General features: G+C 32.9%; 4 protein-coding genes across 5 annotated transcripts; 2 read left to right on the forward strand and 2 right to left on the reverse strand.

Moving 5' to 3' along the window:
- Positions 1 to 2834: 2834 nt before the first annotated feature.
- On the reverse strand, positions 2835 to 3395 carry LOC114925519 (uncharacterized). Its single transcript, XM_029293889.1, has one exon. It carries the CDS (start codon positions 3393 to 3395, stop codon positions 2835 to 2837), a length of 561 nt encoding a protein of 186 aa, XP_029149722.1.
- Positions 3396 to 5275: 1880 nt separating this feature from the next.
- On the forward strand, positions 5276 to 11955 carry LOC112755220 (phosphoglucan phosphatase LSF1, chloroplastic). 2 transcript variants are annotated; one of them, XM_025803168.3, is made up of 10 exons: positions 5276 to 5766; positions 5856 to 5962; positions 7942 to 8401; positions 8493 to 8564; positions 9073 to 9194; positions 9522 to 9737; positions 10201 to 10306; positions 10453 to 10562; positions 10819 to 10963; positions 11629 to 11955. In XM_025803168.3, the coding sequence occupies exons 1-10, from the start codon at positions 5467 to 5469 to the stop codon at positions 11752 to 11754; spliced, it is 1764 nt and encodes a 587-aa protein (XP_025658953.1). In that variant the 5' UTR covers positions 5276 to 5466; the 3' UTR covers positions 11755 to 11955. The 2 variants fall into 2 exon arrangements, with proteins under 2 accessions (XP_025658953.1, XP_025658954.1); XM_025803169.3 differs by having other exon boundaries at positions 11635 to 11955.
- Positions 11956 to 24349: 12394 nt separating this feature from the next.
- On the forward strand, positions 24350 to 27660 carry LOC112754069 (RNA exonuclease 4-like). The gene is made up of 7 exons (XM_025801664.3): positions 24350 to 24506; positions 25258 to 25409; positions 25776 to 25903; positions 26001 to 26212; positions 26432 to 26638; positions 26965 to 27045; positions 27152 to 27660. The coding sequence occupies exons 1-7, from the start codon at positions 24466 to 24468 to the stop codon at positions 27396 to 27398; spliced, it is 1068 nt and encodes a 355-aa protein (XP_025657449.1). The 5' UTR covers positions 24350 to 24465; the 3' UTR covers positions 27399 to 27660.
- Positions 27661 to 36568: 8908 nt separating this feature from the next.
- LOC112755221 (2-methylene-furan-3-one reductase-like) lies at positions 36569 to 43713 on the reverse strand. Its single transcript, XM_025803171.2, has 4 exons — positions 43427 to 43713; positions 40606 to 40911; positions 37446 to 37605; positions 36569 to 37063 (listed from the first exon to the last, which is right to left on the reverse strand). The coding sequence occupies exons 1-4, from the start codon at positions 43667 to 43669 to the stop codon at positions 36795 to 36797; spliced, it is 978 nt and encodes a 325-aa protein (XP_025658956.1). The 5' UTR covers positions 43670 to 43713; the 3' UTR covers positions 36569 to 36794.
- Between the last annotated feature and the right edge of the window lie 28376 nt (positions 43714 to 72089).

Below are 72089 nucleotides of genomic sequence, written 5' to 3' on the forward strand. Positions count from 1 at the left end.
CTATCCTCTTGACTAACGACAATTTTCTCGTTGAGCTTTAAGAAGGCCAGGCGAGGCTAATTTAGATGATGATGACGAGAAAAATGAGGATAATGGATTAGGATTTATGTTGTTTTCAGTTTTTAATTTAATAAAGGTATTTAAGTAATTTTACTTATTTTAGTTTGTATATTTATCTTAACCAAACTAGGATACTGAGACATAACTCAATCCTGTACATTTTATACTAGAGACTAAACACAAAAAAAAATAGCCTTTGTCTCTTACTCTTAGACTCTCTTCCAAACACAGTTAAAATAGACACTTTGGAACTATATTGTCTTTTTAAAAATTCTGTGAGAACTGACTTGGATAATAATTATAACTTCACTTTAAAGACTGCATTGTCTAACTCGCATATATAGATACTTAATAGTCATGTGTCATTTTTTAGCAATTAACGTTAGTTACTAATACAAAAAATTGGTCAAAGTTGTATTATCTAATGTAGAATAAGATTGAAATTTGTTTTGTGTATCTTAAAATTTAAAGACTAAAATTTTTAATTTTAAATACTTCATGTACTTATTTGTATAATTATTCTTTTGTAAATAATATATTTGTTTTATTAGAATAAAATATTATTTTAGTATCTAACTTCTTCATTTGAATTTTAATATTTTAAATATTCTGTTTTAGTTTCAAAAAAGTTCAAATACTTATTTCAGTCCAAGAAAGTTTTAAACAGATTCAATATTATTCCATCGATAAATTTAATACGAACAATTAACATATAGAAGAGTTAATATTTAATTTTAGTATGTAAGTAAAATCGATCCATCAATAATTACCAACTTAAAAGTTTTTTTTATTTATTTTGAATCGTTGATGATTGATACATGGAATTTTAGAATTTTTTTTATCAAAAGGAGATAAAAAAAATATTATAATAAAGTTTTGGTTATATTTTTCTAACATAAGAAGGAAGATATAATTTAATAATAATATTGTTGACGTTTATGTTATTCGTTCAGTTAATTATTTATGTCAAATTTAACATTAAGATAATATTGAATCAGTTTAAATTTTTTTGAAATAAAATAAAATATTTAAAATATTAAAGACCAAATTAAAATTTAATCTAATTAGTGAGAACTAAAATTGTATATATTTTGAAGGGTAAATGATCAAATTCGTCCCTGAAAAAAGCACTCGCTTGCTAAATTAGTCTTTAAAAGATTTTTTTAATCAAATTCGTTCTTCAAAGATTTTAAATTAATCACATTAGTCCTTCTATCATTTTCTTTGTTGATAGTGCCAAAATTTGTTAATGTGGCACGTTAAATGATACTACAACACACACATAAAAGTCTTAATTGACTATTAGCATAAAAAAATTATGAAATTAGATCAAATCAAAATCTAATTGAGTAGAGAACTTGAGGCCAGGGGCGAAGCTAGACAATATTTACCAAGGGGCCAATATTTTTTTTAGTTTTTTATTTTAACAAAAAAAGTTAAAAATAACTCTATATATAATTTTAATTAAAAATAATAACTAAAACTTAAAATTTACTTTTTATAAGATAACTGAACATATTGTATATTAAAATAATTAAACACAAATATCTCAAAACTAATTTCAAATATTGTAAATATAAATTGTTACATACTTGTTTTTAGAATCTTTAAATACTATTCTATTCCTTTTTAGACGTTTCCTGCAAAATTATTTAAAAAAAATGTATTATGCTTCAACCTTCATGTAAATAATTTAAATCACAACCATAACTTATGCAATAAAAAAATTAGTAACAATATTATTATAGCTGAAATAAATTAAAATTTACAACTTATATAGACAATTGAGCTTGACGTTTTTTCCTTGATTCAGAGTCATCTATTATTGAATCTGTATTGAAAGTAGCTTCAATTTCTTTCTCAATGTAAATGACTAAATTATCTGTAAGAAATTCATCTTCCATTTTACTCGAAATCTTGTTTTAACAATTTTTATTATCGAAAAAGCTCTTTCTATTATTGCTGTAGATACTGGAAGAGTCAAGACATTGCGAATCAGTCTATCAACCAAATGATAAGTTCTTGATTTTCCTATTTCTTTCAATCTTTGACATAACTCAGAAAGTGTCCCAACATCTTTTAGATGATTCGGTATATCAAATGCATAATGTTACAATTGAGCATTCAAAAGAATCCTTTCACGATCAGAAAAATCTGAAGGATAAAACTTTTTAGCTAACTTGCATATATTCTGAATATTAAATAACTTAAAATTGTCTTTAGGGTCAAAAGCAGTACTTAAAGTCAAAAGCTCCATGGTTTTCTCATTGAATCTACTATTTAACTCTTGAATTTGAGAGTCAATTACTGCCAAAAACACATCTACTCGATAATGATGCTTGATTGTTATCTTTGGTTGACGAGATCGACCTCTTCCAACCGTGTATTGTGTACTCATATCAGGGATGTCAATTTTATGTTTCTCACAAAACTTCTTAACAATCTCAAGTAAATTGCATCAACCATTATCTCTCAATTTTTGAAGAAATAGTTTTGATGTGGAAATAACATGCATTGCATTCAAAATATTATGAGATTTTTGTTGTAATGCTTGGCACAAAATATTAGTAATCCCATAATTTTCTTCATCAAATGTAATGAAAAACAAATTCAAATGAGGATAGCACTTTGTTGACACCATAAACCTCACCTCTTTGAGCAGAAGTTGTATCATCATCAATAATATTATTGAGAACGGTATGAGTAGCTGCAAACATTCTTATCAAGCTACAAACAAAATGAAAGTGAGAACTCCATCTTGTACCTCCAGCTCTTTATAATGTGCCCATTTGGTTTGCACCTTGACCTGTTTCTAGCTTATCATTGGCAATCAATTTTGTATTTTCAATTTCTTGAGATTCTTGTAGTTGATCATGTCGTTTGCAAGATGCACCAACAATATTGACAATAGCAGTCAATTGTGTGAAAAACTCATGAATTTGAAGTACTTCCCTTAAAGCAGCCACCAGTGCTAACTGCAATCTATGAGCAAAACAATGGACATAATATGCTTGTCGGCAATCATTGAGAAATAAAGCTTGTAAACCATTATATTCCCCTCTCATATTTCTAGCACCATCATACCCTTGACCTCGAATATTTTTAATTTGGAGATTATAAATAGAAAGCATAGACACCAACTCTTTTTTCAAAGTCAAGGCACTAGTATCACTAACATGTGCAAGATCAAAGAATCGTTCACGAACAAAACCATCCACATCAACAAATCTCAAAACAATAGTCATTTGCTCTTTTTTAGATTCATCATGAGCTTCGTCAATGATAATACAAAATTTCGCATTTCCAATATCCTTTCTAATTGAGTTTCTTACCATTGTAGCAAGAACATGTAGAATTTCTTTCTAAACATCACTTGAAGCATATTTAGCAAATCTAGGAGCATTTTTTAAAATAAGTTTCTGAACACTATTATTGTAAGAACCCAAAAACTTTAACAATTCAATAAAGTTACTTTGATTATCTGAACTCGAGCTTTCATCATGGCTTCTATAAGCGCAACCTTGAAAAGTCAACCATCTAATACAATCAATAGATACTCCAAGTCTATGTTGATCATTCTCAATTTCCTCTGATATTTGTCGTTTCATAAGTGTATCAACATGTTGTGATTGTTTCATCAAATCATCACATGATTTCGTTGCCCTATGATGGAACAAATTGGGGCCTTTGCTAATATGATTCAAAAGAGGACAATCTTTTTCACTATTTACCTTCTTCTAATTCTTGAAGCCGTTTTCAATGAAAGCATTTAAACCTGTATTGATTGAAGATTCCATAGCAAATAGGTAGCATAGTAAACAATATACAACATCATCTTCAATAGAATACTCTAACCATGAAGGTATGATATAATTCAAACCAAGAAGCTTGAAAACGACGACGATGACTTGTATCGCTCGAGAATGGATACTTATCAAGTATTGGTTGATTTGGTCCAGCTTTAAGATAAGCTCAACGAATTTCATCTCTTTTACTTGGATGAAACTTCCAAATCATTGGTCGAATTCCTGGATCTCTTACCAAATGACATACTTCCATTTGTTTAGGATTAAGTCATGGGCGCTTTGACTTTGAACTATTTTATTGAGGAGTTAAAGTATTCATGTTTGATGCCTCAAGTATTGAAGAGGTTGGTGTTGATGTAACAACATTAGAAATATTTTCACTCTTCTGGCTAGCCTTTTTGAAAAAAGTATCTATTATTTTCATCTTGCTCATGATTCAACTAAATTTCTACAATTAAGAATTTACATAGATAATAAGATAAACATTATGCAACTTAACTAAACTTAATTTATTTTATTTTTTGCAAATCAATAATATCAATGTCACAAATAATTAATAATGAGAAAAAAATTAAAAATAATACAAAAATAACATTATAATTACATGATTATCATCTTCAATTTTTTTCAAAAATCTAAATTATTATTATAATATTATAAACTAGATAAATAAATAAATAAATAATATATAAATTATTCATAAAAACAAATAAAATAAATAACTTACAAAATAAGAAGAATGAAAGATGATAATATAATGGAAGACCAAAGACTACTTGCTATCTTCTAAGTTGTAATGATAATGAAAATATGAAATGATGTTTTATTTTCTAATTGAAAGGAGAAAGAAGAATGGAAGAAGTGATTTATTGACTTCTTGTTATTGCCTTTTCAGATTCTTCACTTTTAATATGGATTAAGACTTTTTTTTAACTAAGCATATGACCCACTATTCATATCCCAAATAACACACTGCTTTCTAATCCATCTCTTAAATGAAATTACGGACAATATATATTTTTCAAAAGGGGAGGCCTACTCTTTTTTGGGGTCCACTCTTTGATTTTTTATTATTCTTGTAAACAAAATTTTTTTTTGGGGCCACTACCTCCCCTGCAACTTAAAAAACTTCGTCCTTACTTGAGACATTAGAATCTCTCAATTTAAAATTAATTTGATCTAATTTTATAAATTTATCATGTTAACTGTCAATTAAAATTACTAAATATATATTATAGTGTCACTTAATATATCACATTAATAAATTTTAATACTATTAGTAAAAAAAATGACAAAAAACTAAAATAATTAATTTATAAATAAATAATCAGAATTAATTTAATCATTTACTCATATTTTGAAATTCCACGTGGCATATAAAGTCCACAACAGCTAAATACTCGTGCATTGAGGGTCCTACGCAATCGCCACGCGCATCTAGACCCTCCCTCCTTCTCCGCAAAACCCCTTTTCTCGATTCTTTGAAGGAAAAAGAAAAATTGATCACTCACACGGACACACTTTCCCACCTCACATCTCACACCATAGCTCGCAGCTTCCAATCAGCCATCTTCTTCTTCCCCCTCCTCAACAACCAAGCATGCTCCTACTCCGATTCACCACCAATCCTCATCCTCCACCGCCATTTCTACCCTGCATCACCAACGCCACATCTTCTTCCTTTTGCCCCACGCATCGCTCTTTGTTCAACAACGGAAACAAGAACTGCTTTGTTCGCTCGAATGTCAGGACCCACACTCTTCGTGTTTTCGCAATGTCTGATTCCAAGGCATACAAGATGAACCTCAACCAGTACCTTGTCACTCTCGAAAGGCCCCTCGGCATCCGTTTCGCTCTCACCGCTGACGGCAACATCATCGTCCATTCCCTCACCAAAGGGGTACCCCTCCCTTCCTCACACCAAAATTCACTTCCAGAGATTCATTTATTTTATTTTCAACTTAACAGTGCCCTTTCTCTTCTATACAGGGCAATGCAGAGAGGTCGAGGATTATAATGGTAGGTGACACTTTGAAGAAACTTGGGGACTCATCTCAGAACAAGCTCGTCGAGATTAAAGACGTTGGAGACACACAGTACGCTTCTTGATTTTTCTTTCCTATATGTTTATGCACTCTAAACTAAACTTAGATGCTTCTAGAGTTTCATTATGTAATGTTGTTTCGCAATATATAATATTCTCTTGAAAATTAACCCAAAAAGAAAAAAGAAAGGAGAAAGACTCCTCCCTCTCCTGATTCCTACCCTCCTCACACTTCAACATTAGTTGCTCTTTGCATTGATTTCTTTATTATCCATTGAGATTATTCCCCATTCAATTTTTATTTTTTAGTTATGGTTAATGACTGCTCTTTTGGAGCTGAGTCTAGTGGCGTATATATCTAATTACTTCATTAGGGTTAGGCCTACTTCGGTTGCGTTTTCATTTTCTATCTTTGTGCGTTTTCTGCTTTAGACTTTGTGGGAAAAAAAAATTGAAACAGAAAACAGAACTTCATGACATTGTTTTCACTATATATATATATATATATATATATATACTTCCTTCACTTGTGCTTTTCAGTTTAGGTGTATGTTTACAACACTATGGTTACGTACATATAACATTACTCATATCATTATTCTTGGTATTTGTTCAGTTTCTATTTTGTTCCATTTGTTAATTTCAAGATTTTGGAAAGGACAGAATGAAATGGAGATATCATATGAAACATGATTTTATCTTCACAAGAGTCTAAAACATGAAAACAGAAAGATTTAAAAGTAAGGTGGGAGATATATCAGTATTCTCTATATTCTCTCGTTGACATTCCATTCTCTTAACATTTTGTTGGTGAAATGTTTGGTGCTGCCTTGTGTTGTTTAGGAGAATGGTAGAAGAGCTTGCTAGCCTTGTTCCTACTTCCTATAGCATTATCCCTGAGTTCAAATAAAATCATATTTGCTAGACAAAAATGCGCTTGAAAGATAAGTCTCATTTTTCTAAACATGCTTGCAAATTACTATGTGGAAATTTGATCTCTAGAGCCATTTTTGGGGCTATACGTTTAATAATTGGTATTTTATCAAAAAATAATATTATCTTTTGGAGACCATTTTTTGTCATTTTAATCTTTTGTGGTTATTTTTGTCACGACACTTGAATCTTTTGGGGTGCATATTTTGTAGTTTACCCTCCAAAAATACGATAGGAAACATTCATGAATGGGAGTGACATTATCAAAATAGAAGTGACAATATACATTCCCACTCTGTAAAAGCAAAGTGTTGGATTTTCACCGAACTACAGCAAATACTGATTTGTTATCAAATTGTTCCAAGTATTTCTTTATACTTTTTTTTTTTTAATTTTAGAAAACAAGGTATTTTTTCTTTTAAATTAAATGACACTGGTGATATATGTTTTAGAATGACATACAAGCTAAATAAAACTCACAATTTCCTGAACCACCTTTGCCATACGCTTAAACTATTGGCTAGAGACATACAAATGGTTTTATATCTAGACATACAAGTGTAGTGCACCCATTCTCATCTTACTTTTTGCGGAAATTTAATTTATATTTAGAAAACTAAAGACAAGGAGGATCGAATTCTAGTTCTCTCAGTATGTCGTGAACTATTTCTCTCAAACACTTAATCGTTGAGTAGAGACACACAAATGGTTTTATATCTATCAGTATTCTTATTTAATTTAATTTAATTTAATTTTTATTTATTTTCCTTAAATTTCGGAATAATAGATTTGGTGGGCTTTGACCTATTTAACAAGGGAGAAAAATCATAAAGAAACTGTAGTTTATTCATAAGGCTAAATCATAAAAAACACTTTTTTATCCATGAGTTCAAAGAAAATCATATTTATTTTGGTTTATCCATGACTTCAAATAAATCATAAAAGCACTTTTTTATTCATTTTTCTATCTGCTAGCAATAGTCACTCTGTTATAACTTATACCTTCAAAAGATATAAAGCTACTATCATCTTGATCATCATAATCTATTCTGTTCATCAGTGTTTTGTTTTTACTTTTCAGTCTTTTCATTTCCTCAGGAAGGTGCTAAATGAGCAAGCAAATTCTTTTAGCTTGGTTCTTGAGAGGCCCACATCACCTTTTCCGATCCAACTACTGCATAAAATGATTGATCTTGAAATATTGTTTAATAGAGGTCGAGTTCCTATTATCTCCTGGAGCAAGACACTATTGGCATCTAATTTACAGCCATCTAGTGAGAGCTCTGGGAATTCTGGATTTGTGGTGTTCAATTCAAAATTTCTTACATTGAAAGGAAGCCAGCTATTGGGCAATCAAAATCAAGATGCCATCACTTATGGCGAAAGAAACTTCATTACTCAACAAACGACTCAACTTGCTTGTATTTTTACTGGAGAAGCCTGTGGAGATGGAGAATGGGCTCATGGAAGTTTCCCACTTGAGGAATATATTCAGGCTCTGGACCGTTCCAAGGATGAGATGTACTATAATCATTCCCTTGGCATGCGCTATAGTAAGGTATTTATCATTTTCCGACAACGTGTTCCTTTCAGTGTGGTTGCTTAAAATATTAACATAATCTTGCTAACTTGCTATCTTAAATTCATAGATTACAGAGCAACTATTTGTAGGATCATGTATTCAAACAGAAGCTGATGTGGAAACTTTGTCAAATGTTGAGGTAATGATGTTTCACATTAAGGCCAAGAATTACTCCCTAAACTCAGTTTTATGGATTAACAGTAAATATTGCAAATGAAAGCGTAATACAAGCTTCCATTACAAAACAATAAATCTCAGAAGACAAAAACCTCTGTTGAATAAATGTAGTTATCAACTACTATTTGCCATTGAATTTGTTAAAGCAGTGTGCCTGGGCAAATAACTTCTTCTGGTTGCATTATCCAAGTTAAAATCTGTAATATAGTTGAAATGCACCAAGTATCTAATCATGTTAATTTGAGACAAAGGCATGCTGTGACATGTAAATTTGGATTACTGCATATTCTTTTATTGTCATGCTGAATGAACCCCCCCCCCCCCCCCCAAACAAAAAAAAAAACAAACGCGCGCCAATAAAACCTCTCTCTGTCTCTCTCTCAGTTCTATATATTTTACAAGCCGTTTCGTTTTCATAAGCATTGCATTCTTCACTCAACAATCAACATATTGGGAAATTTCTGCTACAGGGAATTACTGCTGTTCTGAACTTCCAAAGTGGAAATGAAGCTGAAAATTGGGGAATAAATGTAAGATCAATCAATGATTCATGTCAAAGGAACAATATTCTCATGATCAACTATTCCATAAGGTAATATAGGTTCCAGACCTTTTCAATGGTTTTTACTGATGACAAATTTTCCCTTTGATATCGTTTCTTTCTTAATTGAAATTTGTGTCTGGATTTTCACTTATACTCAATATATTGAAAATGTAAGTAACTAAGTATTACTTTAGGATGAGAATTTCCAAATGTTGAATATTTAACTTCTTTTTTCCCTTTTAGAATACTATCACAAATTGAAGTGAATAAAATATATTTTCATGGAGTTGAACCAGAAGTTCTGACTATGCAAAAATTTTTCTACTTAGAGTTTGGTTTCTGTTTTATGTTAGTTTTCCATACTTATGTTTTCAGGGATAGAGATTCATATGATTTGAGAAAGAAACTTCCATTTTGTGTGGGGCTACTATTAAGGCTGCTTAGGAAGAATCATCGTGTCTTTGTTACTTGCACTTCTGGATTCGATCGGTCTCCTGCTTGTGTGATTGCATACCTGCACTGGATGACAGATGTTTCCCTTCATGCAGCCTATACTTGGGTCACTGGGATGCACACATGTAGACCCGACAGGTTCATCTTGTTAAACTTAAACACTTTTGGATCATGGCTTGATTGTACCTTAAATTTCTGTTTAAGAGGGCTCAAGATGGGGATATGTAGTCCGAGAAAAGAATACATGCATGGTTTGTAATCTTAAAAAGTTGAAATTGTACAAGTTTCTTTCTTCTTTGGGCGTGAGCAATGAAAATGTTCAAGTTCTTTGTTAGCAGCTGTGATTCTCTCCTTACCATCATCCTTGTAGTGAAGTCAAAGTTTTGTGTTCTGCTTGTTTTCTTTCATGTCTCTACTAATTTTATTTTCATTAATCTAGTTAACCATTGGGTGGCGCACAGATTGCTTACATGTTTGTATCTGCCTGCATCTCACACAGTCATTTATTTTCACCACCTCCTAAACTTTTATTTTTGGGGGGTCATTTTGCCACACTTCATTTTCTTAATTAAAGAAGCATTTCACAGAGTCGTAACTGCAGGCCAGCAATTGCATGGGCAACATGGGATCTTATAGCTATGGTTGAAAGGGGAAAACATGATGGACCTCCCACACATGCTGTCACATTTGTGTGGAATGGTCATGAGGTAACAGACATTTAATTATAGCTTCACTGCAGCTTGCTGGTCAGTTTACCTTTAGATTTCTAATGAGGCCTAGGAGATTGAATCTGTTTGTTATAATTATAGTTTTAAGTTTCTTCATCTGAGTCCCATCTATTTTAATGTTTTAGGAAGATGATGTAACTTTGGTGGGAGATTTTACTGCAAACTGGAAAGAACCACTAAAGGCAGTGTATCAGGGTGCAAGACATGAAGTAGAAGTTAAACTTCCACAAGGAAAGTATGTCTCCTGTTTTTTTACCATAATGGTCTTCAAAATCTATGCTTTTTGACTTTTTCTTTAAATTAGCTTGGCTACCTAATTAGCTAAATATTCCCAGGTAGTCAATTAAATATCTATTTCATATTATGATCATCTTTTTATTATAGGTTATTGTAATTTAATTTTTTTCATGGCCCCAAAAAAAAAAGGTGACTGTAATTCCTTCATGCAATATTTTTGTGGAACATTATATGATTCCATTCTTTGCCTTCAGATACTACTACAAGTTTATTGTTAATGGAGAATGGATGCATTCAACTGCTTCACCAGAAGAAAGCGATGATAGGGGTAATATTAACAATATAATTGTCATCGGTGAAACTGCCAGCATTCAGCCTTCGGTTCAGCACCAGCAGGAGGTATGTACACAGTATACGCTTAGAAGTTGCATTCATATAATGAAGAAATTGCAAAGAATAACAGAAGCAAGAACAAGGATAAATCACTCTTTCTGAACATTTGAGAATCCTGAGATTCTCCCTGAAGTTCTTAAATAAAAGCTGGACCTAAACTTCCTTAATTGTGACACCTTGAATAGCTTATTAATTGCTATTCTTAATTTACTTTTTGTTGTCAGTTTGGAAGGTATTTCCAGTAAGGAGTTATCCTCTCGTGGAAGATTACTGTGTTAAGAGACCTTAGATCCATAAGGGTTATTTGGTGGTAGAGTTGGTAGTAGAGTTGTCCGGAGAATAGATTAGATGGTTATATCCAAAAAGAATATGAGCGTAACCGTTAAAAGGGATATACAATTCAATATTTGACTGTTAACATGATTTAAGACTGAACATTATGGCATCTAGCTGATCTATGTAATGAACTCCACCAATTGGGACAATGCTTAGATGCTATTCATTGACAGAAACACAACCAGAATCTATCTAGGCAACTTCTAAATTGACACCTCAGCTAATCTCAAAACCTTAACCATCTAATGTCCTTTGACCATGCTTATTTTTCCTAGCATAAATGATTGTTCCCTAATTGTTAATTTATCAGTTAATCATTGCTTGATTTTCTGTAGTTCCAGGATGCAAATGTTGTGAAGGTAATTGAAAGGCCTTTGAATGAAACAGAGCGGTTTATGCTTGCGAAAGCAGCTCGTTGTATCGCATTCTCTATCTGTCCTATCAGATTAACTCCCAAGTAAGTAGTTGCATACAATGATACAACTATCCTCTCATGTACAGAAAGAAGTTTGTCCTTGTTGTACATTTTGGTACGATACGGTTGTAATAAATGAGAGAAGATTCGCATTGTATATTACACCGCTGAAGCATATTATGAATTCACCACATTGGAGGTAGTACTGTTTCTTCCAAAATATTTCAACATGAGTTTTGGGACGGTAGATGGTAGCATTTTCCTTATTCTCTCTTCTTTATATACATTGTCGTTCCTATTTGTGTACTATATAGCACAGAACTTAGTTATTAATATAACACAAATTGGTTCTTAAGATAAAAGAAAGCTCTAAACCTCTTTTTTCTTTTTAAATTTTTGGGTCATTAAAAAAATCGCAAACAAAATTTGCTGGGCATAGAATCACCAAAATTTAAAGATAATGTATATTTAATATCTGATTATTTTTGTCACTACTACTACAGTTTGATTAAACTAAATCTATTTCGTTCCGAGACATTTTCAACTATCCAAAAGAGAGACTAATAATCTACCAACAAATTTAGTCATTTTGTGGGGTTAAGTCGGCTGTGTGCCCAATAATTTAAGTTATTTTGCAGATGCCACATTTGAATGAAGTGTGTTTAGTTTCAGAGCTATATCTAACTAAACAAGTATGCATAAATAAGTTCAGCAAATTCAAACAAAACAAAATCAAATGAACTTCAGTTAAATTAAGAAATGAACCGAAATTACTTAATAAAAATGAAACCAAATGAATCTCAATTAAGATGTAGCACAACTACTACAGTTTCATTCGATTCTCTAATTACAGAGAAAAACAAAAAAAATTGAATCAGAAAAATTTGATCTACTAAATGAACAAATTCGATTCACTAAACCTTAAACCGAACTAGTAGAAAAATTGAGCATAATGAACAAGTAGTTTTGTCAATACCTTGAGGAATCTTTATTATTCTTTTCCTGTATTTTTTGTTAATGAGCTCAAACATAGCACTGGATTTTCCTGTAGTTTTCGTAGAGAATTTGAAAGATTTTTGAGAGATTTTAAGAGAGATTTCAAATTTATTTGTTGCAGTTTTGAGTAGGAGATATGAACCGTTTTTCATATTAGAGCGCGAAGCGAGAGGTAACAAATATATTATTTTTAATGTATACGATGGTCGGTATTATATTTGTATACAAATGCAGTACTATTCACAAATACAATTTTTCATTAATTTTTTTTGTAAGATCGATTCTTGTTGGAAAATGTTTTGTCGATTTTTAGCAAATCGATGGTGGTTCGATTCTAATGGTCTGGGAACGAAACCAACTCCTCTTTTGCGAGTACTAGTTTTCTAGAAGTGCATCAAAGACTGTTAAATTAGACAGAATTAGAAGAAAAGACAACAAGAAAATAAAGATTTTGAAAATAAGAATGACTGGAATCGAAATGGCTTGCATCGAATCTAAATAAAGCAGTAAAATGCCTTATTAGATCAAAGGACTTTGAATTTCGAAAATAACAATACGGAAATATAAAATTAAACAAGGAAATTAAATGTTACTTGAAAGATGAATTTGCAAGAAAAGTAAAGTTTGCAGAAAATATAAATAAAAAGTAAAAACAAGTGGAAAGAACCCTACATAAAATTGACTCGAAGCAGACTCAGAAATTCGCTGGGATGTGAATGTGCATGAGTAATTTCTAAAGCAAATTTCCAACCCTGTATTTTCGAACCTTCTAGTATTTATAGCTATTTCTTTAACCGATCAATTTAAAATGACACTCCCTCATGTGCGAATACGTGGGTAACCGTTCCCACTCTTTTGCCTAATCATGTGATGGTTGCAAAATAACCTTCGATTTCAAAAAATTTTCGATCTTCATTACTCGAATAACTCCTCGATTTGCTGAGCTAATTGGACTCTTACTCAATGTCCCTAAATACGTCTCCTTTGACACCAACTTCTCTTTCGAAAACTTAATAATTCGAACAACTTTCTCCTTTGAATTCAATTATTTTTTACTAACAAAAAATAATGATGTAAGTTCATTGCGCACAAAGACACTTTTTTTTTTTCAAATATATTTTTCTTTTTCTTTTAGGGGGATGGATATTGTCACTCTTATTTTAATAATATTTTTTTCTACATATTTATACAAATATACAATACAAAAAATTATATGTAAAATTAATTATATTATAAAAAATGTGAGAAACTGTATATTTTTTTAAGAAGAAAAACTCGAATTTTCTCTAAACTAATTGATAATGTGTCTTGATCATTTTGCTAATATCTTGTTGGTCAAGACCGCATTTTGCATGGAAAGCGTTAAGGTGAGAAAAGAATTTTATTTCTGTTAAGAAGTAAATTCTTAATTCCATTTCAAATTCAAATGCATGATTTAAAATAATTAATTGCATGAATAAAATAAATTTGGTGTTCTTTATCATTTTATTTTTTGTGGTTTCTTTATTTGTCTTTTTTATTTATTTATTAGAGATAATTTTAACATTTTAACCTTTAGTAATAATGAAATTACAAATCAAACCTTCTTTTATCTGATTTAGTTTGAACATTAATATAAGAATTAAAATTCTCTTGACAATTAAAAATTAATTTATTGTATTCCAAACCAAAAAAAAAAAATTTCTATTATCAATGTGTTCCAAACACACCCTAAAAATTCGTCACATTTAGAAACCATTGCCAAAGTAGTGGTCGTGCATTTTCCTGTGTTTTCTGTGTTTCCAGCATGCAGAGCTAATTGAAACATATACTCGTATAATGAAGCCACTATAAAGAACGTGGACACGACAACACACACCAACATATATAATCTTCAAGCTATATCGTTTGAAGAAAAATATTATTCCTTAGCCCCTTATATATACCTTACTTTATGTTCAAAAATTCTAGCTGACCAAAGAACATTATGGTGTTATGTCGCTGTCCCCTTCTCTTTTTTCACCATCAACCATCACAAAGCAGAGATAACAAATTCATATATTTAAAACATAAATACTTTTACAAAAATAGTTAGAAAAATATATACCTTACTATTATGATATATATATAAAACAGAAATACTTTTGCAAAAATAGTTAGAAAAATATATGATTATGAATTTTTTATTAAATTATTTTTATACTTTTAATGATATTTTATATTTTATATTATCATTAAAATATTAATGAAATTTTTTATGACTATTCTTCTCAAGTTAATCTCAATAGTTAAATTATATAAATTAGAATATTTAGTCATATACAAATGCTAAAATATTGAATCGAATGCAGACAAATATAAATTTTATGTTGGTGATTTGATATGTATAACCTTAGCTTAAATTACTGGCATGATACTAAAAAAGAATATCATTGTCTAATATATAAGCTAAAATGAGAGAATTAAAATCTCATTGTATATTCTACTTCAAAGATTATTAGGCAAACATAAAAAGCATGGAGGCATCAGAATATATATGAATTTTTCCTATAAAACTTGGGGGTTAGAATTACTTAGGGATGACAAAACTCTCCGAGACACGGGGATCTCTGTGGAGACTGTCCCGAATGGGCATTCGATTGTGAGAAATTTTTTTCGCGGGGATGAGAATGGGGAGGAAATTCCCCCGAAGCAGACGCGGGGACCCGAACGAGGATCCCCGCTATTCCCCAAAATTTATAAATTTTCTGAATTATTCTTAATAGTTTATTTCTCATATATGTTTTTTAGTCATTTCTCACATACACATATATATAGAAATCCAAAACTCCTAATCTTTATTTGCATAACCCTTCTTCAATTCAGAGATCCCTAATGCTATCCACACTCCATGCAACATTTCTGCAGCTACCCCCTCACCATCCTTCTCACCGTATCGTATTTCTATTTGCGGCGTTTCTTTTCATAAGTCTGCCGTCGTGTCCATTCTCCTCTTTGTTGCTGCGTCTCCCACCTCGTCCACTACTTTGTCCTTTGGCTCGTCGTTGTGTCCCCCCATTGCGTCATTTCAAAAGAAGTCACCATCGTGTCATTTAAACTTTTTGTATAAGATAGATACTTGCAGCTCTATTCATATGGAAATTAATAATTATTTAGAATTATTATGTAGATGGAGAATGGGGTCCTTGCGAAAAACGGGGCCTCATAAAAAATGGGGATAGAGAGCAATATTCATCCACGGTGAAAAATGAAGACGAGGATAAAGAATAAATCTAAGGATGAAAATGGAAAATAGGAAGACATCCCCGCTCCTGCTGTACCCCATTGACATCCTAGAATTACTTAATCATAAACGGAGCTCCCACTAAGAAAGATAATTTTATCCATATTACATTCGGCTGATCATAGTATCTAATAGATTTTACATTTTAATCCTTCTTTGGTAAAATGCACCTTGCTTCCCTCTACATTGAACTTTTATATCTATGAAATTAGCACCAAGATCAATAAATACCACCCTAGATGAAATCTCATAAGTGTGATGTATTGTAAATGATTGAAAAAAAATGACAATCGTGCTATGAAAACAATTTAAAAATAGAGACCATTTTAATAAAGACATTAAAAATATATTTTTTTAAAAATATTTACATGTGTCATATTATTATTGGATATTTTTATTAAATTGGTTAATAATTTATTTTTTAATAAATCAGAACAAAATCGATTTATTATAGCAATAATAATAAACCCAATTGTTTGTATTATAATTATTAGACCTGATTTGATTCGATCGAATTACACAATTTAAATCGAATATCTTTAAATTTTTTGATAAAAAGACAAATATATCCCTGATTTTTTTATTTTGTAGACATTTAAATCCCTAAAATTTAAAAATACAATTAAATTTCTTTAAAAAAATGGGTTTATTGTTATTGTTATAAAAAAAATCGATTTTATTCTAATTTATTAAAAAATTTAAAATAGCCGGTTCATTACGTCCAATAATAATGCAAAAGCGTAAGCGTCTTTAAAAAAAGACATTTTAAGCGTCTTTATGGGAACATCTCCTTTAAAAATTCAATTTTGATAAGGAATAATTATTAGATTAGAAACAATCGTTATATAATTAAAGAAATTTAAGTTTCAGTAGTGGAATAGTAAAAAATGATGAAATTCTAACTTTTATCTTAGAAATAATTAACTTCGATAAAAAGCAAAAAATATATTACATTATTATTATATAAAATAGTTAAAGTAAAAAAAGTATAAAAAAAAAAAACGAATCAACATAATTATTAAAAATATATGATGTATAATACTGTAATTATTGAAAATTTTATTATAACTAATCATTTATTATTAACAAATCTTGTCGTTAATATATAATACCTTTTATAAATAAAGTTGAGAAAAAAAATACATAAAAACTAACATCAAAATGCGCAACATTAACATATTTAGTACCAAAATATTATGCATTTTAGAATGATTATCAAAATAATTAAGAGAAAATTTCACTCCCTTCCCTTGCGAGATGTTAAAATGACACTCTTTTTCTCTCTCTTCTATTTTATAAATGTACATTCTTCTCCCTTCTAACTTTTAAAAAACCTCATTTTTAATCCATTTTAAATTTTTTGTGTTAACTAAATTAACTTTATTTATTTTTTAAGAAAAAATAAATTATTTTTAAAAAAATACCATTAACAAAAATTTTATTTTTTATCATTAAATTTTGCTTATCAAAATACCTTTTAACAAATTATTTTTTATTGACTAAATTGTATTTTTACCAAAATACTTTTAAAAAAATTAATAATTAAATTATTTTTTTCTAAGATACCTATCTTCAATAATTTTTTAAATATTAAATTGTAATTTTACCAAAATTTTTGTTAACAATTATTTTTATATTTTACTATTAATTTTTTTATATCAATATATATTATTTTAACATTAAATAAAAACATCTTACTACTATTAATATGTATAACAACTAATATATATTGATATTGAAAAATAGTATTACTAAAATTTTTTATTTAATGTTAAAATAATATATATAGATATCAAAAAATTAATAGTAAAATATAAAAAAATTGTTAACGAAAATTTTGGTAAGATTATAATTTAATAATTAAAAAATTATTGAAGGATATTTTAGAAAAAATAATATAATTATTAATTTTTTTAAAATACAATTTAATCAATAAAAGAATAATTTATTAAAGAGTATTTTAGTAAGCAAAATTTAATGATAAAAAATAAAATTTTTGCTAATGGATATTTTTTTAAAAAATAATTTATTTTTTCTTAAAAAATGAATAAAGTTAACATTAGTTAACACAAAAAGTTTAAAATGAATTAAAGAGGAGGTTTTTTAAAAGTTAGAAAAAAAGAGAATGTACATTTATAAAATAGAGGAAATGAGAATGTCATTTTAGCATCTTGCAGGAGAGGGGAGTAGAATTTTCTCAATAATTAATCGACCACAATTGTGATGCGATATAATTTATGTGTAATTTAACTGGAATATAACTATTAGAATTATAACCAGTCACATTAAAACTAGAATAAGCTATATGTAAGAGATTGCATTTGTTACCATAAACTCAAATCCAAGGTAGAAGAGTTTAATTACTAAAGCTGTGTCACTTTCAGAAAAACCAGATAAGGTGTTTGAAGCTAGCTAAGCATGGAAGCTTTATGGTATTCTCTAAAGGCATCAATTTATAGCGTCTTTTATTTTGTATATGGGAATAGTCCTAGCATATATTACTTGGGTAGGTTGACTTTGAAACCCTAGGGAATGTCAAAGAAGAGAAGGACCCTCTTCTCTTTTGACTATGAAGAATAACGGTGGACCCTAAAAGTGGATTCTTCATTTAACTTATTGTGTGGGAGCCCCCCAACCAAATTCACAAAGTTGCATCGGATAGAATATCTTTAATTCATAATAACTACATGTTCATGAAATTCAGGACCACTCATAACACCATCATGCAAGCGCGTATAAACTCACCATGAATATTCCAGCATATCGGTGCCCTCTTTCTCACCTTTTTGCTTAGCTAAGAGCAAGTCCAATAAAAAACACTTCATGCTCTTCATTTTTCATTTAAAGTCCATTACATTATCATTTAAATTCATCTCGAAGAAGTAAAGAGCGTAACACTTTTTAAATTCTAAAATCTAAACTCTTTACTTTAAATCCTAAATTTTCTAAGATTTGCTTAATTTATAGGAAGTGCATTACTACTTAGACATTACTTAATAAAGGAGAATTTAAGAATAAACCTCTAAATAGTTAACATAAAAACTAAACTTGTGATTTCACGCTTAATTAAAATAAAAATAATTAATATAATTATTAATTTTATTTTATAGTGTGTTAAAATTTTTTATTTAAAATTAGGTTTGGACAGAAAAAAATTTTCATTTCATTTAAAGGAGAGATTCAAGGAGTCGCTTACGTACTTCTATTAATTAAGCATGAACAAGTTGGTTTTTTTTTACTAAAGATATGAAACTCGAACCCGCAACCTTTTAATTGAGTATGAGGAGACTATGCCATTTGAACTATTACTCAATGGCAAGTTGATTAGCCCTTGAGCATATTAATTTTATATATATTATAACATCCTATCGCACAAAATCATACACTATAATTATAAATTAGATGTGATGTTACGATACCTAAAAAAAATACATATATAGTATTAAAAAATAATAGCATAATTAAAAATATGTGAAGAAAGGACAAACAAAATGACGACCGTTATATCACATACAAAACGTTAAAAATAAAAAGCGTTGATATACAACAACAACAATATCATATATATATATATATATATATATATATATATATATATATATATATATATATATATAAAAGATTCATAATAAGATACATAAAAAATACTAGTCTTAACCTGCGAAGAAAAGATCGATTAAAATATTATAAAACTAAAAGTGTACAAAATACATCCTATTTCTCCAAAATAAAATCTCTAAGAAGAATATACAATACAGTATTTAAAAGCGAAGAACAGTACTACATAACAAAATAACTTCAAAAGTAAAGTCTTCTTCGTTTTACCAACAAGTCTCACACTCTCAGTGAGATGCATTGCGTCTTACCTGTATCTAAAAAATAAAAATTTCAGGATGAGTGAGAATCCAAAGGTTTTTAGTAGAATAATAGTTTCAAATAGAGACTATATAAAACATCATGAACCTGTTAGACAATCCTAATCTCCAAACATACAAGATTCAAGCCTAGGCTCAAACTAACCTATTTAAAGATAAATTCATCTAAAGTAATTGTGCTTTTCATTATTAGTCTCATGAGTACTAAACAGTCTTCTTAATTAATATTTTCAGACTCAGAAATCTTGGTAATCTCATTAGTTTTTAATAGTTTTAATAAATCTCAATAGTCTTAAAGAATCATCAACAATCTTATTAATCTCAATCAAAATTTTAAGAACTGGACCGATTATTGAATCACTCTAATCACTAATTTATTGATTTATTAGTTTAACTGGTCCAACTGTGGTTCAATTCAATCAAAAAAAAAATTTAAAATAAAATAATAAATAAATTATAAATAGATATTTTAAGATATAATTATAATCTAATATAAATCTTAAAGTATCTTCTAAAATTAAAACACTACATGAACTGTTATCTTTCCAATTAATAATCAATATAGTCTCAAATCTTAAAAAATGTAAGTACAATTAATCACTCGAAAAAAATAAAAATAAAAAATAATAATTAATTATCATGTTCCAACCAAACAACTTAAGGAGCAATCACATAAATACATATCTAATTTTGGATTAATATAATTTCTTAACAACATGAAAATTATGAAAGAATGACCATAGAAAGCGTAAGACATGAATCATCATCATATAAATATTTTCACTCTTCTTGTTTTAGGATAATAATGTAGTCTAAAACCACTCAAAATTAATCCGAACCTCTTTCTCTTGAACAAGAGATTCTGTTGCCGCCTTGGATTTACAAAGAAAATAAAAAGTATAAGTTTAAGATTAAAAAATGTCCCGAACAATTTGTATAAAACAATTCACTCTTAAATTTTCGCTGAAAGGGAAATCTAGTTAATTTACTGATATTCATTATATGCAGTGCAGGTTGATTCAAGTAATTTCCAACCTTTTGATTCCAAAAACACCCTCAATGAGACGATGGTGGAAACATTCATATATATAGATAGATACATGGAACAAATTGAAGAATATGATGATGAGCAATTGAGCAGCATCAACGTGTTTGGAATTTGGATGATAGAGAGGGCCAGGAAAACTGAGTAGTGGATGGTCAGTTTCATTCCTGCTTCACATAATAATAATAATAATAATAATAATAATAATAATAATAATAATAATAATAATAATAATAATAATAATAATAATGCATGATTGGTATTGTCTTTCATTCTTTTCTCTTTTCAATTATTCAACAACACAACACACTACACATTACTCATCAGTCATCACTACTGTGGATGGCCACACGGTCCACCCTTCCCTTTTTTTTCTGTCTACTTTTTGTTGCTATGATTCTCAAACAACAAATGGAGATTGTCTGTACTCTATCTACAGCATACATAACAAATCGGGTTATGTTAAATGGACAATAATTTAAAATTATTTTATTTTATTTAATATTTATAATTATATATTTATTATATTAATATTATTTTATTATTCCAATAATTATTAAAAAATAAAATAAAAAATAATTAAAAATATAAAATAAGATAATTTTATAATATTTTAAAATAATTTTTTATCAAAAAATATTAGAGATCAGAATCGTCAAAATTTATTATTTTTTGTCATTATTTCTAATCATCAACCTAATTTCTTTATCCTAATAATCCAATAATATATTTTAGGTCACATTTTTAAATATTAATAATTAAATGAGAATAAAAAATAATAAATTTTTATAGTTTTCTAGCATTTCTCCTTTTTATTATGTCTCAAATATTTTTTAAATAAATTATGATAAAGTTATATCATTTTTCGCGATAACTTTGGCTCATGCACATCACATATCCAAAACTAACCTCCTGTATAGATAGATGATGTATTTTAACAGCATAATCTTATCTCCTTTTTTATATATGTGATAATATATAAAAAGGTGATTTATCTTCTAATTTCAGAAGAGTACCGGGATAATTTTCATTCTATTTTATCCAATCATACAGATAACATACAATAAGATTTTCTATGAATTTCTAAGTGAAATATTTAGTTTACGATTGCAATAATTTATTAACATCAGGTTTGCTATACATACAAGCCTTTTTGGCTTACAAGCTATATAAGTTGCTCCAAGTAAAAAAAAAAAATGCGCACCACTCTTTTAGAATCAAACGTCCAATGCACGCGCCTTAATCACCCTTCCACAACACGTTCACTATTTCTCTTCTTCCTCAATCAAAATGCAAATCGTCAATATTCAAGCGACATTCGAAACAAACTACGATTCTGCAGAAACATTCCAACTCCTGGTGAAGAGTAGAAGAAATCAAGAAGAAAAGATACAAATTTCTATAAAAAATCACCAGAAAAAACGAACAAACATTATTCAAGATACTGTTTTACTGTTCTTCTAAGTTTTTCTTTTAGATTGTCTCTACCATGTGCCTCATCCTTAACCAGCAAAACATTAAAAGATTTCAAGCAGAAATATACTGTCTCTCCCTGTTTTGGGTGTATTTCTTAAATCCTTTGGGTGTATTTCTGTAACCGTTTAGGTGTATTTCTGTAATCGTTTGGGTGTATTTCTGAAGTTCCATTATCTTCAAAACGATTTCAAAGCTTGATTTCAAAAACCATGAAAATCGAAAAAAACGAAGCAAAGAGAGAACGCACGAAGGAGATCCAACAAATTTAACAAGAAATTCGAAAAAAAAAAAACGAAATTTTTTGAAAAATGGAAGTTATATATTTGCTCGTTAATTAATTTGAATTGATTTAAAAGTCTGTTAAAGAGGCACGTAACATAAGCAGCGCGTTTAGTGGTTTCGTTCTCTTCAGACTTGTAAAGTTTATAAACGCAAAACACTTGTACGTAGAGATTTTTTCTATTAACATATCCTCAAAAATAATTGTCCATGGATGCTGAGAAAAATTCCTCAAAAGTATAAAGGAAAAGATAGGGAAAAAGGGAATATTTGACTCGTTTCAGATTTAACTGGTTGCCACCCAAATTTTAAGTGAGAGAGGAATGGGTCCTCGGTTTCCTTACATACACAGATAGAGACGACCTTAGATGAAATCCAAGCAGGTTTTAAAGATTTGTTGAAAGACGAATCATCTGTTGGTCAAACCTACTTTCATATATAGACTGGTAGGCATCACATTCATGCAATGTTTCCAAATCTTTCCTTGTTTCTTCAATTTTAATTAATCACATATATTATAGAAAATAATTAAAATATGATAATGTTAAGAAAGAAAAACAGAAATATGTATTCTAGTTTTAATTAGGGATATAGACTATAGAGGTATACTATTTGTTTTTTCACTCTTTTTAAAATATTGTTTTGAGAATCAAATTAAATCAGTTGCTTTGACTGGATTAATAAAAATCAGTTACTAAAATAATTCGGTCTAAAATAAAAAAAATTTGGTTAAACAATCAGTTAACAGGTCGAATTGATCTATTTTTTTAATGAATAATTCATTTAAAATAATAAAATACAAAAATTTTAAAAAGTATATATTTTATATATAAATATATTATTTTATTATATTCAATTTAACTTTGGTTAAATTTTGATTAAACCTCTAAACCTTTAAATTTTTAGTATTATTGGTTCGATCTTCGATTTAATTTTTAAAATTTTAGTGTAAAATAATTTTATGTAGACTATATGAATATATCAATGTTTAGAAAAATAAACGTAATTGAACAATTAAATAAAATATTTTATACTATTAATACATTTAAATTAAGCTCTTTTAAATTAAAGATGAAGTACATTGGAGATTTGGAGGTGTATGTTTTTTTTTTATTTAGAACAATGCTAGGGACCAACAACTTTTGTGATTAGTAGCCATCAAATAACCATTAATAATGATTTAATGGTGTGGGATTGGTGTGAGATTTCATCCAATGGCTCACCTTTCTCTATTGGTTACATGTTGGCCAAAATTCAATAAAATTACTGGCTCCTTAGACTTTTTCTTTTATTTAAATTAAATTGATACCTAAGTAGAAGAAATACAAATTTATCAGTCATTTAACCAAAGCCAATAACGATGGTACATGTTTTGCAACTACTATGTACATTAAAGCAATTAATGACAAGGAATGCGAGAAAGAAACGGCAAAGTTGGGTCCCGAGAATCTGAATTGTGGAATATAGATCATTATTACGAATGTAAGAATGGTCTACACACACAAAATAGAATAGATACAAAAACTGCATGGCCGATTATTGCCAAAGATTATTATTTAAAAAAAAAAAAGAAAAGAAAAGAAACGAAGGAGAGAGAAGAGGGCGAAGAAAGAATCATGAGAGATATACTGATGATGATGATGAATGAATAATTGTGGCTTTAGGAATCGTCTATTATGTATGCAACTTGGTTCAACCAAATCTATTAACTACTTTAACTTGGCCTGCATCACTCTATAAATACCATCATACTCTTATTACCTTCATCCTCAACTCCGACTCTTTTCTTCTCATTCAGAACACATTATACAATTAAGAATTACTATGGATTATTCCAGAATTATTGAGTCTTCAGAAACTCACAGGTTCTCTCTCTCTCTCTCTCTTTCTCTCTTATGCACAAGCACACACATGGTTAGTTACACAAACCATCAATCAGTGCACGTGCTTATTAATATGTAAGGGTTTATTACCATTCTCAACTGATGATTAGTTAGAGTCATAGATGCTCCTTTCTCCTAATTTGTGGTTTTCAATTCTATAAAATTTAAGATACTTAAATAATAATCTCGTCTTTAATAGTCTACAAAGATTTTTAAAACTAAAATTTTAGTTCCCACATACAAAATTTCAATTCTTTCAATACTTTTATAAATTGAAGACACATAAAATTAAAATTTTTAAAAATATAGACTGAAATTTTAATAATATTTTTTTAAAAAATTTTATTTAATTTTAAATTTTAAATTTATTCTCTCAATCTCTGTATTGATGTTAAACTAAACATAATAATCGGTCTAGTACATTTTGCACTAAACACTACTAAAACTTAATTTAGTCTTTATTTTTCTGTTTCAATCTTTCAATTTCAATCTCTCAATCTCAATTTTCCTTCTAAACCTAGCTTTAATAACTAATTTTAATGTATATCTAACATGCATGATATAATTTACTACTTTAATTATTCTTTGAGTATATGAATAAGGAGATACATGTACTAATTAGATTAGATAATAATGGATGTTTTGTGCTTTATTTAGTTACACATCATTGTTATCTCGCCAATTTAAACTAAGTAACGAGATTTACAAATGTTAAATTGATGTGAATGAATAGGAATAAGTGTGCGGCATGCTTCAGACAGTTCAACAAACTGGAGCACTTGGTGGAGCACATGAGAATCTCATACCATTCGGGTCATGAACCAACTTGTGCCATTTGCAGAAAACACTGCAGGTCATTTGAGTCTCTAAGGGAACACCTTATAGGTAATATATAAATCCATAATAATAATAATAAGAGGAAGTATAGGGAGCCAATAGAGTACAATGTGTACAATGAAGGTTTAGGAATGTCCGATTCAGTATTAGATATAACCATTAGTGTTACCTTTTTCTATCAACTTAAATTTTTGGGATGAGTGGTTTCATAACATGGTATCAGAGTTCTAGATTCAAATGGTCAAGAGTTCGATCCTGAAATATTATGGGTGATGTTCATTTTTTAACTCATAACTCATTGTACACATTGTATAAATATTCCATCTCTTCAGTTTACTCGTCCGCTTAGACAAGACAGATCTAAAATAAAAGTATGGTTATGATCTAAATTTTTTTTGTTGTTATATTTTTCAGGTCCGTTGCCGAAACAGGAATGCCGGGATATATTTGCATACCGAGGGTGCAAGTTTTGCTTGAAGGTGTTTGACAGCCCTAACTCGCGCAGGGTCCACCAAGAAAAATGCCAACTCTCTGGACTAACTGTATATACATACATCCATCTATATGACTTGTTAGAAACTAATTTGATTAAAAAAAAATTTTAGTTAACTTTCTTTACTGCTGCATATTATATAATAGGGAATGATTGGTCGGTTTTCTAGCATGGGTCTTCGAGATAATTTGACAATTGGATCAAGAGGAGCACAAGTAGTTGCACTTGCTTGTAAAATGGTTGGTGGTGGCAGTGATGGCTCACTTGATCTTTGTGCAAGAGTTTGCATAATTGATGAGCATGAGAACATCATCTTCCATTCTTATGTCAAACCAGCATTTCCAGTCACTAATTATAGGTTCGTATTATTAATCACTTTATTAACTTCCATTATTACGTCCAACCAGCTTTTCAAGTGATTAGCTCATTTGTTCGCGTAATTAAGTATCAGAATTCGAATTTCATCTTGTGCATGCAACCATCCGTATTAGCCAACAATAAATCCTTAAATAAATTAGTATTTAGTATTCATTAGAAAAAGAAATTATGATTAATGCAGATTATGATTGATGAACAGGTACGAGACAACAGGTATTAGAGCAGAATATTTGAGGGATGCAATACCAATGAGGCAAGTTCAGAGGAAGATTCAAGACTTCCTTTGCAATGGAGAGCCCATGTGGACAATTAGAGCAAGAGGTGGCAAAGCCAGGATTCTTGTTGGTCATGGTTTGGATCATGACCTAGAATGTCTCCAAATAGAATATCGACCAGAAAAGATAAGGTAATTCATATTAACAAGCATAAATTATATTTTATTTTATGTTATAAAAAAATAAATTTTATATTTTCTTTTATTTTTAATCAATTATTTCAATATAAAAATTGAAAGTTGTACACATAAAATATACACATCAAATAGTGTATATAATATTTTTCTTTAATAAATTTAATTCAATATTATTAGACACACATAACACGAAACTATGTATAGATTCACAATACACTTTATAATAAGAAGAATAGATATATGTAGCACAATATTTTATATTGTAGTATAATTGCATCAGCATCCACAATTTAAAACGTGTCAAATTTGTGTGTCAACAGGGACACTGCAAAATACCCTCCTCTGATGAAAACAAGCAAGTTGAGCAACTCACTTAAATACTTAACACAAACATATCTAGGGTAAGTAACAATTAATAAACTCATCAAACTCTTGAGTCTCAAAAAGGAAAGGAATGAAAGACAGTACATGTGAAACATCAATATTAATAAGGGTACATTTTTGCAGGTATGACATTCAAACTGGGATACAGGATCCTTATGATGATTGTGTTGCAACAATGAGACTCTACAAGAGAATGAGGTCCCAGGCACATAGAATGGAGGATTACCCTTTGGCATCTGACCCTCAGAACAGAAACAATTTTGCTTCTTGGAGGCAAAGTGAGCTTGAAAGAATGAGTCCTGAACAAATGCTTGAAATTTCAAGGTCTGATTACTATTGCTGGTGCATGGATTCCTTATATACCTCATGAATCCATCACAAACACCATACAAATTAGTGATCATGGGTCCTACCAGTATATCTCATTTTATTTAATTTCTACTAATTTAAGAACAACAAATAAAGTATACTATATATGTTTCGGTTATTAGTTTTGAGTAGTAGGTTTATATCATATATAGCTTGCACTACCCAATATAGTAGCTAGATATGTTTCAATGTATTATTGTTGATTATTATAATTTTACCTATACTATTAATAAATGAGATTGTCTTTTATTTTGGTGTATAAATTTTTCTTTTAATTTCAATTTTGCTGTTAAATTAAAATTTCAAAGTAAACACAACCAATAAAATAGTATGCTTGTAATTACAATATATGTTTCAATAATCCATACTACGAAGAAGAGATGAGTAGTGTTTATTTGCGGTTGTTCATATTTCCACTATTCCAGTAATTATATTCTACTCTTAGATCATTAATCACCTTTACCTTTTAATTTACTTTTCATTTTAATTGTTAACATTATTCTTCTTTACTTCACTTTTTCAATCTTCTTCCTCCTCTTGCTTTTTTTTTTCTTGTTTGGAATTATCACTCAATCGACCTGTGAACCAAAGGAAGATAACGTAGTACTAGAACAAGATCAAGCAAACAAACCAAAGTTTTAATATAAAGTCTAATAACATTAATCAATATCATACCTAAGTCATGACATTTAGACTTACGCCAATATATATTTTATATTATTTAATTTTTTACCCAAATAAAATAAAATTCTTATTAACAGATTGTCCTAAACCATTTCTTATTATATATTTATTCACTTTTATTTTATGTAAATAAAATCATTACAGGATATATATAGGGTTCTACGATTTGTAAACATAAATCATTGTTCCTGCAGCAATTTTGCAATATAGTTTGCCATTATCAAATTAATACGCTCTAGCTACCAAGATTTAGTAAGCACATGCCCACAAAACACGAAATCGTTTGACTAAACCATAATTTAGTAAGGTCTAGCTAAAATAACACTAAATTTCTACATCCTATAACGATTTATCATGTAGGAGATAAAACACAAGAAAATGCCATGGTTTAATAGGCACTTGATAGGAATAAATCACGAAGGTACCACAAATATTTAGTAGTGCATATTAAGGCTCTAAAATCATTTTCCTCTCAAACAATTTAGCAAGAACCACCCAAATCTCCTATTGGCCGGCATTTGTTGCGACTAAGGAGAAAGGAAAAAGAGTGTAGTGATGAATGAGTTAGATCGTTTGTAGCAATGAAATGGCATTGCTTATGTGGCAGAACTTATAAACAAAGAGGTTAATTGAATAATTTTTTATTTTAGCCATTCTTTTTAGATTTATTTGATTGCTCATTAAATTAGATTATAATAGGATGATGTCGAAATAGAATGGTAGTGATCACTGCTACACTAGAACGTGGTGCTGGAACATGATGAGATTTGGTTAGAGGTTGTTCTAGCTAGAAGAAACAAGCACAAAACAAAAGAAGTAAGAAGTGGGTTAATCCACTTTATGGATTCAAATTGGTGTATATATATGAGACCCAAATTGGTGTATTATACTTGTTAGAAATAAGAGACTAAATTGGAGATCTAACAAGAGACTAAATTGGAGGAAGGATTTGTGTATTATTGAATGTAATCAAGTTGTAAAAGGGTATTTATAAGTGCTAAGAGAATCGTAATAATAAAGACGTAATATTCTATAATAAATATTCAGATATGCTAAATAATGCTAATTGATCCTAATTATATTTTAACATCCCCCTCAAACTCAAGTGACAACTTGAGTTTGAAACTTATTTAAAACAACGAAATAAAGAGGAAAAATTGCATAAACTGATAAAACGGGTGCAGATGGAACTGTCGGAAGGAAGCACAGACGGAACTGCCGTTTTTCTGAAGGAAGCGCAAACGAAACTGCTAAGAAAGTGCAGATGGAACTGCCGGAAGGAAGCGTAGATGGAACTGCCGGAAGGAAGCACAGATGGAACTGCCGCTTGTCTGAAAGAAGCGCAGACAGAACTACCACGAGGAAACGCAGACGGAACTGCCTCAAAAAAAACAGACAAAATGCAGACGGAACTGCCACGAGAGAACGCAAACGAAACTGTCGAAAGAGTGCGAAAACTATATGATTTCTTCATGAGAATAGCTAAGCAGCGGATGACAATGGTGTTTGATCATCCGACTCGGAAAAACACAAGACAGAGAAAACAGGCTAGTCGGTGAGGTGAAAAAGTATAAAAGAGTGACAAGGTAAGGAAAAATGACATAGAAAAAAAGTGCAAAAACTACGGTAATTTCACCGTAAGGAAAACAACCTATCCTCTTCAAGGAGGATACCATGGCTCTGATACCATGTTAGAAACAAGAGACTAAACTGGAAGAATGATTTGTGTATTATTGAGTGTAATCAAATTGTCTGGAATGATACAATATAAAAGGGTATTTATAGGTGCTAATAGAATCATAATAATAAAGACGTAATATTTTATAATAAATATTCAAATATATTAAATAATACTAATTGATCCTAATTGATCTAATTATATTCTAACAATACTTTTGTAAAGAGAACTAATCTACATGCATTATTGAACTAAATAGTGTGTTTTCTAGTGGATTCTGAAAAATATTTTCAATCCTACTTAATTAACCAAACATTCCATATCGCTGATGTATAAAATTGTTTCACCCATCTCTTACAAACTCCTTTCTCATTTGAACAACTATATATAGTGCTCTTTTATATATAGTTCTTGACATGGCCCAGGACCGGCCATACTGTTTTAGCCATGGATACCAACTCTGACAAGTAAAGTCACATGCAATAGACAAATGTACAACAAAAAAATAGGTAATTTATTTGATATATTTTAGATAATATTGTAAACTTATTTTAGCGGAAGTATTAATTAGGATCTTAAAAGTTGTGATTTTTATACTTGGATTGGTTGCCATAACAAGTCCTGATTACGGTAGAGCTGAACTTTAAGACTGATTTTGCAGAATTTTGGCTACAGTAGAGTTGATCTTTAACACTGGTTTCTCTCTCTTTCCTTTCCTTCAGACATTCATCAAGATGGCAGTTTCACGGTATTTTCAGTGAGTGAAAACTGTAAAACGTCGTGTGTATTAAGGCAGAGAGAGGACCACCTTTTATGTGTTATTATCTTTAAATCTAATGCGTCCATCAAACATTAGAATTAACGGATGAGATTAAATCATTAATAGTTTATAGATAATTACAATTAGGCCACAACAGAAGTTTAAATTACAATAAACTTCCAACATTCTCCCACTTGGCCTAAGTGTAATCATATTTTCACACATTACATAATTGCTTTAATATGGTAAAATACTTTGTGTGAGTTATGGCAGTCATGCATTTAATATGAAACACATTTCTTTCCATATACTACAATCACTAGCATCTTACTACATAAGCTACATAAATAACACAATTTTATATCGGTCCCATAAAGTTTCTAGTTCATTATGTTATAACTCATACAATAATATTACTTTAACTAGAAACTACAAACTATCAATGTTCAGAAAACACATAAATAAACATAGTGAGCTCAGAGTGTTAGCGTCATTCAGAAGAACCAAGACCCATTCTATGTACATGTTTCTTAAATGTCTTTGGTTGCAATCCTTTACTCAATGGATCAGCAATCATGAGTTCTGTTCTAACAAGTTCTATAGACACTCTTTGTTTCCGAACTTCCTCCTTAACGCCAAAGTACTTTATTTCCATATGCTTGGCACCTTTAGAATATCTATCATTTTTTGAGAAAAATACTGCTGCAGAATTATCACAATAAATTTTCAATGGCCTAGCAATTGAATCAACAATGCCAAGTCCTGAAATGAAATTTTGCAGCCATAAAGCTTGATTTGTAGCTTCAAAACATGCTACAAATTCTGCCTCCATAGTAGATGTTGCCACAACGCTTTGCTTGGAACTTTTCCATGATATGGCAGCTTCTCCAAATAAGAATAAGTAGCCAAATGTAGACTTTCTTGTGTCAGCACATCCACCAAAATCTGAATCTGAGTAACCAATTACTTCTAATTGGCTAGACCTTTTGTACATGAGCATATAATTCTTTGTACCTTGAAGATATCTTAAAACCTTCTTTGTAGCTTTTCAATGATCTATTCCAGGATTACTTTGATACCTTCCAAGCATTCCTACTGCAAAGCTAATGTCCGGTCTTGTGCAAGTTTGCACATACATAAGACTTCCCACTACAGAACTATATGGAATTCCTTCCATTCGCTTCCGTTCTATGTCATTTTTTGGGCATTGCATAAGACTAAATTTGTCCCCTTTTTGAATTGATGCAATTCCTGCGGAACACTTTTCCATGTTGAACCTCTCTAGAACTTTATTTATATAGGTCTTCTGAGACAATCCTAACAATCCTTGTGATTTATCACGAAAAATTTCAATTCCTATCACATAGGATACCTCTCCCATATCTTTCATTTCAAAGTTTCTAGAAAGATATTCTTTAGTCTCATGCAACATTCCCAAATTATTTGTTGCAAGCAAAATATCATCAACATATAAGACTAGAAAGATAAACTTACTCCAACTGACCTTTCGGTATATGCATACATCAACAATATTTTCTTCAAAACCGAAAGATAGAATGGTATTATTAAACTTAATATACCATTGTCGTGAGGCTTGTTTTAGTCCATATATTGATTTCTTAAGTTTACACACCATACGACCTTTTCCTTCAGTTGAAAAACCTTCAGGTTGATCCATATAAACTTCTTCATCAAGATTACCATTTAGAAAGGCAGTTTTTACATCCATTTGATGTAACTCTAAGTCATAATGAGCCACAAGTGCCATAATGATACGCAATGAATCTTTCTTAGAAATAGGTGAAAATGTTTCTTTATAATCAACACCATTCTTTTGAGTAAATCCCTTAGCAACAAGTCTAGCTTTATATCGTTCAACATTGCCTTTTAAGTCTCGCTTAACTTTGAAGACCCATTTACAACCAATACATTTAGCACCTTCTGACAATGCAACAATATCCCAAACTTTGTTATCTTCCATGAATTTTAACTCTTCTTTCATGGCATCAATCTATTTTTCTGAATCATCAATATTTATGACTTGTGTAAATGAAACTGGATCTTTAGATATTCCAATATCTTCTTCTTATAAATAAGTCTCATAATAGCTTGAAATAGCTGACTTTCTTTTCCTTTGAGATCTCCTTAATGATATTTCTTGAGACTCATTTCTTTCTAATATTTGTGAGTTAGTTTCTTTATTGGGAGCATTATCATTCAAATCTTGTTCATCACTATTAATGTGTTCAACAATAGTTGGAACAACTCTTTGAGTAGGTGTGGATAAAGGAACACTAACATGTATAGGAACATTAACTTTAATTTCTTTTATTTCTACATTTTAATAATTTTCACTCCCACTAACTTCACCATTTTCAAAGAATTTTGCATTACCAGTTTCTACAATTCTTGGACTATGGTTTTGACAATAAAAAATATACCCTTTAGACTTCTCTGGACAGCCAATAAAATAGCCACTCACTGTTCGAGAATCTAATTTCTTTTCTTGTGGATTAAATATTCTTGCTTCTGCTGGGCAACCCCAAACATGTAAATGCCATAAAATGGGTTTCCTATTAGTCTATAACTCAAAAGGAGTCTTTGAAACAGCTTTACTAGGAATTCTATTTAGCAAATACATGGCAGTCTTTAATGCATACATCCACAAAAATTTGGGTAAAGAAGAATTGCTTATCATACTTCTAACCATATCCATTAACGTTCGATTACGCCTTTCTGCCACACAATTTTGTTGTGGTGTGTATGGCATTGTGTATTGTGTACATATGCCATGTCTTTCTAGAAGTTTTGTAAATGGACCAGGACATTGTCCTGTTTCATTATGTTTTTCATAATATTCACCACCTCTATCTGACCTAACAACTTTCACCTTTTTGTCTAATTACCTTTCAACTTCTTTAATATAAATCTCAATAGCATCAACTGCTTGAGACTTTTCTTTAAGAAAATAGACATATTCATAACGTGAAAAGTCATCAATAAAAGTGATGAAATATTTTTCTCCACCAATAGATGGAGCATCAAAAGGTCCGCATACATCAGTGTGTATAATTTCAAGAAGCTGACTACTTCTTGTGGCACATTTCTTGTTTTGTTTGGTTTGTTTTCCCTTAATACAATCCACACATAAACCAAGACCAGTAAAATTTAAATTTTTTAAAATCTCATTCTTTACTAATCTTTCTATTCTTTCCTTAGATATGTGACCCAAGCGTTTATGCCACAAAAATGTAGAATTTTCTTTAGACGTATTTGGCCTAACTACATCATTCTGGTACTCAATAAGTAAGGATTCAGAAATCTGATCAAGAAGTTTTAATTTATACAAGCCATCAATTAAAACACCATAACCAACAATATTAGAATTTTTAAATAAATTAAAACAACCATGTCTACCATTAAAAGAAAAACCACAATTGTCCAACTTTGAAATAGAAATTAAATTCCTAGACATTGAAGGTACATAAAGAGTCTTAGGTAAATCTAAATGAAAGCTTGTATCCAACACCAAACGATAAGTTCCTATTCCTTCAATTGGCGCTTTCACACGGTTTTCCATGTAGAGGAACATCTTACTTTGGCTTGTGGTTTGGATCGTAAGGAATCCCTGCATTACATTAGATACATGAGTTGTAGCACCAGAATCAAGTCACCAAGAATTATGAGGAATGTCAATTAAATTTGATTCATAAGTACATACATATGTTTCAAATATACCTTTCTTTTCGAACCATGCCTTACGTTTAGGACAATCCTTTTGGAAATGTCCTTCCTTCTTACAGAAATGACGCTGTTTTGTATTGGCATGTCCTTTCTTCTTAAAATTCTTGGGCTTTGTCTTTAATTTCTTTTCTGATTTGCCAGCTCCTTGAACCAAGTTGACAGAATGACTACCATAATTCTTAAGTCTATTTTCTTTCTGTATGAGCTTTCCAATCAATTCATTAACGTTCCATTTTTCCTTCATGACATTATAATTAATTTGAAAAGCTCCATACTCAGAAGGTAATGAGTTCAAAATGAATTGCATCATAAAGGAGTCATCAACTGTCATACCCAGTAACTTTAATTTTGTAGCAATATTAGTCATCTCAATAGTATACTCTTGCATGCTCTTAGACCCATCAAACTTCATGGCCGTGAGCTGTGACATTAATGTACTAGCGAGTGACTTATCAGCAGAACGGAAGTGGTCTTCCACAAACGCAAGATATTCTTTAGCACTTTCTGTTTGTGGAAGGGTAGTCTTAATATTGCTTGCAGTAGTCATTCGCATAAACATAAGGCTTAATCTGTTAGAACATTCCCATGTCTTAAGTGCATACTTTTCATCCTCATCATTGTCATCAGTGACAATGGGTTTCTCTTCTAAAAGTGACAAGTTAAGATCCAAAAGACCTAAATGGAACTTCACTTGTTCACTCCATTCAGAGAAGTTTAAACCATTAAACATGGTAACAGATGAAGCTTGCGAATGAATTGAAATACTTGTCATTTAATCATACAATACTCATATTAAGGCTTGGTTTGGTAAAGCTTTTTGGAGAGGTGCTTGTGCTTTTAAAAAGCACAAGCACCTCATTTTGCGTTTGGTAAATTAAAAAGCTCAAGTGCTTGTGCTTGCAGCTTTTAAAAGTTAGAGGTGCTTTTGAAAACACCTAACAAGGAGTTTTTCAAAGTTGACTTGTGCTTTTTAAAATTTAAAAGTATAATATAACCTCATATGTTAACTAATTTTCAATTTTAATGCTTGCATTTATGTCTATTATATTATTTTTAAATTTTAAAAGTTATTTTACCAAACGCAATTGTTGTTACTTGTGTTTATTGAAAGCTATTTTTAATTTGATTTACCAAACATAAATGCTACAATTTTTATAAAGCCATCTTTTAAAAGTTAGCTTTTATAAGATACTTTTGAAAAGTAAAAGTTTTACCAAACTAAACTTAAGTTTAATTTTATCATCTACTCAGATTACAGAACATAACAAGCATATTACAGTTTACCTTTGGGTAAAATTCTATTATATACTAACACATTAACATACAAATAAATGCCATATTTATCATACTTGAAGATTAAAATTCTCTGCCAAATACATATACCATCTTTGGACAATACATATATCTGACCCAAGAATAATAATTTTTTTCGTTCAAGTCTATTAATAACAGAAGAGATTTCCTTTGGGTAAATCTAATTCTAAAATTAATTAACACATTATTAAATATACTGGCATTTTACGTTATAACTTTGTCACTTTGGTGTACACAACAATAAATAATCTAAATAAATTTAATACTATAAATAAAACATTTATAGACTTTTCATAAAATTAGAGTACATTACTTACTCAAAATAATTTCATAATTGTCATCAATACTAAACTTAAACTCAAGATTAAATTCATACATGAGTATAATTTATGATCAAATTAAAATATTCAGAAGAAAATATATAGAACATATACAACCACAAATATGCAGTTCTGATGGCATGAAATTTAAAACCCACTTAATTAAAATCCAATTATAAATAATTAATCAGAAACATGAAACACCGTGGATATCATAATTAGATCAGAGAAAATCACATACTTTCAAAACACATGCTCTGATGCCACATGTAAACTTATTTTAGCGGAAGTATCAATTAGGATCTTAAAAGTTGTGATTTTCATACCTGGATTGGTTGGCATAACAAGTCCTAATTATGGTAGAGTTGAACTTTAAGATTAATTTTGCAGAGTTTTGGTTACAGTAGAATTGATCTTTAACACTAGTTTCTCTTCCTTTCCTTTCCTTCTTCAGACATTCATGTTTTACGGTATTTTCAGTGAGTGGAAATTGTAAAATGTCGTGTGTATTGAGGTAGAGAGAGGACCACCTTTTATGTATTATTATCTTTAAATCTAATGCGTCCATCAAACATTAGAATTAACGGATGAAATTAAATCATTAATAGTTTATAGATAATTACAATTAGGCCACAAAAAAAGTTTAAATTATAATAAACTTCCAACAAATATTTCCAATAAGAATAGTTGATTTATTTGATATATTCAACTATTGTTACACATGATAGTTTTACAACCACGATAATGGAGTTGCGAAAGTATGATTTCAGTCTACATACACAAACGTCATAATGCTCACTCTCTTTATCACACACCTTCAAGAAATGACAACATATATATTTCAATGGGAATCAAACTAAAGAAACCTCTAATTAAAGAAACATGTATACATTATGTTCAAGGGATGGGATGAATGACTACTTTTCCCGTTGCTCTACGAGTTTGCAAATAAGAGAGTGCTTCAACAGTATGAGAAAATGGAAATGGAGTCTTGGGGTCAAGTACTGGCACCACCTTGCCACTCTCCAAGTACGGTCTTAGCTTTTGCAACATTGTTCCATCATCAGGAATGAGTATGAACACCATTGCTGGTGAAACTCCAGGAGGTACTATTGTTACAATTTTGCCACCTTCTTTCATAGCCTTCGATGCCCTTTCACTCTGCCCTGTATTCAGTTATTTTGGTAGTCAAGTATTAACATTATTATTTATTAGTACTCTACAATGCAAGTAAACTATATGCCCAAATGTACCAATGGAGTTAGTTCGAGTGATAAGAGGCTAGAATTTGTTTAAATAGGTCTCGAATTTGAGGCCTAGTATATACAGCTATTTTTACTAAGAGATTCACTCACTACAATTAGGTGCGTGACTCGGGCAACAAAAAAAAGAACTATATACTCAAATGTACTAACGGAGTTAGTCTGAGTGATATCCAGCTATTTTTGCTTAGAGACTCACCCATCACAATTAGGTCCGCATTCCGGGTCGGGTCGAACCCGGATTAATCGTACCAAAGAAACTATATTTCCAAATGTAAAGTCTCACCTACGGCATCATAGACTACATCGAACTTTTCAGGAAGATCTTCAAAGTTCTGTTTTGTATAATCAATTAGCATGTCAACTCCTAACTTCTTCAGCAATTCCAGTTTTCCAGTGCTAGCTGTAGCTGCCACCACGGAAGCACCAAAAACATGTTTCGCAACCTGTCTTTGCCAAATATACGATGGGTAAGTCAAGTCAAATTCTACCATGTCATCAGCTCTATGAGTAAAATTATGTCAATTAAAATTCTCTCGACTTTAATTTTCAACTGAACATACATGGCATGAGAGACAAAAACAGAAACTTTGTAAGCATATTAGTCAATTATTGCGCGGTCATCACCCATCAGCCGCCCCGTAAAATTGTATGTTAACATTTTTGGGGACTAATATAATTATTTTTCTTTTTTAAAGATTTATTTTATATAATTTTTTTGAAGGTTTCATTAGACCCTTGTAAAACACAAGAAGCATTTAGATTTTTGTTGGATTTAATTATTTTATTATTCCAGGTAGTTTTATTATTTTTTTTAATTAAGTCTTTACCATTTAAAGGTTTACGATGTAATGTTTATACTAAATAAAATTTTGGTGTTGAATTCTTATTGGTTATTAATTACTTTTCAGCAAAAATATAATAATTCTAAAATATTTATTTTTTATAATATTTTATAATTTATTATATATCAAATACAAAGATAAATATTCTAAATTTTTTATAATATAAAAACTCAATTATAAAAGGATTAAGTACGATTTTGGTTCCAACGTAAAGGCCGAAAATCGATTTCGTCTTCGACCTTTTTCTTATTATAAAATGATCCCCAAGATTTTAATTTGTTTTAATCTCGTCTTTTTTTACCAATTTTATTTTTTTAATTACCAAATTACTCTTCATTAAAAAATTATAAAATAAAATAAAAAAAGAAAGAAAGAAAGGCATCAGAGGGACTGAGGCAGAAAGAGAATCAGGGGAGGGGGAGCGAGAAAGAGAGGGGGGAAAGAAAGAGAATCCGGGGGAGAAGGGAGGGAAGACCGCACCGCCGTACCATCGCACCGCCGCACCACCGCCTGTGATCGGAAGGGGAAACAGAGAACAAGAGAGGAGAAAGCTAAGGGAGAAGAGAGAGATCGGAAGGGAGAAAGCTAAGGGGCCACCGCCGCTGCTCCTCACCGTCGCTGCCGCCGCTCTTGCTCCTCGTCGTTCAGTCCTCGCCGCTGGATCTCACCGTGCGCTGCGACCTGTTTCTGCTCCTCCTCCTCGCCCTTGCCGACGTTGTCGCCTAGCCCTCGTCATCGCCTCCTCGCCCTCGTTGTCGTCTCGCCGCACCTCCTCCTCCCCGTCGCACCTCGTCTCGTCGTTTGTTTTGATAATTATATTTATGGATTTTTGGTTCTTGTAATTGAAGATGAAATTGGAGATTTTTTGAGTTCTGGATTCTTATGATGACGACGATGATGATGATAATTTTCTGAGTTTTGGGTTCTTTTTTTTTTAGTTTGAATTTTGGGTTTGCTTTTCTGAGTTTGAGTTCTGGATCCTGAGTTCTGGGTTCTGATGATGATAACGATGATGCTAATGATTTTCTGAGTTGAGTTCTTGTTTTTTTTTTTTAATTTGAGTTCTGGGTTTGTTTTTCTGAGTTTGAGTTCTGGATTATGAGTTTTGGATTCTGATGATGATGACGATGATTTTTTGAGTTCTGGCTGGTGTGATGCAAATGGTGATGGAGTGGCAGTGGGTGGAGGTTGGTGGTGGTGGATTCTGATTCTGAGTTCTTATGATTCCATTATCTATTGTTCTTATGATGATGATGATGATAATGAGGGTGGTAGTGGTGGTGGTAGCGGGGGTGGTGGTGATGGTGGTTTTGGTCTTCGCTTCTGGTTAATTTTGGAGAAGAAGAGGGAAGGATATTTTCGTCCAAAGGACGATTTTAAAACTAAGTAAAACCTTTGGAACCATTTTGTAGCGAAAAAAAAAAAGGTTGGGGACGAAATAAATTTTCGATCTCTACATTAGGGATCAAAATTGTTGTACTTAACCCATTATAAAAACTTAACTACAGATTTCGTGAACTATAAAAATTAATAGGAGTTAAGCCTTTTTGTTATATATATCAAATTAAGTGTTTGTTTGGCCGCCATTAAATTAATAAAAAAATAATTTTTCAATAATTTTTTTATATTTTTTAGTGTATTTTGTAAATTTCTAATAATAAAAATAAAAACATTAGAAAAATAAAAAAGGGTAAAGTACTAAATTGGTCCCCTAGGTTTGGGCGTAATTCTGTTTTGGTCTTTAAAGTTTAAAGTGTTTTATTTGAATCCAAAAAAGTTTCATTTAGCATCAATTTAGTCCCACAGTGAGGTCAAAATTAAATAATTAACAAAATGTCATACATAACAATAGTACAAGAACAAAATCGATAATCTGGAGAACAAGTACAAGCTCTAGAGGCATAAAATCAACCATTGATACATCAATACCTTTATTTATTATTTTTTATAATATAAATAAAATATTTTCTATAAAACTAAAGAAAATGATAAATAAATATATTGATGCATCATCAATGGTTGATTTTGTGCCTCTGGAGCTTGTACTTGTTCTTCAGATTATCGATTTTGTTCTTGAACTATTGTTATGTAGGACATTTTGTTAATTATTTAATTTTGACCTCACTGTGGGACTAAATTAATACTAAATGAAACTTTTTTGGATTCAAATAGAACACTTTAAACCTTAAGGACCAAAACAGAATTACGCCCAAACATAGGGGACCAATTTAATACTTTACCCAATAAAAAAAGAAATTTTTGAGAAACTACCATTTATATTTTTTTTAAAAGATTTTTTTTGCTTAAAAAAATATTTTTCACATAATAAATAAATAAAAAAATATTTTTATCTTATTTCACCAAAACATAATTAATAGATAAAAATTTTTTTTTACATAAAATATTCAAATATAAAATCATTTTTACTTTTATAAACAATTTTTTTTTAAAATAGTATTCAAACAAGCCCTCAAACAGGGACAAGGTTTACTAGTAAAAATAAATATTGTATTATACAGACGTGTGGCTCAGATAATATTTTCACATTCTTAAAATCAAAATGTAAATATAAAAGAAAAACAAAATGAATAAATATGATACCTGAACAACAAAGGATCCAACGCCGCCAGAAGCTCCCAAAACAAGAATAGATTGGCCGGCAGAAAGGCCAACCTTGTGAAGAGCTCCATAAGCAGTTTGAATTGCTAAAGGAATGGCAGCAGCTTCAGCGAAGCCCAAATTTGGAGGCTTGTGATCCAAACCATTCTCTTGTGCAGTTGTGTATTCAGCCAAAGACCCAACATCTTTTGCCTCCACCATACCATACACTTCATCCCCTTCTTTGAACTTCTTCACTCCACTTCCTACTTTCACCACCACACCGGCAACATCATAGCCAGGAACAATCTTTATGCATCACCCACAAAACAAGAATAAAAAGAAACTCCTATTAATGCGGTTCAAACTATTAACTTATTTCAAAAAGAAAAATATTTGGTAATAAAAAGCAATTAGTCAAAAATAACTGGAACTTGTTTTATTTAGTATTCACAATTAATGAATACTAAATAAAAATTTTGTAACGAATGTTAAATAAAATAAATTTAAGATATTTTTTTTCTTAACGTTATAAAAATATTAGATAGCTATCAAAATTTATTAGTTTTGGTCAACAGTTAGCCACCAATATTTAAAAATATGTATTAAAGTATATTATTAAATTATTAGACAAAAAAACTAAAATAAAAACTAAAAATAATAATAAAAAATAATAAATTCTCATGATTTTCTAACATTTCTCTTTCAAAAATTTTATTGCAAAAAAGTCACTTTCTTTATATTATTTTAAAATTCTAAATTATTATTTTATTTATATATTTATTATTTTTAAAAATTCTAAATCTTAAATTTTAAATCTTAAATCTTAAATTTTATTTCTAACTCATAAATATATACAATAAATTATCTAATACTAACTAAATAACTAATTAAAGTTATTATCTATATGGATTAATCTCTACATACAAGTAATTTTGCTATACAAGTCCTCTAATTGATATTACGCTCAATCTTGTTATGCACATATGTTTCACGCGCCTCTAACAGATTTTTAATTTTTGAAAGAATTCCGTTTCCTTTTTCGAATTTCTTGTCTTCTCTTTCTCCTTCTTCATTTACGTGCTTTTCTCTCTCTGTTCTCTTTCTTCGTTATTCTCAATTTCTATTGTTTTTTGTCATCAAGTTCTGAAATCATTTTTGAAGATAATAGATAATTCAACTTCAGATTGTCAGATGAACCAGTACGTGAACCTTGCTTGTAAAATTTACTATTAATTCTTCCTTAGAATTAATATAATCTTGTCCATTTTATATCAGACGTTCGGGTGTAGATCAGAAATATTTGGGTGTATTTTTATAAAAGTTTGGGTATTTACAGTTTATGACTTTTCATCTGACGGAGGGTGAATTGTCTTATTCTTTTAGTTGAATTATTTTAGTTTCTCTTTAGTTATGATTCATGAATATGGTTTTTGTTATTTTTTATGATGATTTTATAGTTGTATTTACATTCTATAGTTTATGCTTGTTTTAATATGGTGTATTTTGGGTGTATTTTGTAGCCCTTCTGTGGTGTATTTTGGGTGTATTTTGCAGCCCTTGCTACTTTGATGGCTAATTTTAGTGTACACGTAACATAACTCATTTCTGTGTCTGTAGCAAATTTGGGTGTAAAAATGAAGATATTTGGGTATAATACGAAGATATTTGGGTGTATTTTTATTCTGATGAGTTCTGCATAATTCAGAACTCTTTCTCTTCCTCCTCCTCATCTTCTGCTGCTTTTTCTTCTTCATCTTCTTATTTCATATTCTCATATTTTTTTGGGAGAAAAAAATCAAACAAAGAAGCAAAAAATACATAATGTTGCAAAATCAAAAGAAGAAGGGGGAGAAACACGACGATGAAAATAAAACACGCGAAGAAAAATGAGGAAAAACACAAAGAAGGAGGAGAAGAAGAAGGAAGAAGAGAAGGAGGAGGAGAAACGTAAAGAAAAATGACAGTTGTGGTTTTCATCGAGGAAGAAGAAGAAGAGTTGTTCACAATGGTGAGTAGCGCGCTTTGGAAACAGGAAGTGGTTAAGTAACGTGCGTGTATTTACTCTTGAACGTGGGAGTGTAATGCGCGTGTGTTTTGTTGGGCTTGTGCCAACTTGTAAAACTTGTAAGCAAAAAAAACTTGTATGTGTAACATACTTCTATCTATATTTATTCTCCGCATTAATTTCTGATTTATTAGAAAATGACTTAATATTCTCTTTAAAATTGTGTTAATTAAACCTTGGTTAAGTAAAATTTTTTATTTTAAAAAATTAAAAAATATAATAAACATAAATATATGAATAAATTTGGATATTTATAACATGATGTTATATTAATTAGATTTTTCAATTTTAATAAGTGCTAACTAATTTTAAAAATAAATATATTAAATATATATTAAAATTAGTCATTAAAATCAGTTATAAGTACAATATAAATATTAAAATATATTTTAAAAATAAATTAAAAATATATATATATATTTATATAAAATATATAATAACTGAGTTTAGTATATAAATAATTTTTTGTTTTAAAATATATCTCTCTATGTAAATATTTATTTTTAATTTTTAAAAGCTCTGAGGACAAGTAGACGATCCTTTTTATTTATAAGACGCCATCACCTCTAGAAAGAAAAAAAATTACGAAACCAATTGGTTTCCGGAAAAATGTTATAGATCCGCCAAACGGTGCAGAGTAATTTTCAATCTGTCTTCGTTCATCAAAAGCGATTTCTATATATTTGTACACAGATATCACAATATTCTCTCATACTAATTAACAGAAGAAACACATAAATAAATAGGATGTCTTACCGGAAATGGAACTTGTTCAGCATCCTCATACACCATACGTCCCTCAATCTTGACATAATCTATGGGATTAATGGCTGCAGCAACAACCTTTATTAGTACCTGGTTCGACTTGGGTTCAGGAACAGGAAAATTTGGATTTAACTTCAGAACTGTTGTTGTCTTCCCATGTTCTGTATAGGCCCAGGCTTTCATGTGAGACGGCATTGCTGGAACTGATGATGGGGTAGTTGATGCAGTAGCCATGATTTTGAGGTTACAAAGTTAATTAGAACAGCAATCAATACCGATTCTATGTGATTAATTCGCTATTTAATTTCTACTGTGGGTTCGTCAATTATATATATTACACTATACGTACGATGATGACACGATCACATATGTCATGTTATTAGAGACCTTGTCAATGAAATTTATGGAGTTGATTAATCGACAACTAACTGCTTATTAATTATTACCATGGTCTTTATGTCAAAATTGAGTTAGTTTAACTAAATTTCAAAAGTTATCTTATGTTAAGGAATTAGAGTTGTTTTAATTTGTACTTTTAAAAATTATATTATTGAAATCATTTTCTTTTATCAACTTGAGTTCTTTAATACGCTCTTTTTCTCATGCTAAAAAATTTGGAGGGTAAAGTTTACACGACTAAGCAGCTACTATTAGCTAAATTGATCACATATGTATTAGAAGTCTCGGGTATGGATTGTCAGATAAATCGGAGACTTGCAAGTTAAGATGGGTGTCGGATCGTCTTTTTGGAGCAGCAGGTGATACTTGGTACTTGCAAAGACACTCCGACACTTAAGTTAGAATGGATCTGGGACATATAAGGTGTGTGGAATGAGTGAGTACTTGAGGGGATCTCTGGCTCCCCTTTATATAATTGGTAGTAGTTATCTTATCTTATCTTATCTGGCTAAGATAAGGGAGGTATTTGAATTCAAATGTTAGTTAAGGCCAGTTTGAACCGTCATCATCTTATTTTATCTGGCTAAGATAAGGGAGGTATTTGAATTTGAATATTGGTTCAGGATATTGGAAGTTATTGATCCGTCTTTAGACCGAGGATGGCCCAATCTTAGAATTGTCGGGTTCGGCGACTGTTTCGAGGAAGGACTCGAAAATCGGGTCCGGAACAATATAGAATCCATAAACTCTGATCACGGGTGGATCTAGGATTAGTAGAGGAGCCAAAATTCATAATATAAAAATAAAAAATGCTATATACACACTAAAATTAGCCACTAAAATCAGCACTATGTATTTATATATTTTTATATGTATATAAATATAATACAGATCAACTGGCTAGTATATCCTTTTTGCGCCAAACAAAACAACACATAACACATACCCAATCCATCCCATTCACTGTGTTGACTAGTTCTTCTTCTGAAGCTACCAAATTAAAAACTTTGTCAACGGATTGCAAAGGATTCTCTCGCATTATTCATGATCTTGTTACATGGAACTGTTCATCCAAGCCCATAAAGAACCTTATCACCCTTCTTTCTCCATCTTCTCCTTGTCGCAACCGCGCTTGTTCTCAGCAAGTGTTTCCAATTCGATTCAAAGCACACTAAACTTGATTAAATATTCCGTCACAGTTCGTGTTTCTTGTTTCAAGGTGTAGATTTTTTTTAATATATGAAATTATGAACTGATCATGGAGGAATAAAATTCCCTCAAATCTCTCTACACATTAATTGCACTGGGCAAGGTTTCATTATCGATGTCCATGCACCATCCCAGCATCTTTTTCAGTTTCATTGAATCATTTTGTGTGATAATTAGCCTATAGCAACAAAAATCATATTATACAAGATAACTAAAAAGTAAAAACACAGCACCACAAAGAAAAAAATTTAACACTCAACTGTAGTGCATGTAACTAGATTTATGATTTTCGTCGATTCAAAAGGAGGTTTATTTAAATCTATAGCCTCCCTGTAGTGAATAGATGAAGCTACTGTTAGACAAAGAATTGCAAAAAAACAGCGTAATGGAATGAGAGAAGACTTGTATTGATAAATGGAAGAAGATTAACGAAGGAAAGACGATAAAGAAAATATGCCCCTATTCGAGTTGGGTGCTCACTCCAATTCACAACTGAACCCACTAATTTCTCTAACCAACTCTCCTCACATTCTCTCCCATATATTCCTCTCTAACTAACATGCCAAGTTGTCACCGTGATGCCACTTTCACGCCTTTCTCCTCTCATCAGTTAAGCAGAAAATCCTTCATCCAATTGGGCTTGTTTCTGGTCCTGGGAACAACAGAAGCAACGGGCTCAGCTTCCTTTGGCCCAACCTCCACTTCCTTTACTGTTGCAGGAACATTTTCACATTCATTCGGACTAGAGCTATCAACATTTGGGCTAAGGCTATCAATAATCCCGCCCTCCACAAGGACCTTGTCCTCAAGGTAAATGTCGGGAAACAACATGCGAATCGTGGCTTCATCCTCCCAGGTTGTCTCCTCACGTGGAAGCCCTTCCCAATCCACGAGAACCTGAGATCGTGGTCCGTCTGGGGTGTTGGCAGTGCGGCGGGCCAAAATCGCAAGCGGGTGGGGCCAAAGAGAGGAGGGCAAGTCGGCAGTCGAAGACACCGCCGTAGTCGGGTCGCCGTGGTACTCCTTCAATACAGACACATGAAACACAGGATGCAAGGCACACCCATCAGGTAGCTTCACACGGTAAGCCACTAATCCAACCCTTTGAACTATCTGATATGGACCATAGTAGCGTTTGTGGAATTTACTGAATTTGCCCCCTGTGAGAGAACGTTGTTTGTAAGCTCTAATTTTTAACAAAACCCATTGTCCCACCTCAAATTTTTTCTCCCTTCTATGTTTATTAGCCTGAATTTGCATCTTGCCCTGAGCTTGTTGCAGCGAGTAGCGTAACTCGCGATCGAGAGCAGCTCTCAGACACAACATGTCATCAACCTCCCACACAGTAGTAGAGCCAGGGGTATAGCCAGGTATAGTGGGCATAGGGAAGCCATACAAGGCCTCATGGGGGGACAGATTGATTGCTGAATAAAAAGATCCATTGTAACAAAACTCAGCCCAGACAAGGTAGGAGACCCACTTGTGCGGAAAAGAGTGAGTGAAAACTCGCAAATACTGTTCCACTGTCCTGTTTACCACCTCAGTTTGACCGTCACTCTGAGGGTGATAAGCGGTACTGTAATGCAGTTTGGTGCCGCTGAACTCAAACAGGTTTCGCCAAAACTTGCTTAGAAAAATAGGATCACGATCCGAAACCATGGTAGTAGGGAACCCGTGAAGACGCACAATTGCATGAATGAAGGCTGTGGCTGCGTCCTTTGCGGTAAAGCCCGGCTTCAGCACCGAAAAATGACCCATTTTACTGAAACGATCAACCACAACCATAATGGCACTGTGCCCCGCTGATTTGGGTAATTGGACAATGAAGTCCAAAGACACGGCCTCCCAGGGTCTGGTAGGAATAGGGAGAGGCTGCAGTAAGCCTTGAGTCCTAGCTGGCATGTACTTAGTAACTTGACAATCTAAACACTGCGCAATGAACTTGTGCACATCGGCACGCATCCCTGGCCAGAAAAAGATATCACTAAGGCCCTTGTAAGTATTAAGCACTCCTCCATGTCCCCCCCGCAAGGAAGCGTGGAATTCACTTAGGAGCAATTCTCGCAACCCTTGAAAATCAGGAACCCAAATGCGACCTTGGAATTGTAGTACCCCATCTGTCACAACATAATCCGGCCCAAGTTTCCCCTCTCGTAGTTGCTGGTGCATACCAAGTAATTCTTGGCACTGCTGGTTAGCATCCCTTAAAGATTGCAACAACGAATTCTGTACCATAGACAAGGCCTAGAATTCCGGTTGGAGAACTGCGTTTGGGTGGCGGGAAAGGGCATCTGCCACCTGATTTAGTTTTCCAGGTCTATACTCAATCACAAAATCATAGCCGAGCAACTTAGCTAGATAGTATTGCTGATCTGGAGTAAGGATGACTTGAGTTAGTAACTCCTTCAAGCCTTGGTGATCTGTCTTAATAGTAAATCGCCTTCCCAAAAGATAGTGTCGCCATTTTGCAACTGCCTGGGTAATCGCATAGTGCTCTCGGACATAAGCTGAGGCTAGCATAATCTTGCGGTTCATCTTCTTGCTAAAATAGGCGAGGGGGTGGCCATCCTGGGTAAGTACTGCCCCAATCCCTGTGTGGGATGCATCAGTCTTCACCGTGAATTGTTTACCAAAATCCGGTAGGGTCAGCACCGGAGTGTGAACCATGGCAGCTTTGAGGTCATGGAAGGCTCGTTCAGCCTCTGCACTCCAAGAGAAGTTATTCTTCTTTAGCAACTCTGTAAGAGGGTGAGCAATAGTAGCATAACCAGCCACAAATTTCCTATAATATCCTGTCAAGCCGAGAAATCCTCTTAATTGTTTGAGTGTGTTTGGTAATGGCCACGCCTGAATGGCCTCAATCTTTGCCGGATCAACCTTTACCCCGGCCGCACATACAATGTGTCCCAAATAATCGACTTGGAGCTGTCCAAACGTACACTTTGAGCGTTTAGCAAATAGTCGATGTTGGGCAAGGACATTCAGGGTTAACTCTAGGTGCTGTAAATGTTCCTCCCATGTCTTGCTGTACACTAGGATGTCGTCAAAGAAAACAGCGATGAACTTTCGAAGATATGGCTGAAATATCTTGTTCATAGTGGCTTGGAATGTCGATGGGGCGTTAGTTAGTCCAAATGGCATGACCACGAACTCATAATGCCCTTGATGTGTCCGAAAATCCGTCATAGGAATAGCATCCTCGTTCATATGAATCTGGTGGTATCCGGACCTTAGGTCAATTTTAGAGAAAAATTCTGCACCAAACAACTCATCCAGGATCTCTTCAATAGTGGGAATAGGAAACTTGTCTTTGACGGTGATTGCATTTAGGGCTCGGTAGTCTACACAAAATCTCCAACTACCATCCTTCTTGCGAACCAGCAACACCGGGCTCGAGAAGGCGCTCTGGCTTTCCCTAATAACCCCTGTTTCTAGCATCTCAGCCACTAATCGTTCCATCTCTTCTTTCTGAAAATGAGGGTACTTATATGGTCGGACACTAACCGGTTGTGACCCTGGTACAAGGTGGATTTTATGATCAATCTCTCGATGTGGGGGTAGTTGGGATGGCTCGGTGAAAACCTCCTCATAGAGGTTTAAAATCTGCTGCACCTCGTCATCAACCTGGGCAGCCACTATGTCTTCTTGGTTAGTCACCATTTTCATATGATAAAGTGTAGTCACCACCTCCGAGGAGACCAATTTTTGCAGCATCTTATTGCTGATGGCTTCAGACTGTAGTAGTCGTTCACCCTGTAGCTTAACAGCTGTATTGTTGACAATGAATTCCATTGTTAGTAGTCCATAATGGGTAGTAACATACCCTAAACACATTAGCCATTGGACTCCAAGAACTACATCAGCTCCTTGTAATTCCAAAACAAAAGTGCTCACATTAAATTGGTACCCTTGCATGACCAGCGGGACATCTTCACACAAGGCCCTGCACCCTATAACATCACCATTACCCACTAGTACTTGTAGAGGTGCTGTTTGCTTGATCGGAAACTCTAATTTCTCAGCCACGCTCGCCTTAACAAAATTATGAGTGCTTCCGCCATCGATAAGAACCATAACCGTTTGCCCTTTGTATGTTCCTTTCAATCGAAAGGTAGTCGGTTGGTATTGGCCGACCATGGCATTAAAGCTAATCTCGGGTCTCATAGGTTCAACAACAACAGGACTGTCAATCTCAGGTGACTGGACAACCTCTGGTTCAGGTTCTTTCAATATTTCTTGCCACTCCTCTTCCCCTATTAGAAGGTAGCAAGAGGTCTTACAACGGTGTCCCGGAGACCACTTCTCCTCACAATGATAACAAAGGCCCTTTTCTCTTTTCAGTTTAATTTCGGATGCTGTGAGTTTCCTAAAGGGTGGGTTAGGATTTGGTACGTTGGGTGTTTGTGTGGTGGTGTTTGATGGGGGGAGCAAGGTAGATGGTGAATTATTTTTCTGGGTAGAATTGCGGTTGGGGTGTGGTTGGGTGACAAGGTTTGGTGTAAGGTGTAAAGGTTGAGAGGTGTGGTTTGTGGGTGATTTACGATAAAGGAGTGCAGTCGCTGCAAGCTTCTGCTCATGCAGCCGTGCCAACGACGCTGCAGTGACATATGAGGTGGGTTTGGCTAAGAGTAACTCACACTTCAGATGATCATGCAGCCCAGCCACAAATAGCGAAATTAACCATTCTTCACTCAATCCAGTCACTTGATTGGACAATTTTTCAAACTGGTTCTGGTATTCAGCCACCGTAGAAGTTTGTTTTAGCTCCTTAAGAGCTGCCTTAGGGTCATAGAATTGATTCTGGCCAAATCTGATCAACAAAGCATCCAAAAATTCCTCCCAAGTGTATTGAATATTATTGTTAATTACCCATCGATACCAGGAATAAGCAGATCCACTGAGGTGAAAGGAAAGCATACGTACCCTCATTTCACTGGGTACCGAGTACCACTCAAAGTACTCACGAGCTTTGAACACCCATTCCTCCACCCGATCTCCATCGAACAATGGTAGTTCAGGTTTATATGCCCGATTCAATGGTAGATGAGAACTTGGACTTCCGCGTGTATAGGAATTACGAGAGATTACTTCTTCATCGAGTTCATGTTCAACCCGTTTCATTTTTAGCGATTCCTTTAACATAGTGTGAATGTCACGCATTGAATTTTTTAATCCATCCATACGTGCACTGCAGGTTCCAAGCTGCCTAGCCACTTCTACGTGATCACGCTGCAATGCCGTAATTTCTGCCATGCGGTTGAGTTCATCAGGATTAGTCATTCCTCTCTCAATGAAAGCACCAGATGTTAGACAAAGAATTGCAAAAAAACAGCGTAATGGAATGAGAGAAGACTTGTATTGATAAATGGAAGAAGATTAACGAAGGAAGGACGATAAAGAAAATATGCCCCTATTCGAGTTGGGTGCTCACTCCAATTCACAACTGAACCCACTAATTTCTCTAACTAACTCTCCTCTCGTTCTCTCCCATATATTCCTCTCTAACTAACATGCGAAGTTGTCACTGTGATGCCACTTTCACGCCTTTCTCCTCTCATCAGTTAAGCACAAAATCCTTCATCCAATTGGGCTTGTTTCTGGTCCTAGGAACAACAGAAGCAACGGGCTCAGCTTCCTTTGGCCTAACCTCCACTTCCTTTACTGCTGCAGGAACATTTTCACATTCATTCGGACTAGAGCTATCAACATTTGGGCTAAGGCTATCAGCTACTTTGTCCAATCCAGCCTACATCTGGTCTCCACCATAACAGTGGTTAAATTTTCACTATCTTTTCAAAAATTACGTACATCAATTTTCAAGGATTCAACCTAATCCTATCAGGGACAAATCAAGCTTCTACCTAAACTTGACTTAGCTAAATTTATTTCCTAGACTTTCAACACACTAAATGCTCACCCAACTTAGCAAGGGATACCTCGCATGTACATGATACAAAATAAAAATATAATAAAAAGAGATAAGACATAAATCTTGACTTTTCTCTCTAAGTACCTCTCTTTGCTTTTTCTCTCAATGGCTTTTTTTTAATGTCTCACATATATGCCTTTTACCACTAAAGTAAAACGAAGAAAGATAAAACATACAAACAAAATATTCAATGATAAACCATAAAGGAAATGATGTTGAACAACTCTAAAATTATAGGATGAACCGGATTTAGCTCTCTCATGTGAAGCTCTTCGTCTTGACGGAATATTCCTTTGATGTAGAAATACTATCCAAAATGTTGAGTGAGAACGGTAAAGAAGCCCTCAATCAAACACTATTTTTGGTTCTCTCTCCTTGAACGAAACTGAAGTTGATTTTTCCTTTTGTATTCAGTTCTATTTCCATACCTAGGACTTGCTTCCCAAAGTCAGCTCCTTAAATTTTGAGCCAGCGACCAGCTGAAGTCTCCCTTTCTTTTTCTTTCATTAGACCAGAAAATCAAGGAGAGATGAGCAGTAGCAACTTGTTTCCTTGATGAATTTTCCAAATCCAAATTCTTAATCTAGTGCTTTGGCCCCAAGTTTTAATATTAGCCAGTGATTCATAGTAGATTAAAGTAACCTCCACTTTCTTAATGTTACTCAAAATAGTTGTGTAGAGGAGAAGGTGAAATCAATAAGTAATTAACTTGTATGTTTATGAAAATATTTTACCTTTTTCTTCTGATTTAGCTTGACTTGAACATTGTGCTTTTGACTCCACCAGAATTTTGCTTTTTTCTTTCTTTCTCTTTGGTGCCTAATGAGAAAATGATCTTTTCTTTCTTCGTTGTGCCATACCCGAATCATCATAACACCACCATCAGCTAGATGCTATTCTTTTTATGAAGGCAATGAGCTAGAATGAAAGCTTGGTCCAAGTAGCTAAGGTTCAGGTACTTGGTTCCATTGTTTTGGGCTGCATACTAACATTTGGGTCGTTAACACTAAATGACACATCATAATACTTTTGGGCTATCAACCCTTATTTACAATTATGTTTGTCATCACAAAAAATGTTATTATTATTTGCTAAACTAAACAATCTCCCCCTTGATGACAGACATCATTTAACATGAAAATAAAGGAAATGGAATAACAAATTTAGATTAGAGGCTTCCCTTTGATGATTCTAATTCAAATGTGATCTGCTTCCCCTTTCTCTCAAGAAATACTCCCCTTTAATGTAAGCTTCTTCACAAACAACATACATGGCATACTAGCATACAATTAGAATTGCAACAGCACATATAAAAGAATATCATTGAACATGAGCAACTTAATCATCAAAGCATAATATTAATCAGAAAATATCATTTGTCTCAATCTATCCTAATTATCCCTATTCCTCTACACTACTCCTCTTTTTGTCATCAAGAAAAGAAGTGTATTCTAGTTCAAACCTGCAAGAAATAGGTTAGACTCCAAAGATAACATAATCACAAATGAAGTAAGTGCTTAGTTAAGGGATACAGTTATCCAGAGAACAAAAGAAACAGTAGCTAAAAATAAATTGTCTCATAAAACTAAGTGCAACAGGAATAAAAATTTTAACATGAGACATCCCTAGGCATCTGAGCCTTCATCCTCCGTATTCAGTAGCTCTTCTTGATTAGTTGCCATGGTGTCATTTTCATGAATGTTGTTCACATACTTCATAAGAACTGTAACTCTATCCCTTGACTTGCGCAAAGCATTTTCATTTCGAACGGCAAGATTTCTCTCTTGTTGGCTTGTGGAAATGAGATGATTGGACAAATTCACAAATTTCTGCAGAACATCCTTTACAACTCCGTACAGAAGAGATTTGTGCCCAGTGGAAGCTGATGTTCCAATAGTGAATTGAGGAGGGATGTCATCAAGATCTTCTTCTTCATCATCAAGGACCACTCTTTCAGATCTGGTAGGTCTTTTCTTTTGTTGTTTCACTGTACCACTCCCTTTTAGGTAAGAGTTTCTATTTTCAAGTGACTCATTATTCAAGTCAACACCAAAAAATTCAAAAAAAAAACAGGTTAAAAATATGCCATAAGGAAGTGACACATTCTTATCACTCTTTATACAGTCATACATGTGCCTTATTATTAAATAAGCAAAAAAAATTTTAATTTTCATAATGATAGCATACAACACCAGTGTGTCATCAAATAAAACCCTTTGATATGAATCGCTTTAAAAGAGGATGATGTGGTTAACTATGCAATGGAGTTGTGCACAAATAGGACCTAGAGCCTTATAGGTAGGAGAAAGACCATCAATGAGAATAATATTTTCACAAACAAAAACTAGGGCATCTTGGTATGAGAGACCTAAACCTTCATCCCATTTTTTCGAAGTGTATGCATTAACACCAACATTAGAGTACCCTAGGGCTTCACTAATAGTTTCACTGTTCAGATTTAATTCAAGTCGTTTGACATAAGAATGAACATTTTCATCATGATAAGTCATGTTAGCATAGAATTCACGGACAAGGTCAGGGTAGACAGACTTTTTATTTTAAAAAGATGATTTTAGTCCAAAAATACTATGTTTTTCACAAAGTCAAGACCTTGTTTTTCTGAAGAAGGCAAATCAGTAAGATAGGTAGGGCATCAAAGACGATGAACAACAACTCCCTTATAAAACTCAAAGTTCATAGCAGAGAAAAACGAAGAAGGTTGAAGTGAGAGTGAGGCATGTTCAAAAAGTGAGATTTGAAAGCAAAAGGGTCAATATTTGGGGGTTCTCTCACTGAGCAAAGAGGGATGCGAAGGTTACCTCTCTGAGAATGTTGAGGAACACACACGAGGCTCTTCTTCGGTCACTGGATATTTTTCCTTTGAAGCACTTGGGCGAGAAGAAGCACTTGATGGTTTAGCTGCCTAAGAAGATGAGGGATGACGTGTTGTTGTCTTGGTGTGACTCATCGGTTCAGAGTGTGAAGAGGAGAGGGAGATGGAGATGTTGTATGAGAATGTATGTGAATGTGAGTGTGGGAAGGTTCTTGAGAATTTTCAAGAATTTTGGGGAGTTTATGAGTGAACGTGCCTCTTCTGGTAGCGAATTTCTTCTTCATCTTAATGACATAGGGGCATTGCAGTTTTTTAAAGAAAAATTAAAATGATGAGAATGGAAAAATGAAGAGGCATGCAAGGTATATGAAGAGTTTTTGTTTTGCAACTACAGTAAGTTAAAGCAGTTCTTGAAAAAAGAGAAGTTCAAAACCCTATGACAACTTGATTTGAAAAGGATTTAACTTAAAGATGAAAAGTTTTATTTTAAAATAATAATTAAAATACAAAAAAGACAAAAGTTTAAACCAGATTTTCAATGTATAACAAAAAAAAACTAATGAGGCTCATTTACATACAAACAAACTTATATTGGGCCCAAAAGAGTTGTATTTAAGGAAACACAAAGGATCACTTTTTATCTAAAAAGAAAGCTTGACCTACTTAAAATTAATTCAAAATTAGATATCAGAGTCAATGATCTATGTTGAAAGCTCTTCATCTACTCATAAATGTCTCATTTTGACCTATGAGACAAAAACTTCAAACACCATATCAATAATATTTAACACAAAGATTAATAACTGAGTATGCCCAAGTTAGTTCTTAATTTACAGAACTTGTCTTCAGCCAAAGGTTTTGTGAATATATCATCTAGTTTTTCCTCTGTTTAACAATTTGAATATCAATATTCCTTTTTTGAACATGTTCCCTAATTGAGTGAAATCTCACTTCAATATGTTTTGTTCTTGAGTGCAAAACAGGATTTTTGAAAATATTAATGTCACTCAAATTATCACAAAATAGAAGAATATTTTTAGTTTTCAATTTGTAATCGACTAATTGAGTTTTTAATCATAACAATTGGGAACAACAAGATGAGGCTGCAATGTATTCAGCTTCGGCAGTGGATAGAGCTACGCTAGACTGCTTCTTGCTTGACCACACATTTAGAGATCTGCCCACAAAATAGCAAATTCCTAAAGTGCTTCTCCTATTCACTCTATCTCCAGCAAAATCTGCATCACAATAACCAACTGCAGAAAAATCATCAGACCTAGGATACCATAAACCAAAGTTGGATGTGCCGTGAACATATCCAATTATTATTTTAACAATAGAAAGATGTGACTCTTTTGAGTGTGATTGGAATCTTGAACAAATTTCAATACTTTGCATAATGTTAGGTCTAGAGGATGTGAGAACCTATCATTCCTCTATACCGAGCTAGTTTCGTCAACATCTTTCTCAGTTTCATCCTTTTCCAACCGTGAATTCGGATGCATTGGAGTGCATATGGGTTTGGAATTCTCTATTCCGAATTTCTTAACTAGTTCCTTGGTATACTTCTCTTGATATATAAAATTCCATTTGAAGTATGTTTTATTTGAAGCCCAAAAAAAAAGTTAAGTTCACCCATCATGCTTATGTCAAATTTACTAGTCATAAGTTTACTAAAATCAGCACAAAGGAACTCATCGGCTGAACCAAAAATTATATCATCAACATAAATTTGTTTTAGGATGAAAAAATCTTTAGAATTTTTAATGAAGAGAGTAGTGTCAGTGGTTCCTCTTTGAAAACTATTTTTCAAAAGAAAAGAACTAAGTCTTTCATACCAAGCTTTTGGAATTTGTCTTAAACCATAAAGTGCTTTTGTAAGCTTGAAAACATGGTTTGAAAATTTTTTATTTTCAAAACCTAGAGGCTGTGCCACATACATTTCTCTATCAATGATACCATTCAAAAATGCATATTTCACATCCATTTGAAAAAATTTAAAATCACAATAAGAGAAGCCTTATAGCTGCCATTCGAGCCACTGGTGTAAATGATTCATCAAAATCCATTTCTTCTTCTTGATCATATCCTTGAGTCACCAATCTTGATTTGTTCCTAGTTATGCTTTCGTCTTTACGCAATTTGTTCCTAAAAATTCACTTAGTGCCAGTCACTTTCTTCCCAACTAGATCGGGTACAAGTGTCCACACTTGATTTTTTTCAAATTGTTGTAACTCTTCTTCCATGGCTTTGACCCAAGAAGGATCACCAAGAGTTTCATTAATATTTTGAAGCTTAATTTGAAAAAGAAAGGCCAAATTATTTTTCTCCGTTGCTCTTCTAGAAGAGGATCTTGTGGCGACACATTATGAAGGATTTCCTATGATGAACTATTGTAGAAAGTTCTTTTGAAATCTCCATTCATGAGGTCTTGGTGATTTAAGAACAAATTTGGACAGGTTTGGTTTATTGGTACTGGTATTCCTAGGAATATCAGCAGTTACAGTTTGTTTCCTGCAGAATTGTCTACAACAGCTGAATTAGGAACATTGTGCACAGATTCAGATTTTTCTTGATCTTGGACTCCACCCTTGTTGCCTTCCACTTGATTTTCTGCATCACCATCTTCCAAAATACTAGGAACATCATTAGAATAACAAAATGTAACACATATGGATTCCTCAATAATTCTAGCATCTTGATGATACAATCTATAGGCTTTGCTTGTTGTGAAGTAACCAACAAAAATACTTTCATAAGTCTTTGGATCAAATTTACTTAAGTTGTATTTAGTGTTTAAAACAAAGCATTTGAATTCAAAAATGTGAAAGTAATTCAGATTTGTGGATTTTCCTTCCAAAGCTCATAAGTAGGTTTTTTTAAAAAACTTTCTTATGATTCTTCTATTCAAGATGTAGCATGCCGTATTCACGGCTTCAGCCCAAAAAAACTAAAGAACTTCACTTTCACAAAATATGACCCTAGCCATTTCTTAAAGACTTATATTTCTTCTTTTCACAACTCTATTTTGTTGGGATATTTTTGGGCAAGAGAAGTTATGTGAAATTCTTAGTTCATTACAAAAGGATTCAAAAAATTAATTTTCAAATTTTTTACCATGATCACTTCTGATAGAGTAATCTTTAAGTCTTTTTTATTTTAAATTCTTTTGCTAAAAACTTCAAAAACTGAAAATGCATCATTTATATGTGCAAGAAATAGAACCCAACCAAATCTAGTATAATCATCCACAATTACTAAGTTATAGTGATTACCACCTAGACTTTGAGTTTTAGTTAGAACAAAGAGATCAATATGTAGCAATTTAAGAGGTCTTTTAGTAAAAATGTCTTTCTTAGATTTAAAAGAACTCTGTTTATTTTCCCATTTGAGAAGCATCACAAGTGATGTCTTTGTCAAACTTGATTTTAGGAAGACCTTTTACTAAATCCCTTTTTACTAGCTTGTTGATTTGATACATGCTAGCATGACCCAATCTTTTATGCCATAGCCATTTTTCACAGTCTTTTAAATGAAAATATGCTACATTTTGACTCTTAAGTTCATCTAAAGTGAAGCCATACATATTATCACATTGTTTTGCCACAAACAACACTTTGTCTAATTTTTCATTCACAACAAGGTATTCTAATCTTTTGAAAATTACCAAATAACCAAGATCACACAATTGGCTAATACTCAAAAGATTGTACTTCAATCCATTAACCAAGAAAACATCATCAATAAAAGTAGAGAGATCTTTACTAACTTTTTCAATTGCAATAATTTTTCCTTTACTATCATTACCGAAAGTCACAAATCCTCCATCATACTTGTTGAGTTTGACAAAGAATGTTGACTTTTTCGTCATATGCCTAGAGCATCCACTATCCATGTACCACATGTCTTTCTTCCTCTTGGATGCTAGACAAATCTGTACACATTCTTAAGTGATCTTAGGTATCCAAATTAATTTAGATCCTTTGAAGTTAATCCATCTTGGTTGCCCAAGAGTATCGAAATCACAAACAACATTATATATTTTGTTTCTCACTATTCTTTTGACAATAAAGCATTGAGAAGAGGAATGACCGTGTTTATTGCAGGTAGAACAATGATTTCTGTATGCATGATTTTGAAAGTGATTAAAGGTTTTGAATTTTCTGACTTTTGAGATTGATGCATCACTTTTAATAAAATGTGTTTTAGCAGCTGCACCATCTTTAGCTATGTATCCCAAACCAAATTTTTTTTTACAAAGGTTTGGTCCTTGATGTTGATGCATTCGTATCAAAAGATGGTTTTCTAAAACTAGCATAAATTTTAGTGAAGTAACCTAGACCAGAATTTTCGAATGAGGATTTTGTTCTTGAGGTTGATGCTTCGATTTTTGTAACTAAATTTTCAAAAATTGCATCATTTTTTGATAAATAACCTAAACCAGATTTTTCAAATAATGGTCTTTGATTAGCTAACAATTTGTTCAAGTTGCTGAAATTTTGTGCAAATTGAGCTAAATCATTATTTAACTCCGCCTATGTTATACTTGCGGTATATAGCCGGTCCCAATCCCGGATAAAGGAGGAGGGTTGTGTTAGGTCTTCGACAACCAACATAAAAACATAGTTGAATCCTTATGACATGAATCAAAGACGCTATTGCACTAAAGCTAGGTCGTTGTCCGGAAGCAACGCGCTGTATGGCTCGAGTACGGTGTCAAATGAGCAAGGGCCGTTGCATCGGTGCCCGGATGTAGTGTTAAATGAGCAAGGGTTCTCGCATTTTCGTGAACGGACGAGGGTAAATAAGCTAGTTCACAAAGTAAAAGGTAAAGGTCGGAGCGACAGAAGGTTGAGATTTGGGACATGGAACATAGGCACTCTAACAGGAAAATCCATAGAGATGGTGGACACCATGATAAGGAGGAAGATTAACATTATGTGCCTACAAGAAACAAAATGGGTTGGTGCGAAGGCTAGGGAGTTGGATACTTTCGGATTCAAACTTTGGTATACAGGAAAGGTGAAGAACAGGAATGGGGTTGGTATTATTACAGATAAGCAGTGGAAGAAGGACGTAGTAGATGTCAAGAAGGTGGAAGATCGGATTATCTCTATCAAACTTGTGGTGGAGGGAGGTGCTTTTCATGTGATTAGCGCCTATGCACCGTAAGTGGGTTCGAATGAACAACACAAGATACAGTTTTGGGAGGATCTAGAGAGTTTTGTCCAAGAGATACCCTCGGGAGATAAGATTTTCTTAGGAGGGGATTTAAATGTCCATGTTGGAAGAGAAGTGACTGGGTATGGAAGTATTCACGGAGGCCATGATTTCGGGGTAATCAATGCCGAGGGTAAAACTATTTTGGACTTTTCCTCAACCTTTGACCTTCTCATCGCAAATACATGTTTTAAAAAAAGAGACGAACATCTTATAACCTTTAAGAGTGGCATGACAAGCTCTCAAATCGACTTTTTCTTGTTGAGGAGAGTCGACCGGAAATTTTACATTAATTGTAAAATTATTCCAGGAGAGAGTTGGACAACACCACATAGGATGCTCGTCATGGATTTTCACGTTGAGAAAAAGTTGAGGAAAAGACATCATACGAAGAACCCAAGGATGAGGTGGTGGTGGATGAAAGGTGAGGAACAAAGAAACTTCTTAAGACGGGTAGGAGAAGAGGCAAAGTGTGATGGGAATGAAAGCACAGAAGAGATGTGGAGGGAGATGGTAGAAGTTATTAGAAGAATAGAAAAAGAAAGTTTTGGTGAATCTAAAGGAATAGGACCAAGAGATAAGGAGTCCTGGTGGTGGAATGCGAGTGTACAAGAAAAGATAAAGATAAAAAGGGAGTGCTTTAAAGAGTGGTCTTTATGTTGCAATGCAGATAATTGGGAAAAATATAAGGCGACTAAGAAAGAGACAAAAGTGGCTGTAAGTGAAGCAAGAACAAGAGCATATGAGGGTCTCTACCAGTCTTTGGGCACGAAAGAAAGAAAAAAAGGTATATACAAAATTTCAAGAGCCGTGAAAGAAGAACGAGAGATTTGGATAATGTTAAGTGCATAAAGGATAAGGATGGAGAGGTGCTGGCTCAAGAGGAGAAGATTAATGAAAGGTGGAAGAGCTACTTCTACGAGTTATTTAATGAAGGACATAAGACTCTTCTGAGCCTTGGTCGGTTATGCACAAGGGAAGAAGATAAAAACTTTGACTACTATCAAAGGATTCGAGACTTCGAGGTAAAAGAGGCTCTAAAGCAGATAAAAAATGGCAGGACAGTAGGACCTGATAATATCCCGATTGAGGTTTGGAAGGGCCTTGGAGAAAAAGACATCAACTGGTTAACCAATCTTTTTAATGAGATTTTAAGGTCAAAGAAGATGTCTGATGAGTGGAGAAAGAGCACCTTGGTACCTATCTACAAGAATAAGGGGGATATACAAAGTTGCGGAAACTATAGAGGGATCAAGCTCATGAGCCATACCATGAAGTTATGGGAAAGGGTGATAGAACAGAAGTTGAGAAAAGAGACACAAGTAACAGAGAACCAATTTAGATTTATGCCAGGTAGATCCACCACCGAAGCGATATACCTGTTAAGAAGGATGATGGAGAGGTATCGTAGTAATAAAAATGATCTACATATGGTGTTTATTGATTTGAAAAAAGTGTACAATAGGGTGTCAAGGGAGGTCTTATGGAAGGTTTTAGAAAAGAGGAGAGTAATGATCGCATATATTCGTGCAATTAAAGACATGTATGATGGGCCACAACTAGTGTGAAGACTCAAGGTGGTGTGATAGAAGAATTTCCTATAGGTATAGGATTACACCAGGGATCATCTTTAAGTCCATACCTTTTCATATTAGTCTTGGAAGTACTCACAGAGCACATCCAAGAGCCTGTGCCATGGTGCATGCTTTTTGCCGATGATATCATCCTTATGGGAGAATCAAGGGAAGACCTAAATAAGAAGTTGGACTTATGGAGAGAAGCTCTAGAAGTGTATGGTCTGTGCATAAGCCGTAGTAAGATGGAATATATGGAATGTAAGTTCGGTTTGAGAAGGAAAAACCCTAATATAGAGGTGAAGATTGGAGAAAATATTCTACGAAAAGTTAAAAGTTTTAAGTATCTTGGGTGCATCATACAGGACAATGGAGAGATTGAACATGATGTAAATCATAGGATCCAAGTAGGTTGGTCAAAATGGCGGAGTGCATCTGGTTTATATGCAACAAAAAAGTGCCTTTAAAACTTAAAGGTAAATTCTATTACTCTACTATAAGACCGGCTATGCTTTATGGTATGGAGTATTGGGCAGCCAAAGGGAAGCACGAATATAAGCTAAGTATGGCAGAGATGAAGATGTTGAGATGGATGAGTGGTCATACGCGATTGGATAAAATAAAGAATGAAGATATAAGGGAGAGAGTTGGAGTAGCACCCATTGTGGAAAAGATGGTAGAATCGCATCTCAGGTGGTTTGGACATGTGAGAAGAAGACTGACAGAATACCCAGTCAGGAGGGTGGATGAGATAGAAGATGAACAAGGGGTGAAAGGCAGAGGAAGACCTAAGAAGACCATCCATGAGGTGGTCAAACGAGATCTACATGTAAATGGTCTCTCTGTAGACATGATATATGACAGAGCTCAATGGCGTCATTTGATTCATGTAACCGACCCCACCTAGTGGGAAAAGACTTTGTTGTTGTTGTGTTTGTTTTGTTTGAGCTAAATCATTATTTAGATCTTTAATCACTTCAAGTAAACTTTCATTTTCTGCAATGAGATCTGATGAAGAATTAATCGAGTGTTTTCCTTTATATTTTTCAATTTTAGATTTTAAAAATCTATTTTCTTCAACGAGTTCAATGGAACTTTCGGTTTTCTTCACCTTTTCTTTCACGAAATCATTTTCAACTTTCAAAACTTCATTTTCAAATTTGTATTTATTGTATTTATTCAGCAATTTCCTAGAATGCTTAGTGAGATCATTAATAATAATATGTAAATCTTCAATGGACAAGTCAAAGTAATTCACCTCATCTGATTGATTATGACCAGGCATTATACAGACTTGTGCTTCATATTCAGAGTCTTCATCCTCATCAAAATCGTTATCTATATCCTCTCATAAAGCCATAAGCACTTTCTTCTTTTCTTTCTTTGCATTGTCCTCCTTTTTGAGCTTAGGGCAGTTGAACTTGAAGTAACCTGCCTTCTTGCAGTGATAACAAATAACTTTGCTCAGATCCCTTTTTTGCTCCCTTGAACTCGATCCTTTGTTCTTGCCTTTGCTCCTTAATAGCTTTCTCAATCTCCTAGCAAAAAATACAATTTCATCATCTAAAAAACTATTATTGGAATCATCATCCAATGACTCAACTTTTGATTTTAGGGCAGCTACTCCTTTTTTTTTTTTTTTGTGTTTTGACTGGTGTGTGTGGTTTCATATGTAAAACGTTTTTCTTTCAACTCATCATATGATAATAGACTCAGGTTGTTGCTCTTGGCTACCATGGATGCTTTTGTTTCCCACTCGTTTGTAAAACTCCTAAGAACACGTCTTCACAAGTGTTTGTTCGGTGTGGGTCATTCCCATAGCATTATGATAATCGAGAATCTCTTGAACATCTCATCAATGGTTTCTCCTTCATTCATGGAGAATATCTCATTTTCTTTTCGTAGCATATCTATTCTTGTTTCTTTGACTTGTTTGGTACCTTCGTGAGTGATTTGGAGTTTATCCTAAATCACTTTTTCCATTTTACATCTAGATACCTTCTGATATTCCTCAAAGTTGATAACACAATGCATCATGTTGATGGCTTTGATATTTAACTCCACCTTCTTCTTGTCTTTTTCGTTCCATTTGGTTTCTTCTTTTAGAGCCACCACTCCTTCTGCACTTATCTTGGCAGGAACTTGAGGACCATTCACTATAATCTTCCATATATTGTAGTCAATGGATTAAATAAATATCCACATCCTTTTCTTTCAGTAGGTGTAGTTCTTCCCATTGAAGAAAGGAGGCCTGCTATTTGACTGACCCTCAATAAGAGTGTAGGCCACAACATTTACACCCAAGTTGTTAGCCATTTGACTTTTTCTCCAAGTTCTGATACCAATTGAAGGTTCTTGATGGCCTAGAGGAGGGGGTTGAATCTATGGCCTTCTTTTAAACTTGATTAATTAATCCTCAAACCAGAAAAAAATCCAGGCTTCTGTTTAGACTACGAGATTGATTATGCAGGAGACAATTTTATTTTGTCTCATAACACTTGAAAACAGAATCAGAGCAAGAAAGAAGAAGATGACACAGTCATGTATCCTAGTTCAGCTACCTTGTACAATGCAGTTTACATCCAGTCTCTACCACAAAAATGGTAGAATTTTCACTATCTTTTTAAGTATTACATACACCAATTCCCAAGGATTCAACCTAATCCTATCAGGGACAAATCAAGCATCTATCTAAGCTTGACTTGGCTAAGTTCATTTTCTAGACTCTCAACACACTAAGTACTCACCCAACTTAGAAAAAGATATCTCACGAGTACATGATACGAAACAGAAATACAATCAAAAGAGATAAGCCATACATCTTAGCTTTTCTCTCTAAGTACCTCTCTTTTCCTTTTCTTTCAATGGTTTTTTCTTAATGTCTTACATATATGGCTTTTACCACTAAAGTGAAACAAAAAAAGATAAAACATACAAACAAAATATTCAATGATTGACCATAAAGGAGATGATGTTAAACAACTCTGAAGCTATAAGATGAACCAGATTTAGCCCTCTCATGTGAAGCTCTTCATCTTGGCAAAATATTTTTTTGATGTAGAAATATTGTTCAAAACGTTGAGCAAGAACAGTAGAGAAGCTCTCAATCAAACACTGTTTCTGATTCTCTCTCCTTGAACAAAACTAAAATTAATTTTTTTTGTATTCAGTTCTGTTTCCATATCTAGGACTTGCTTCCCAAAGTCAGCTCCTTGAATCTTGAGCCAGCTGAAGTCTCCCTTTCTTTTTCTTCCATTAGACCAGAAAATCAGGGATTAGATATCAAAGTTAAGCATAACAGAGGAGAGATAAGCAATAGCAACTTGCTTCTTTGATGAATTTTTCAAATCCAAATCCAAACCCTTAATCTAGTGCTTTGACCCCAAAAATTATTAATTCATAGAAGATTAAAGTAACCTCCACTTTCTTCATGTTACCCGAAATGATTTTGCAGAAGAGAAGGTGAAATCAACAAGTAATTAACTTGTATATTTATGAAAATATTTTACCTTTTTCTTTTGATTTAACTTTACTCGAACATTGTGCTTTTGGCTCTAATTTTAATTTGACATAGCCACCAAAATTTTGTTTTTTCTTTCTTCCTCTTTCGTGCTTAATGGGAAAATGATATTCTCTTTCTTCTTTGTGCCATACCTGAATCATCATAACACCACCATCAACTAGATGTTATTCTTTTCATGAAGTCAATGCGCTGGAATGAAAGCTTGATCCAAGTAGCTATGGTTCAGGTGCTTAGTTTCGTTGTTTTGGGCTGCATACTAACGCTTAAGCCTGTAACACTAAATGACACATCACAACACTTTTGGGCTATCAACCCATTTACAATTATGTTTATCATTACCAAAAATATTATTATTGTTTGCTAAACCCAACAACAGATTATGGAGATATACTCATTGAACATTAAAAAGTGAATATATATCTTGAATCTTAGCCCATAAAATGTGTCACTTTTTGTTTTCTTTTAGTTTTTGTGTTGAAGAGTGTGTGTCCTAAGTCTTAATCGTCATCAGTTATTTTAACTATAATCCAATTATAATAAACTTATGAATTCAAATCAAAGTTCAAACTGATGTTTTAATTATATTATAATCAAACACGTTTTAAGTCATATTACAAAATTCGATTATAATCAAATGTGTTCAAAGTAATAACTAAACACAAGAATCATCCAAATCAAAGTTCAAATTCATGCTATAATTAGAGTATAATCAAATACACTCCAAATTTATATTATAAAATTCAGTTATAATCAAACGCACTCAAGATAATAATCAAACTTAGCATTCAAACTAGAGTTCAAACTCATGCTATAATCATAATATAATCAAACACACTCTAAATCATAATACAAAATCTTATTATAATCAAACACATCTATGATAATAATCAAACTCAATAATCGAAATCAAAGTTTAATACTATAATCATATTATAATCAAATATGCTCTAAATTATAGTACAAAATCTTGTTACATTGAAACTACCACAGAAAAGATTAAAGATCATAAGGGAACTAACGATTCAAATGATTGATTCATCACAAGAGTAGCTACAAGCCTACAAGTCTCTACAAATTCTTTCATACATAGAGGATAATTGGAGAAACGGCAACATGTGTTACACACATAATCAATTTTATATAATTCTGTTTCCTAGTATAGGAGAATATAATATGGTAAAAGAATCAAGTATAAATAATGATAAAAATTTCCAATAAACACCTAAGCTCTCTAATGGTGTGATGTTGAACTTCTCATAATATACTACGTTCTAGATAAGATGTCTTCTTATGTGTATTTGCATTTGAAAATTCATGTTGCTGCTGCTTTGAGTCAACGTCTTTGAAGAAGTCATCTGTAGCAGAAAAAAAATATCCTTCTTCTTTTTTTCTTTTGAGCTTTGATTAGCTCCCCACCACAAACTGAACACAAGCAAAGCGGAAGCAGCGGAGGCCTCAACCTCGCTCAGAAGAGGGAAAGAAACATTTATCATAATTAACCTAACTCATATACTATAATTAGATTTTAATCAAACACGCTTTAAATCATAATACAAAATTCGGTTATAATCAAACAAGCTCATAGTAATAATCAAACTCAATAATCGAAATCAAAGTTCAATGCTATAACTAAACTATATTCAAACAGGGTCTAAATTATAGAGCAAAATCTTGTTATGAGAAAACCTTCAGCATGACAAATCCAAGAAAAGGTAACTCTCAAATCAAATGTAGACGTCCAACACAAGACACAAGCAACAATGGTTGAAGATTTAAATTTGTCAAATGATTTTAGGATCACAAAAACAAAGAATTATTGACAAAAAAATCCAATACTAAAAAATAAAACCTAGTTGATAATGCTTTCACAATTTATCAAGTAAAAAACACTTTAAAATTGAGATCATAACACATTAACATTTTAGATTGTAGTCCGAAACAATGAACTAAGTAGAATATGCAATAATCAAATTACAAAAACATAAAGAGAAGAAAGTAGAATATGCTAAAACACATTGATAAGCTAGCTTGCAACAAGGAAAGTTGTCAACCAGTTGCTACAACATCAACTCAAGGACTTATATGAGTAGTTGATGCACCTTTGAACCAATGTTTCATTTTTTGTCATAAAAGTTGTTCTCATCCTCGTCACTTGTATCATTAGAACTTGTATTATTGTTTCAAGGAGCATGTGACCTAAAATGAAGCATGTGACCTAAAATCGAAAGTGCAATAATAAAAAACACAAGGAATAGAAGCTTACCTTGCAGAATAATACAAGAAAAATGAAGTCAAAGAAGTTCGCGCCTGAGACAGAGAGCATCGTGCTTAAGAGAGAAGAAAGAGTATCACAACCGCACTTGAGAGAGAGCGAAGAAGAATCGTGCCACATTGAAGAGAGAGCAAAGGAAAATTGTGTCGCCGGAGAGAGAGGGAAGGAGAATCACGCTTGGGAGTGAGAATGTGGAAGGAGAATCGCGCCTGAGAGTGAGAGTGAGGGAAGGAGAAAGAGGGAGGTAGGTTTCAGTGCGTGTAAAGAGCAAGAGTGGACTTTGTTTTTAATTTTTTTAAAATCTGTACTTATGTATGTATACAGTGGCTGAAATTAGTGGCTGAAATTGGTGTGCATGTAGCACAACTCTGTAAAAATATATCATAAATATTATTTGTACACTAAAATCAGCCATTAATATATTTTTGTGAATAAATATATATGTTGTTCAATTTATTTTCAATATATATTTGTATTTTAACATGTATTTTATTGTAGTGGCTAATTTTGGTGTATACATACGTGTTTTTCCGTTATATAAATTGTATTTCATAAAATAAAAATACTATTTGTGTAACAGCCCAGATCACCCGCTAGCACGATATTGTCCGCTTTGGCACACAAGGCCTCACGGTTTTGCCTTTGACGATAGGGACGATAGTCAAAGCCCCCCGCGCTCACTCGTCAAAATGCGTCATGCTAGGAAGAGGTATCCACACCCTTATAAGGCATGATTCGTTCCCCTCCCCAACCAACGTGGGACCTTACAATCCACCCCCCTAAGAGAGCCCAGCGCCCTTGCAGGCACATCGATCCAGGCTCCGTCTCTGATACCATAATGTAACACCCTACCACATAGAGCTTTACGCCTAGGTCGTAAATCAATGGTGGTGAAGTATCACAACTTTTAAAAATAAAATTCATACGTATATAATGGAAGGAATTTGATATACTAGGAGCCCATGAAGAAAAGACATAAGCAAAATCGCATCATACTCAGAAACTGGCGATATACATAACCAAAAATGACCGAAGAATAAATATATATATATATATATATATATATATATATATATATATATATATGATTCAAAAAGTATACATAACAACACTAGTCTTAACCTGCGAAGATAAGGCCGACTAGTTAATATAATACAACCCGAAAGTAGGACTAAAAATCATAAACATAAATCATGTTTCTCCATAATCAACCTCTAACAGGGATATATAAGTTATAAAACACAGTAGTGGAGAATATTTAAAATATCTAAGCAAAAGTAAAATTCCTAAAAGACAATCTTCGCTTCCTAAAAGCAAAATCTGCATGCTCAACAAGGTGTATCACGTCCAATACCTGTAAGATGAAAATCCCCGAAACGGGTGAGAACATCATCCCTTTCGGGGTTTTCAATAGGGGTAACAGTTCCAAAGCAGAGACTATGTAAAGACTACACGAAACCTCTAGGCAATCCTAACACTTCAACAACAAAGAAATCTAAGCCTAGAAATATACTAAACCAGAAAACAGTAAGGTATACTAAACCAGAAACCAGAAATATACTAACTAACTACACTCACGCACCTTTGATTTTCATTCGACTTTTCTCTCTCCAATAAACCTCAAGTTCTTAAACTATCTCTTATTAGTTCTCTCACCTTTTACTTATCATGTTTCTTTCAGTCTCAAGTTCACCCCATATCATCTCAACTTCTATATATACAAGGTCTCAAAATAGCACAATAATAGCAAACACAAATAATGAAGTTCAAGCACAACAAGATTCAATTACAGAAATTATAACAAATAGCAGTTAAATAAAGATAATCACATAGGCAAACCACATGTACAATAAACACACCCAATCAATGTCACATAGATACAAATGATGCATGCCTGTCCTACTGGCCATGAGCTCACGCGTCGGTTATGTTGCCAGACCCGACTCGGATAAGCGGGATTAAACGACCATCCTTATCCGTAGGTTCCATAAACAAGCGGGATTAAACCACCATCCTTGCTCGGAACACGCAAGCGGGATTAAACCATCGTCCTTTCCTCCACAGTAAGCGGGATTAAACCATCATCCTTACTGGACACCTCGAACAAGCGGGATTACACCACCATCATTGCTCGGGTTGCATTCACAAATCAATCTGCAAGCGGGATTAAACCACCGTCCTTGCCCAACATAAAACAATATGCAAGCAGGATCACACCACTGTCCTTGCTAAACAATTCACCCATACGTGAGCGGAGTAGAACCTCCATCCTTATTGCAGGTGGGATAAAACCACCATCCCTGCATATGCACAATAACCACGACAAGCGGGATCAAACCACCGTCCTTGCCGGGACAAAACTCTTTAAATAAACTAAGTCCCTGGAATATAGTGTCCAGCTCACTTTTAACCTCATCATAGTCACTCTCATCCTCAACATTTCACCAGCCTTTTATCAGCAATTGTTACAACAATATACTCTCAAAAACATTTGATAATAGTATAAAAATCAATTCTTAAATCTCATACCCAAGGTAGTCACCAAAACAATCATCGGCAGCCAAATTACAATCTTGTTTTTAAAATATCAAATAAACTCGGAATTGCACAAACTTTATATCCATACGACCATTTTGGATTAAGCTTTCTATTAAACTAAAAATCATAATTTTTCACTTATTCTAGCTTCGAGAATAGAAGAAAAATGCTCTGCAGTGCTTAAAAATCAGAAAACAACAGCAGCATGTGATATTCAAAATTCAATATAAAATCCAAGTTAAATCCAATGACCTTAAAATTAACATGCTTCAACTTCTCTCATCCAGATTTCTTTTGCAATTGGTTCCAGGTCAATACCATTTTTAATGAGAAAGTTATGTTACTTGGAAGTTGAGTAATTTTCTGCAGAATTCTGTTTTAAAAGCCAATGAGCATATCCTCTTTCAAGTCCCATAATTCACTTAGTAAAACATTGACAGTCCTGAAATTTAAATTACATATGCTAAACATACTTAATTTTCACCTCTAATTAGTTGCACCTCAATACCAATCCATAATCAAAATTTATAAACTTTCAAAGTTACTGATTTAAGAGAACAGAATCTGGCTTTTACTACATAACGTGTCATATTTCAAAAATTCATATCTTTAAAACTACAATTCCACAAATTCTAAATTTTTAAAAATTAAAGTATTAGAACCAGAGTTTCATTTAAAATTGATTTTATTTCAAAATTCAAACTAGAGAATTTCCAATAGAGAAAACAAGTTGCTGCTGTGTTAAGCATTCTGTAGAAAAATCGGATTTAACAACCACACTTCAAAAATTTACCATAAATCATAAACTTAACGAAAATGTCTCAAATTCACCAGTCTAGCTCCTTATATTCCCAATCTTAATACTGTAGTTCTTCACACCCTAAAGCACTGCCTTTCGGCTTCTAAACTTGTGACCGACCTGAAACTCTACACCGCCGTCTAGGTTGTAATCCTCTTTACCCGTGTCAAGAAATGGGGTCCTCTCAAGCATGGTGTCCAGATCCAGACTGTGATAGTGAAACGGAATTGCCGAAAGCATTGGTATTGGATGGGGTGGAGGCAGGACATGGCGGGTTACAGTTGGTACAAGCGTCTCCGGAACACACTCCTCCTCATCCCCACTAGCGGATAAGTCGCTGTCATCACTGTCCCCCACGTAATCCTCGTCCGACTCTTCCTCGCCCTCCTCTGCCTCATCCATCGGAACGGCGACATGAATGGGCGGTGGTGCGAGGGGTCGGTCATCCTGCATATAGTTCGAGTGTTCGGAAGGACCACTGCCACGGTGTCCCACCTCTACAGAAAGCTCCATTACTTGCTCCACCATAATCCTCTCATGGACGTCGAACATCACTCGCACATGCTCGTCCCCTAGAAGTCGGAATAGTCAAAATCGGAAGACTCCGTTACCCATGGATGCTAGCAACCAATACACCACCCTTCCAATTTCCCTCGTTTCTGAACCACCGAGCTTGCTCGATATCAAACTCCTCAAATCGGACAACATCTCCACACGCTGAGTGTGAAACAATATTGGATCCTCACACTCAAATGTCACCCCGTTGTCGCCGTTTCTCATACGACAGTTGGGATAAACAAGCACAATTATGTATAGACTATTACTGGCCATTAATGCGTTGTATTCGTGAGAAAATAAGAGACACAATAAAGATAAGAAATGTTTGTGAAGATACAAAGAGTTACACATCCTTTTATAACTAGTGGGATACTACTCCATATATCTCGTTTACACTGTAAACGAGATAGACACGTTGCAGCTGACGTGTCTTATCTCATTTACATCTCGTTTACAGTGTAAACGAGATAAGACTAACGTATTTAAATTGCTAATTATTTTTTAAATTATTTATTTTGGTAATTATTAGATTTTTTATTTATTTAAATAAAAAATTCTGAAAACGACTTATGTTTTACTATATTTCTTTTTTTTAATTAGAAACTAGAATTAATATTCTCAAAATTGTTATTATTATTATTATTATTATTATTATTATTATTATTATTATTATTATTATTATTATTATTATTATTATTATTATTATTATTATTATTACTTCTTTGAATAAATGACCATTTGTACCCATGAGAGATGAAAACGCTGACATTTGTACCCATGATAGCTCGAAACTAACTTTGTACCCATGAGAGATGCTGTCCGTGTGACAAAAGTGCCCCGCCTTGGATCTGAGCTTGGTTCGTGCCTTTCCGAACCTACGTGGCACTCCCCCCCCCCCAAAGCCTATCTGACGTGGATATGAACGTTGATTATCAAAAGGGATAGGAAAAAGAAACGTCAGTTCCCGCGAGAATCAGTGGTGCCCTAGCAGAGGTTCCTCGTCGTTGTTGGTCCATTCGAAGCCGGAGAAGACGACCAGAGTAGGCTGAATCGAGTAGCAAGGAGAGGCTTTTACCATTCCCTTCGTATTCGACATCGAGGTGGTCACTCCCTTTGAAGAATTACACAGGTATGTCATTTCCCACCAAGGAATAATTTGATATGTCGTTGCAAGTAGTTAGACAAACGTTACTGGCTAATGAAACCGTATGAGTTACTGTATTTCCTTCAAAATTGATAGAGAGTACTTTTAGGGTTTGTGTTAGCATCAGTTACAGAGAATGTGTGTTTATTGATTTGTTAAATTTTACTTCCAGGGATGGCCACCATCCACATAACTCTGTCAATTCATCATAGAGGAAGGTTTGAGAGAGAGCCAGTTGGTAAGGTTAGCTACATTGGTGGAGAAGTGACGGAGATAGAGAGGGTAAATGTTGATACCCTCAATGATTTTTTCATCTCTGACTTGCTGAAGGACATTGGTTATACGTCCATTTCTGATTTTTACTGGCTAGAACCTGGGAAGGAGCTTGATGATGGGTTGAGGCTGCTAAGGGTTGATATGGATGTAGTTAGGATGTATGAGGCAGCCATGAAGAATGGAAACAGAATTAATTTGTATACAGAGCATCCTGTGGATCAGCCTGTTGTAGTTGAGGTTAAGGAATTGACTCCATCAAAGGGAAGAAGAAAGGTCTGTGTTAAAAGGGTACCAACTCCAAAGAAGACTCCAAAAAGAAGATTAGCAGTAGTGGAAGATGATGACGATGCTGAGATAGTTGGTAATATCCAAGTTGAAAA

The sequence above is a fragment of the Arachis hypogaea genome, chromosome 16 (genome assembly GCF_003086295.3).
Source record: "Arachis hypogaea cultivar Tifrunner chromosome 16, arahy.Tifrunner.gnm2.J5K5, whole genome shotgun sequence".
Taxonomy (NCBI): domain Eukaryota; kingdom Viridiplantae; phylum Streptophyta; class Magnoliopsida; order Fabales; family Fabaceae; genus Arachis; species Arachis hypogaea.

Bases quoted from the DNA above. Each gene is read 5' to 3' on its own strand.
- LOC112755221 (XM_025803171.2), bottom strand. From the start codon at position 43,669: ATGGCTACTGCATCAACTACCCCATCATCAGTTCCAGCAATGCCGTCT. The intron at 40,912-43,426 runs GTAAGACATCCT...TGATGCATAAAG, and splicing joins CTGAACAAGTTCCATTTCCG to ATTGTTCCTGGCTATGATGT. The intron at 37,606-40,605 runs GTATCATATTTA...TGGCAAAGACAG, and splicing joins TTGGATCCTTTGTTGTTCAG to GTTGCGAAACATGTTTTTGG.
- LOC112755220 (XM_025803168.3), top strand. From the start codon at position 5,467: ATGCTCCTACTCCGATTCACCACCAATCCTCATCCTCCACCGCCATTT. The intron at 9,738-10,200 runs GTTCATCTTGTT...TCGTAACTGCAG, and splicing joins CACACATGTAGACCCGACAG to GCCAGCAATTGCATGGGCAA. The intron at 10,307-10,452 runs GTAACAGACATT...TTAATGTTTTAG, and splicing joins TTGTGTGGAATGGTCATGAG to GAAGATGATGTAACTTTGGT.
- LOC114925519 (XM_029293889.1), bottom strand. From the start codon at position 3,395: ATGGTAAGAAACTCAATTAGAAAGGATATTGGAAATGCGAAATTTTGT.
- LOC112754069 (XM_025801664.3), top strand. From the start codon at position 24,466: ATGGATTATTCCAGAATTATTGAGTCTTCAGAAACTCACAG. The intron at 25,410-25,775 runs GTAATATATAAA...TATATTTTTCAG, and splicing joins TCTAAGGGAACACCTTATAG to GTCCGTTGCCGAAACAGGAA. The intron at 25,904-26,000 runs GTATATACATAC...ATTATATAATAG, and splicing joins GCCAACTCTCTGGACTAACT to GGAATGATTGGTCGGTTTTC.